Raw genomic sequence first — 72,089 nt, 5'->3', positions numbered from 1 at the left:
TTTTTACCTATTCTCCTCCTATTGTGGGGAACTAACAAGCAGCTGCATGGTACTTAGTGGCTGCCTGGGGTAAAACCACAAAAATATTTTATGTGTGATTCAGTTCAATGCATAATTTAGGAGTTTCCAACTGATTACAAATTCAGACATCTGAAGGTGTATATGTATTCATAGTGTACAGTGCTATGTAATACAAATAATTTGGTGTCTAAAGCCTCATTATAGAGTCATAGAATCCTTTAGCTTCAAAGAGGTTTTGAAGTTCAAGTCCAACCATTAACCTAACACTGCCAAGTCTACCACTAAACCATGTCAAGTACCACACATACACATAAGTAGATGTGGCTTCTTACAGTCAAGGACAGTCTAAAACTTGATTTAATTACCTGAACATTGACATCTAAAGTCAACTGAGTTTTCCTAAGTTACCCAGCCAGGCTATCAACTGACTCTTGGGAAGATCAGAAGTCTTCTGTATATTCTGGGTCTCACAAGCAGATAATTTATAGATACCTCAGCTATCCTTGGGTATATCCAATGGTACTAACTCCTTATGTGTGGGCAGCAGAGTAATAGTCAGTTGAAAACAAGAAGAAAGCTGCAGAGATAACTAAGCTCTCCTATTTTACAGTAGGATTAATTACCCCTTGAAGGGTCTCTCTTTCTCTGGATCTATGACAAACATGGACACCTAACTTAGTCTTAGATGGTAAAGCTCAAGTGACCTGAATCTTTCCCTTACATGGTATAACATAACAAATCAATTGTCTTTGTACCAGCATTTTTTTTTCTCTCAGTAGGAAGGACTTTTGTTTTAAATTATTATAGCAATTCATGAATAACCATTAGTACCATCTGGCAAGTTTTCAAGATGACTTGTTTTACTACAAAATGCTTGCACTGGCTTTGATATAGTGACCTGCATAGTGTGGGTTTTGACCTAGTTTAACTGAGCAGAAACAGTACTAGAAATTGCATTGCTCGTTTATCTGAGAAAGCATTTTATAAGGTGAGACAAGATAATAACATATCATGATCTGAGGTTTGGTGCATTAGAAATAATAATAAAAAAAATCTTCTCTTGCTCTAATTTAAACTCTTACATGGTATGAATTACTTTGTTTTATTGTAAAGGTGATTTACAAAACTTCAAAACTTGAGTAGATAAGCAATTTTCTGTAAATACCAGTGACCTAAATTTCCAAACAGTATTTTTTTTCAATGACAAATCATACTGTAGAAAGAACTGAACCCTGATATGAGGAACTAAAGTAATTTTTTAATAACAAAAATAAATTATTTTAATAATACAGGATATACTAACGAACATGCGATCAATCCAGTGCTAAACTCACTGGTACAATTCTTTGAATAGGTCGGGCAAGATCCATGAGTTTAAGAGAGAAATTGTATTTTATTACTGCCTTGAGGAAGGTCTCATGCACGGATGCTTTAGTTCCTCTGAACAGAAGAAAAATCTCTGGAGTCTTTAGATACATCCTCTAGACTCTTTTAGGATGACTGAACTGTGATGTATCATATTTACTACAGTGTTAATGTGCCTGTTCCATTTCAGGGATGAGATACTACAGCAAGTTCCACTGTGTTCAGTGGGAGGTTTTGGTACAGCTACGCGCAAATACTGCATGAGAGTAAACCTTAATGTACACCCTTTGCAACTGTTACAACAAATCAAACTTAATTGTCCTCATTTATTTTTAAATAAAAAGCATGGAGCCCGAGTATTTAGTTAGTGCTGTAGAAAGCCACCATAGTAAGGATATAGAGACTTTCTGTAGAGTGCATTAGTAACAAAATGACCAGTCTGGATCAAATAAAGCCCTCAGCTATGCTTCATGCTTAATTACACTCAAAGTGGTTCAAAGCTATTTGCTAGCTGTGTCTACTCTAATTTCTAAACTGATGTTCATGGGGCTGACGGAATGCTAATAAACAGCTCACACTGCTGATCAGGATGACCAGCAGCAGCACCAGAAACTAAAGGAGTTTGCTTTTTTGTATTTCGCTTTCACTGATGGCGATTAGCTGGTGTATGGCTTAGCTGTCAAACAGCATAAGTCCTTTTAGCGCATTTGCAACAGAATGGGCACGATGTGACTTGGAAGAAACCAGCTGACATAAGGTGGAATTGTCTGTGAAAGGGAAGAGGTTGATACTGGCTAGTTTTGTTAGATGTCTCAGGAAGAGAAAAGGAAAGCGTCAGTCTCTGCATGGATCCTTATGGCTCTCTGGGACGGCAAGCCACTGACAATGACAAGATGCCATCTGTTAAGAAGCTATTCTGGAAGAAAACCAGAGCTACTGGAGGATTTCTCTGCACTGCAGTGAGCAAATGGCACATTTGGCATATCAGGGGCTCGAGCATGTCTGCAGGCAAACATGCCCTTACACACACTAGCTTTCTGTCTCTAACAGATAACCAGAGTGGGGAAATCTATAATTATTTTGGGAATTCCATCCTTTATTCTAAATATAAATAGCTGTCTTAAATTAGTGATCTCCACTTCTAATATTTTCCAGGAACAATGGGTTTTTCCAGCTGGGAGACCACAGGCCTCTCTCTTAATGGTGGTTGATTTGATACTTATTTCATGTGAAAAAAAAATCATCATGCTGCCCAGCCAATCAATATCTTATGTATTCATAGAAACATAGAATCATAGAATGTTAAGGGTTGGAATGGATGTTAAAGATCATCTAGTCCCAACATCCCCTGCAATGTGCAGGTACATCTATCACTAAAACAAAGTTGCTCAAGGTCTTATCCAACCTGGCTGTGAACACTGCCCGGGTTGAGGCATCCACAGCTATTCCTTTTGGATACATTTCTGTTTAATTTTCTTATAAACATACCAAACTTTTAATACCAAATCCCAAGTAAATCTATTTTATTAATTTGAGACTTGGAAAATGTCAGATAAATGAAATATGCTTGCCCAAAAAAGTTGATAGTTTGTAGATATATCTACATATCACTTCTTTTGTCTTGCAAAACATCCAGTTATGTCTTATGTCTTTGATTATTAAAGTTTAAGGAAAATAAAATTCAATAAAATTTCAATTCTGCTTCTCCTTGTATTATAAATAGGAATTAAAGAAACCTGTATTTCCTACAGAAGAAAAATCAACAAATCAAACAAAAAAACCTTAAACCCATATGCAGACTACACTAAAGAGCTTTTTATTAGGGCAGGTTTTGCATTTAGAATATTCTGTAGACAGAAGAATAATGACAGTAGTGTAACTTAAACCATGAAGCAAAGAATATGACTGTGACGAGATGCTTTCTGCAACTGATTTTTTAAAGTCCTCTTAAGTTTGAATTGCACAGTACTAATACATAATAGTATCACTAATAGTTTAAAGTTATGTGTTAATCCAGACAGGATGGAATAGTTCTGAGTTGGAGCTGCCTTTGTACTTTAAGAGATCTTTATAAACTTTCCACCGCTTACTTTGAGGACACCCTTTCCATGTCTGAGTTTGCTAGTTTGTTTAGAGATCTCAGCTTCAAGAAATCCTGAAATTATATTGTCAGATCTCAGACCTGTCATCAGCAGCCAAGATTGTTAATATGGATTTTAGCAGACTGCAGTAATCATGATCTATACTGTGTTTCTCTCTATATTGGGTTAAGATCCTCAGTTAGGGCTCAGACCTGCTCCATATTGAACTCAAATGAAATGTTGACCATAGGTACCTTGTGACAGAGATCAGCTGTGCAAATTACTTATTGTATATGGAGATAATTAGACTGAGTTCTCAACTGGATTCAAATAGTACAGCTCCAGTCTCCCATCAAGCAATACTGTTTTTCTAAAACTGAGGTCATAACCACAGACATCTGTTCACTAAAACGTTATATGGAGCTTTTCAATTATGCTGTAACCTGATGTCACTTGACATTTTCTTTCATTTTATTCCTTTCATAAACCTGGAAGACTCATTCCACTGGTCAATAGTTCCTTGTTTTAATATTAATTCTGTTGAATTGTCTTGGCACACTTATTGGCATCCTGTTCCAGAGTCTGATGAGTTCTGCCTTTAAGCAAAATTTGCACCTAGCTAAGAAAAGTAACTGATGATACACCATTTTGTTGACTTGCTGTTAAGTACTTATATTGTGGTAGAAAAAAAAAAAAAATCAGTCTATTATTTTGCATGCTTCTGGTTTGTAAAGGGCTTGGGAAGATATATATGTGTTCCACACATTCAAAATCTAATAACTTGAGATTTTAATATTGAATTTATCTTCAACTGAAGTTGCAGAGGGCTATCTCTGATTTTTTTCCTAAATCTAGAGGAAGTTTACTTTGAAATGTATTCTTTATATCTTTTTTTGTAATAGTAATAGTGGTAATAATAATAATAACAGCAGCAACAACAACATCATCAACCAAAGAAATAGACAAAATCCTAATTTTTAATTATCCCTTGAGACATATAATAGTCTATATAATTCTCTTCTGGAGACAGGTAAATGGAGATAACAGACAAGGGAACAGAACGGGAGGGAGAAAGGAAGGCAGGATAAGAAGAAGTAATGTAAAGAGGGAGTGAGATTGGAAAAGGAGATAATAGGGTTAAAGCCTATGCACAGAGATGAAACCAATAAAGCTATGCCATTTTATATGACAACTGGGATGAGATCTTCTGTACGTGAGCTTTGGATTTTTAGTATGAAATAGAAATGTCAAAAAAACCCAAACAAAAACAACACGGACAAAGACATCTGACAGTTTCTACTTAGCACACATTTGAAAGTACTTGCCTGATGTATTCCATAGATTAAAAGATTAGTCTCCACAACATTTTGGAGAAGAGTCATCCCTATTAAATATAATTTACAATGGTAGCTTCAGCTCAACCAATTTCAGGTATTTATGGTCTTCAAGTATGCCAGGTAGCTCAATTCATTTGCCCACATAAACATGTCTAACCTTATATGAGTGTATTCAGCATGACCTCCAGCTACCATTCTAAGGCAGCACTTTTCAAGAGGTCTTATGCAATATATGACTGCTATCTCCATGTGCATGTCTCTGTGGGTACTGCAGGGCATCTCAGATGACACCAGACATTTAAGTGTGGACAGATGAGTAATGGTTTAGGTTCTCCTTGACTAAAATGTGGTTTAAGGAATCCATCCACTGTGTAGGCAGGTATGTTGCTATAACCCACATTAAGTAATTTGACTCTGTAACATTCAAAAAGATGTTTCAATTCCTTCATAGTTAAGGCACATCATTAGTCCACCTTTACCTTTAAAATCAATGAGAAGTTTAAAGATACATTTACTCTAAATAAAGGAAATGAGAAAATTGGAAGAAGAGAAAAAAAGGACAAAGAGTATTTCAGAAGCATAGACTAGAAACACAATTGAAGAGACAGTGAAAGAAAAATAAGATTTTTTTCTTAGATATTTTTTAGTTAAAAAGGTTCAATATTCAGTGCAAAAAGGAGACAAATTAAGCTCCGATTCAGCAAAGTCTATAAAGATATGACTCTGTTTCATCAAGACTTTTGCTGAATCTTACAAAATAACACCTTTTCCACTGTGGCTAAGGACATTTGTATGCTATTGACTGACAACCTTAAACTGTAAATTGAGACACAATAACTGGATCAAAGCTGTAACTTTTATCATAAAACTACTACTAAAAGTTGTGTTTAGCAGTGTATGAAAGATCTTCCCATTTTTATTTAGAGCAGCAATTTTAAAGGAAAAAACATTTTAGTCCCAAACATTACTTAACATGAATATTATACCTCAGGCATTGTGTTTTCACAATCATTTTAGGTGCAACAATGAGAAATCCAACAATATTTAAATCAGTAAGTGCTCAGCTGTAGAAATTGTTAGACTCTACTAGTGATCTCTCAAGCATGGGAATAATCTTACTGAGCTCCTACTTAATTATTTCTATCTTATTATTCATATTTTCATTAGGCTAGTAAGCTGTCTTTTCTGTAGTGTGTTCCGTATCTTCTCTCTTCGGAACTGGGATTGTATTAAATTACTGTATTTTACCTTATCCAGAATGTTTTACAGTTGCATTTTAATCCCTTTAAGATGTTTCATTTTTGCATATCCTTTAATGATACTGACATATTTTGTATCATATTGCATACATATATTAAACATGTACTTTTGGGATAAGCTATTTGGAGCTAGGTTTGGCTGAACACACTCAATCAGTGGGAGTAATTTTATAACAAAATAATCTCCCAAGGAGTAACATCAGGTCTTTAAGTTGACACCCTGGATTTCATAGAATGGGTAAACACTTGATCAAGTTTTGCTTTTATGGAACAAACTGAGGTATCCCAATATAGTAGGACTCTAAATAGATGTGCCTCCCAACATATGGATAGGTAAATCCAGCTGCAAATGTGTGTTTCTGATGATTTCAGAGTTGTTAGTTTTCCTAGGCATAGTTAGACAGACCCCTTTCTAGTATTTCCAAGTTATTTACAGGGAAACAAATAATTCCCCTTTAGTAATTTAGCAATTAAATGTCCTTCCTTACAGTCTCTACTCTTAGTAACAGAACTGTCATTATGGAGACATTATTTAGCTGAATTATGCATTGGGGATTAGGCATTTATTCCACACATAAGAACTTTTCAGGCTTCAAGTAGAGTTTTTCAATAAGAAACACTGCTGAAGTGGGTATTATAAATAGTCAAGGGCATATGTGAGCTCTGACCTTTGCCTCTTGCTCCAGTTGTCCAATGAACATTCAGTGAGCATTCACAGAATCACAGAATATAGAAAGGCTGAGGTGGAAAGGGACCTCTGGAGGTCATCTGAACTCCCAGCTCAAGTAGAGCCACCAAGAAGAGTTGACCAGGACTGTGTCCAGGTGGCCTTTGAATATCTCCAAGGATGGGGAGTCCACAGTCTCCTTGGGAAACTTGTACCAGTTCTTGGCCACTCTCACAGTAATGATGGTTCCTGATATTCAGGAAATATTCCCATGTTTCAGGGTGTGCTCATTGCTTCTGTCATTAAGGACCACAGGGAAGAAAGAGCCTTTCTCTGTCATCTTTAGACCCTCTCTTCAGCCATGTATATACATTGATGAAATCCTACTAAGCCTTCTCTGCTCTAGTTTACACTGTCCCACATCTCTCAACCTTTCCTCATAGAATATTCCAGTCCCTTCATGATCTTTGTGGCACTATTTTTTTGACTGTCTACAGAATGTTCATATCTCTCTTGTATTGAGGAATGCAGGACTGGACACAGAAGTACAAGTGTGACCTCACAAGGGCTGAGGAAAAGAAGCACGTCCCTTCCACATGCTGGCAACACTCCTGCTAGTGCAGCACAGGAAATCATTGGCCTTCTTTGTATCAAGGGAACATTGATGGCTCATGTTCAATTCATTGTCTATCAGGACTGCCAGGGCTTTTTCTGACAAGGTGCTTTCCAGCTAGGTAGTCCAACATGTACTGGTGTATGAGGTTGTTCCTCCCCAGGTGCCGTACTTTGCACTCCCACTTACCAAATGTTCCTGTCAGCCAATTTCTCCATCCCGTCAGCTCAATCCTCTGGTATATTAAACCACTCCTTCTAGTTTTGTGTCACTGGCAAATTTGCTGAGGGTACACTCTGCTCTATGGTTCTGATAAACAGGATTATTTTTTTGGAAGAACTTGCACAAACTTTCTGGCTCTTTTATCTCTGAGAAGGCCTTGGACTAGGGAATTATCCCTTGAAAAACAGGATCTTCACAGAAATTGTGTTTCGATAGACATGGAAGTAGAAATGGATTGGCAAGTGTATCTTATATATTACCTCAGTTGCCTCCAGTTTTGGTATCCACTTTGGGGATTAGTTTCTGAAAACTTGACTTTCAGTCCTTATGCTTGGCATTTGAAGATGACCTTTATTCTTTGAAAATCAGAGCTGAGAAGTCAAAGTTCAGGAGATTTTTAAAAAAGAATATTCTTCCTTTAGTTTTGGGAACATTTTAAAATGCCTGCAGTTGTAAATGTCTACACTTGATTCAGTTAAAAACAATGTTAGAGCCACTGGAGAACAGTAAGCACTGCAAACTATTCTATCTGACTTATTTCCTATGACCACCTTAAGGTGAAATGAAATATCTGAATTTATTCTGAAGAAACATCTTTCTGAACATTAGCTATAAGGATACTCCGGTCAGCTGGATGTATATATCATTGATTCAGAAACTGACACAAACATATTTCAGGTACACATATTCTTTTTTTCTCTCATAAGAGTTCTTTGTGTTTTATAGGGGTATTTGTTTTCCCCTGTGTTGTTTTCTTGGAGATGGTCAGTGTATTCTATAGTACGGATGCATAAAAGTAATGCAGGATTCTTATGTTCGAAAGGGAAAATCCCTTGTTGAAGCTCTGAAAATACATTGGAAAATATACAATTGTTGCTGGGACATGGTTGATTTTAATTCAGCAAGAAGAGTTGCCTTGGAGATTTTCTGATTTTTCAACTACATCAGTTATTTCAACAATAGGTACAACTGACCTGCCTTCACCATGTCTCTAGACCTATATGGACAGCAGCCCTACTGTTATAAGGTTAAAGGTATATTTGTTCAGCTATTGCCTGTATGTGGGTATGTAGAAAGAGGAAACAGCTCCTTTAAAGTTTCTGGTCAGGAACCTTTTCAAAACAAAAGGGGATAATGAGAAAAGGATGAAGCCGTAAACAAGAACATGCTGATACAAAAAGGATTGACAAATTAAAAGGGAGGGAGTCAGGTCTGGTCTGTCACACAAATTGATGAGGATTTGTAGGAGTGTGGGAACACTTCTTCCAGGACAGTTATCTGATCAGAGACCTTGTCAAACGGGAAACTAAGGAAAAGGGGAAAGCGAAAACAAAATATACAAAGCTGACAGGTGAACATAATGGAGACAAAGATAAAAACCAAACTTGGTCAGTCATGGTAACTAATGGGCTATCAAGAAAATGCAGGTAAACTGGGATTTCACAACTGACAACAATGCAATCTTGAGGATCCTGGGTGTTGGAGGACATCAGTGGGACTATACCAGGTGATGGGGATTGTACAGTGGAAACAGATCAGGGAAGAACAAAGAAGACGTAAACAGAAATGATATAAAATGGGCCATCCACATGTAAAAGGGCCACTCTAGTCTGCTCCCAGTCCAGGCAGAGGTATCAGGTGGGAGGGGCTGTGCTGGTATTCAGAGGGACTTGTGAGCGTGGTGTGTCCATGGGACAAGTGTGTGAGTGCTATGTCTGTGCAGCAAGCAGTGAGCAGTGAGTCAGAGACCCACGGGGCAGGTAAGAGGTGCTGGAATCTGTGCAGAGGTGCCAGGCGGGCACAGGAGTCACGGCAGTGCTTGGAGAGCTCATGAATGTGCATGTACTTGTGAACCTGAGGAGTGTGGTCTGTGCTGCCCTAGTGACCTCCTGCCTCTAACAGCCCAAGAGCCCTCTCCCCCACCAAAAAAAAAAATCCAGAAAAGATAGAAGGTGGAAGATTTTGATAGTGACAGATTTTTTTTCTCTTGGTGAAAAAATAGCCCTATAGAATTACATTACAAGTGACAAACCTATAAAAACCCAATCTATAGAACTCCTACCCATTTCCCTATTGCGTTGTATGGACTAAAAGATGAATCAATTTAAACTTTTGGTCAATTGCTTGAGCAATTCTTGTATAAGTATTCTGGTTCCATCTGTTTAATTATTACACACCACTCTTGTTATGGGAACTCTTCTGAACTTTCTCACTTCACTGTGAAAAGTTGTGGAAAGTCAGGGGTACAAAAGAATTTATTTTCTGGATGAACATATGAATATAGAAAAACTGAAGTGATTTATTATCAGGACTCAATTGACAAAAATAATTTCATTCCTGCTGCAAGTTTTCATGAATCAGCGATGAAGAAACGTCTTACTTTTATTCAATTTTTAAAGGTAACAATAATTTGCAGTAACTCCAATGAAAATGGATAGGAGATAAATGAAGTTCCTTTGACATATTTCAGAAGTGAAGCTTTAGAAGGAGACAAAACAGTGTAAATCAGGCAAGGGAGATATAGAGAGTAATGGTAGATCTGCATGGTGAATGAGAAAAACATATGCACATATTTAATACTCTAACATAATAGCCTTAAAATATACATATATATCCACTTTATACTGTAAGGGAAATCAGCTCATTTTCAGCCATTAAACAAACATATATAGATTTTAGGAGTTATTTTACTAGCAAAAATATTTATGTGTACATTTGGCTATTTTCACACTTGGAAAACTGTGTGTGATAATTCATAAGAATTATGGTTCTTTCATAAGAAGCTAACTAAGCATGGCTCCTTGAAAAACTCCTGTGGGTACACTGTTTTCTTCAGCACAGTCATAGGAAGATGTTTGCAGGTATCTTCTTCTGTAGATGGCAAGAGACACCCTCCAAGGCAAAGGCCAAGTAGCAGTTCCTGTCAATCACTAATATGGGCCAGCCTTTGCTCACACCAGTAACCAATTTATCATGTTTCAGTCTATGCTGTGAAAAAACAAAAGCTGTACTGCAGTCCTTGTGGATTTGGGCACATCCAGCAAGTGGATGGCTTTTAGGTATTCTGCCTAGCCACCCTAGTTAGCTGAGCACTTCAGCTAGCTATTGAAAAATGCTGATACACTTGTCCTATGATTAATTAGTGCTTTAGCCTGCCAGCACGCTGCAGATGAGTACATTCATTCTTCTCATGTCTGATCAAATGCAAACACTGGTGAAAAGTAATATCTGACACAAAATCAAAGGCTGCTTCCACTTAGTATTAGGCTGGAAAAGGAGGAAGAAAAGAATAATGTTTCACATTTAGGTCACAATAGGATGGCATAAACATTGAGAAACACTGTCAGGACAGAACTCAACACTGCACTGATGACTAGCAACACCTTCTCTGACAAATCTAACATAGCATTCTGAGTACAAAAGAGCATATGGATATTTTGTCATCAGTGCAGAGTGAGTTAGTGTGAGCCAGGCAAACTCCTGTTGTGTACTAGCAGGAACAAGTTTCTAGAGTCTGAAGTACTATAATATGTTAGTACGAGAAAAAAAGATTTGGCACATTTTTAAAAAGGTTCTTTCTTTTGAGTTTCCTTCCTCAGCATATTGTATTTGCTCAAAAGCCACCTCTTCTGTTGTATTCTAACATGAGATTTTACAGTTTTTTAATAGCAAGACATTGTTTAATTGTCAGCTAAAGAGTATTCACACTACATGTCCCTATTGTTGCCTCAAGTAACTTGAGTGTTTTTACTGAAAATCTTGTGTGTTTTGTCTCCTATCCAAACTCTACTTAAGTCAATAGATTGCTCTAAATGCAGAGTTTTCTGGACTAAAACATTTTTTCATTGGCTAGTTAAAGTTTATTTGCCTGACATATGTGCCTTTAGGTCTCCCCTCTTCCACTTATTGCATTAGAAAACCTAGGGTTTTTCTAATGCTGCTCTCTTCACTGACATTTCCTGTCTCTTTTTGCATACTAAATACAGCTAATTCCTGTACCCTACTACTGTACAGAGTACAACTACTACTGTATTCTGGTGAGGAAATGGGAGAGTAATTGAAGTTGCCATATCTTCACCTGTTGGCATGTAGATATGCCCTTTAGTCACTTCCAGAAAGACTCACATCTTAATGCTAGCTGCCAGTAAAGTAAAACGTGTTTAATTGCTTCAGGTTATTAACAGCAAAAAGCATTCTTTAGAAGGTGCATATGTTTGATGGAGGGTGGAAGACAAAGGTTTTCTTAATACAGTAAATGTGTTCCATGGTTGGCAACCTAAGAGAAAGCCCTGGGTATATTTCATTTTACCCAACTTTAATGTTAATGTCTACATCATTTAATCTTATTTGCTCTTTCATAATGAATAGATATAAATAAGCAGCTCTGAAATGTATTTTGAAGTAGTATATGAAATAGGAAGAATTGAGATCTATTTTTAAAATCTAGTTTAGATGAGATGAATTGTTCCCTAGTTTTCATCATAGAATTGATCCCTCTCTTGATGTCTATATAGAAGGAAGGGGACACCACGTGATCAACTAAAATGTAGATGCTCTAATCTGTAGACACCTAACAGTAAATGTACAATCTAACATAGGTGGCTGGTGTCTCATTAGATGTAATGGAAATGTAGTCAATGAAATCATAGAATCCTGTTGACTCACATTTAATGTGTTGTCTTCTAGAATTTTCTAGCACCTTTCTGAAGACATGTTTTCTATCCAGTCAATTCCTAACTTTTACAGTACTGTGGAGTTATTCCAGTTCAGCTTTTGGACTTTGCATTTGTCTTACTTGACCTTCATGATTGTTGTCAGTCCATTCCTCCAGCTTGTTGAAGTCACTGTGAATGGTATTGTTATGGTTTTGCTGGTTCTTAGAAACTAAGCAGGAATTTTTGCCTTCCCCCTGCCCACTGTGTGAAGGAGATGTTGAATGGGCAGACTGACTGTGACTTAGGCAGTTAAGCAACACAAAAAAAGTGTCTGATAAGGCCATATTCCTTGTTGATGGCCCTCAGAATCTTGTCTTTGGGGAGGGGTAAGGAGTTCCTTTTTCCTTTTTTTTTTTTCCTCTTGTCTCCTGGGAAGCAGTTGGTGGGGCGGGAGAAGGGGGTGGTTAGGAGTTCAGGTTGCTGCTGGAGCTGGAACAAGGCTGAGGTAGGAGCTTGGAGGGGTTTGTTCTCAGTCTGGCTGTCAGCTGTGGATTCTGCTTGGATTTTCATCAGAGAGGAACTGTTTCGGGAGGTTTTCATCTCCTCCTTTCTCATTTTTTTCTTTCTTTGCAGAGGTTCTTTTGCACATCATGTCATGGGGAGAGGGAAAAACTATACTGCACAATTTGGCCAGTAGAACAGAGTGAGTTCCCATTGGGAAAGACCCTTTTTTTCCTCTCCCTCCTCTCTCTCCCCTTTCCCAGTGGGAGGGAAATGTATTTTCAGTTTCTCCAATACAAGCAGGAGGGTGTCCCCCTCACACAGCAATGACCAGTGATCCAACAGCACCCCCTGTTGACTGGCACAGGACACTACAAGCTCTGCATCTCTGGTGATCCAACAGCACCCCTGTTGACTGTGGTTAGAATTGCACCAAAGGGCTTTTAGTAAAGGGTTGTTATTTTTCCTTTTTCCACACTTTTTTTCCCCCTCAGTTATAGCCCCTTAATTTTGGATTTACAATTGCTTAGAGGGAGGAGTTTGGGTCTTCCTCATAACTCATCCTCAGCAAAACACCTGTGTCTCATTTAAACTGAGACAGACATCCATCTTTCTATCATATTACCTGCTTCCCTGGTTCGATGCCCATTATCAAGAGCATTGATGAGGCCTTGCATTAACCTCCAAGGACAATTATTTTTAGCTGCTTTCCAGAGTGATCCATTGACCAGTATCCTCTGAGTTCAGCTTTAAACACAGTTTTTCACCCACTACCACCCATCTACAAGGGCCAAAACAGGGTCAGTGAGATCCGAAGGACCTGAGTACTCTAATGTACCTTCTCAGTGAGGAAAGAATAGATTTGCTTAAGGGTTCCCCTACACTTAGAAAACAATCTCCAGTGAATTATTTAAAAACCAGGAGGAAGGGGTTCTAGCATTGAAGATACTAGGAACAAGATAGATCTAAATCTGACTCTGATCAGCAGCCAAGAACAAAAATGAAAGACTTCTTACAATATTAAGCAGTGCCAGAGTCACTTAGCAGTATTTTAAATACCAAATGGATGAAAGCCTAAAAGAAAGCGACTGAAATTATAGACAAACAATTGAACCTTTATTTTGAAAAGTATTAGTTTACTGAAACAGAGTGACAAATTCTAATGAATGTTCCGTATGATTTTACAGTGTGGTAAATCATCTGTGAAAGTAAGGTGGTTATAAAAGATACTTACTGTGCAATATGAATGCTAAATGAAATCAGACATCCCTGTAATCAACATCAATAAAAGTACCATAACTAATTTTACTGCCTCAAAGAGCAGCATAATAAAATGTACCAAAAGAAAGAATTCATGGCCTAAAAATATTGCTCACACATACAAAGATGTGCACATAAATATATGCATTTTCAATTTTGAGAAAAATGCTTACAAGGGTAAAACAAACATTTACAAAGATAGTCTTATCCTATTCCTAGTTATTTCTTTTGACCTCATGGTGGGGGGAGGAAAAGCACCCTTAAATAAATATAGAATGATTTTCAGTGGATTTGGGATGATATACAGAAGTTAGGTAAATCTTACTTTTTATCAAAAAAAAAATCTCTTCAGATTGCATAATCCAAGATCCCACCTAAAGTTTTAGAGATACACAGTATAAAGGAACTATAGTTAATAATGGAATAAAAAGGAAATAGTGAAGAATAGATATACTGGAGCAAGAACTGGCTTTTTGCTTTAACAAAGGGATTTGAGGAAAAGATGCAGTGCAATTTCTAGGATTTACTATGATACAAATCAAGAAAACATCATATGAAGGAAAAGGATGAGTGAGTGTCTAAGGAGTACCTTAGATAAATTTAGTACTGAAATTTCTGATTTTGAATTATATTTCAAATTTTTTTTTTTAATTGTTTGGGGTAAAAACCAATACCTTAGGGGAATAGTGTTTTGACTTTATTCTACAGAGAAGACAATCTAGCTGTTGTTAGGGTGCAAAAAATAGCTTCAGATTTTTCAAAACTAATGTTTTTTCTCTTATGCAATCTCAAGTCTGAATGAGAAGGATCCTCTTTGCTTTCTTCTTTCCCCACAAGATGTGAAAAATATTTTTCACATTTTCTTATGACAGTAGTAAATGTATCTTCCTTTCAAATTTAATATTGTGACAAATTTAAAATTTCGGATGTTAAAGCACAGCATTTTTCTGTTTTAACAAGGTAGTATTTTATCAAGTCATAAAACAATTAACTACACAGTTCTCTAGGAAATTCCAGAATTGTTTCACGTCACTGCAGTGACAAGACTTGAGAGTGACAAAACTGCTGCTGGTTTGTCTTGGTGAGAACATGTACATAATCCTCACTGAGTGCTTCTGCATGAGCATGAGAGCTGTTCAAAATCATCACTGCAAACATTTTGCTGTGAAGAAAGTACAAGAAGAGGGATCTCAGGAGGGAAAAAAGGAGCTGGATAAAGTTTTTGCTTTATTTCTGTTGCACTAAGGATGGGAAAAATTGCCATAATTTGCTACAGAATTATTTTAGTAGAAGTAAAGTTGTTTGCATCAACTAGGAAAAAGGTAGAATAAGTAGTTCTATCTTGAGTCATAGTGCCATTAGACACATTCCTGCAGAGATGTGCAATAGGCACACCCTTTAACCAAAATTCTAGACCACAATATACCTGTAGCATTACAATGGTATCTTTAACATTAAAATTAAACCCCTGTTGAAAAAGAGGTGAATTTTTTCTTGTTGTTTCCTCAGTTACTTCCTTTTCTCTCCATAATCTCTTAATAACATTTGTAGCTAGTTAAAAAATATAGAAAAGACAAACACAAACAGTGAATCTTTCATGTTTTCACATTTTTTTCTTTAAGAAACCTGTACCTTCTGAACTATTTGAGCATCCATCTGATTCACACAATAATGCAGAACAGGCTTTCTAAGGGAGGCATCCTGCTGTTGGCATCTCTCCAGGCCTCTTCAATGAAATACTAATTTCAAACAAATTTAATTACCCCCTTTAGAGTTTTGGCTTTTGCTTAATTTGTATAAATAATTTAAGCATCTAATTAGCTCTCACTTTTTATCACATGAAATAATTGGGACTGCTTTGTCAGGCAAAATCTTCCTTTCAAAATGAATTACTCAAATGCAAGTCTTTGCTCTTAGTTCAGGAAGTACTTCTAGCTTCATCATTTCTTTTTTCTAAAGCTGTCTGATGTTGATCAGTATGGACGCCTCCTCCTCTGCTGCTGGTTACAGACACCATCAACTTACTAATATCTGAACAATATTGCAATCCAGCTCTGGTTTTCCTGTGTTTTCACTTCACCACTGCAACATCTCAGTACCTCTGAATCTATAATGCTCTTTTTCTGGAAGCTGTATGTTCTACAAAGGAGAAAACAGGAAAAAATGAAAGGAAGCATGTCTAATATGTTCATTTCAATGCTCAGATGCTTAACAGCCTTTGTTGCTTAGGCAACTGAAACAAGACATGGAGGTTTATCTGTTAAAAAAAAGTTAATGATCTGAATTTATAGTTTAGTGAAACCTCACTTTCTGGACCTTGAAAGCCCTTTTTTTTAATATTTTTTTTTTTAATTATTATTTTGTTTCCTCTGGGAATCTCATTATAAGGAGAAGCTCTAGGTACATCTACTCTCAGGCTCTGACAAGCTCCGAGTTTATGGCAAAAGCCAGAAAATGTTTTATCTATCATGGTTTCTAGCTTCTTTTTCACTAGAGAACTTCTGGTAGAATAAGTAGTGTCATATCTACCTGACCTCTTTATCCTAGATGGCAATAGATACTTACCAAGTGAAGCCAAAAGAGTGGGATTCTTGCAAATAAATGGAAGGGATCCAGGCACTGTAGCTTGTTGGTGCAGCAACTTTTGAAAGGTCTGTATTTCTCTTTATGTTCTTTAGGATTGTTCAAGTCTTTATATTATGCAGTCACTAGACAAAAACACAGAAATAGACAAACTAGCATCCCAAGAGTAGAATTATTAGGAGAAAAGCTTTGCTATTACAGCCTCCTCAATTGGATGAGTTTCTTATATCTGTGTAACACCTGATGCCTTACTGGTTACTGTAAAGAAAGTGAAAATAATTGTGACTGATTATTTTAGAACAAACAACTTCTTCACTATCAAGCTGTCTCCATTTTGAAGAAAGAATCTCTTCATGGAATGATTCTTTTTTATAGAAGTAAACTAATGAAGAAGTTTGCATGGTAGCAGTGAAAACTATTAATGTATTGGAAGCGGGTATATATATACTAATAAACTGCATTTTTCATAATGCTATGAAAGAGTCATCATTGTTTTAAAAGTAGGAAGATGATGGTCACCATTGCCAGAACTTTGAGTAACAGTTTTTGGAAGAAGACAGGTAAAAAGGGCAATAAAAATTTAGTAGGGTTAGTATGTGACTGTGCTATAACTTATCACTTAGTACCATCCTGTAGAAAAGGTAAATTTAAATAAGAATGTAGGAACACAAGGAATGCACCAGCATCAAACATGTTTCTGACAATGGTTAGAGCCAGATACTGCACTGAAGGATGGAAAATGCCTACAGTTGACAATTAAGCAAAAAAATACCTGTAAGCTAATCCTAGACCACAAGCAGCTGTCTTATATCTCAGAGCCAAAGTTTACAACCCTGAAACATTTATATCCTAGCTCGAGGAAATATAGATATTCTCAGAGTAAGAGAATTTGGATAAATGCCAGCATTCATTCAGTTCCTACAGTCTTTAAAAAAGATGAGCATTTTGCAGTGTGATATACTGAAATGCCAACTGTCACATATTATTTTCGATAAAGCTTCACCCAGTCTCACTATAAGGAATATTGTTCTTATTCCAATTCCCACATTTTCTCAATATTGACACACTAACAGAGCTTTTCACAGGTCAGCTTCCACTGTATATTTTCCAGACAGTATGCTCTCAAAATGAATAAACTTTCTGATTCCTTTTCTATGTGATATCCTAATGGAGGCTTTGGGGTTACTACAGATATTCTGTTGCTGTGATACATAGGGCTCTCAAGTTTGCAGTCATTCCCAGATATCATTATATAGTGTACTATGTATGTCACAAAGGAACCTTCTCTTCATGTGCGATGTTATGGATCTTCCTGACTCTTCTTAACTGAATTTGTTCTGGCAGGTTTTCCTTTTCTTTCTCGTATATGTTCTTCCTCCACACCTTTAATGAAGCGGTCTTGGAAATTCCTGCTTCAATTTATAAGATTACTAACTCCACAAGTGATGAATTGCTGAAAATTTTTTAAATTGAACTCTATTTTGTGCATACACAAAATAAATACCCTGTAATTTTAACTTCATGTGGAGTCTCAAGTGGTATAGTAAAATGTATAGGTTCTCAGTGGGAGGATTCAGACAAAGCAGGTCCAGAGAAGAGCAACTAGGCTCGTGAAGGGACTTGAGCACAAGTCCTGTGAAGAAAGGCTGAGGGAGCTGGGGTTGTTTAGTCTGGAGAAGGTTCAGGGGTGACCTCATCACTCTCTACAACTACCTGAGAGGAGGTTGTAGCCAGATGGGGGTCGGTCTCTTCTCCCAGGCAATCAGCAGTAGGACAAGAGGGCACAGGCTTAAGCTGTGCCGGGGAGGTTTAGGTTGAATATTAGAAAGAAGTTCTTTACAGAGAGAGCGATCAGGCATTGGAATGGCCTGCCCAGAGAGGTGGTGGATTCACCGTCCCTGGAGGTTTTTAAGATGAGGCTGGATGTGGCACTGAGTGCCATGATCTAGTAATCCCAGTGGGGTTGGATCAAGGGTTGGACTTGATGATCTTGAAGGTCTCTTTAAACCCAGTTAATTCTATGATTCTATGATTCTATGAAATAAAAAAAGTTGTGCTTAATACAGAATTAGATCTATGGAAGACCTTGTGTGTCATGCTGGCTTTGAAAACAGTGAAATAATTTTTTTTCACACACAAGATAAGTTGTAGAATTTTATAGGTTTGGTGGAATTTTTCTTAACTAGATAAGACTATATAAATTTTCAGTCCTTTTAAAATAATAAGGTTATATTTTATTTTTTACCTTTTCAGACCTTGATATACACATTAAAAAAAAATACATTACAAAATAAAGAGTATGGACCCTTTCAATGTCTATAATCTAAAGCTCCTGAAATTTTTTACAACCTTCAAAAATTTATGAATAAGACAAATTTGGAAAACATAGATGAGATCCAAAATGTTCTAAAGAAAATGTATCTCTGTAGTAAATGAAAGATTTACACTGACTTTAATGTTTAAATATTAAATACACAATTCAAAATCCTCAGCACTGGGTCTCCCAAGCTACATAAGTTTCAGAATTCATAGGCCTCTCAGAAAAAAAACATCTTCACATCTGTTACTTCCTTACAAAATAACATTGACACCTCAGGGATGGTATTTTATTTGCATCTGGGGTAAAATGTATTGATTACTTTAGAATATGTATGCCACAGAAATAAAATGCATTATTCTCACTAAAACCCTCACACCTTCCTTTAAAGAATGGTGTAAAGGTAACATGACCTATAGGGCATTGCTAAGGCATTGCAAAGTGTCATGGATATTTTGGGAATCATTGTCTGCTTTAAAGGTATTATATACTTCCCATTTACTTTCCAGATTTCTGCTTTAATTGTGTTGTAAACTCCCCAGTATTTCACTGTTAAGGGTTAGCCCAGTATAAGAAAAATATCTTTATAAAACTTCTCTGTTAAGAATACGAAGCTACTGCATTTGTTCTTGTTTGATTTGATTAGGACTAGATAGTTAAATTGAGATATTACACATAGGTAACTATTTATTTCTTATAGAAAAATTTAATTTCATGCATGAGAAGTTGCTTCTTCCCCTTTCTGTCCACTTCTCCATGTTTCATTAAAGCAATAATTTTTTTGTGGGGAGATTTTTAGATGACAGCTATTACTAAGGTCTCATACAGGTAGTTATTTTATACATAATATATGTCTCACAGACTATATGTTGGAGTTAACCTGTTTGGCTTCCAACAGTTAATCCAAGAATTCTTTTTATGAAGGAAAAAAACATTGAACTAAATGAAATTCTTCAATGGATGAAAAGGTGTTTATAAGAGATTGTTTCAGATTTGTGTCCATTTAAGCATTTAAGAATGACCTAAATATTTCTTTTCATTCCAGGATTTTACATCTAAGTGATTACACTACAATATACAACAAAAAAATAACATGAGAGAAACTAGACCTACTACCCAAGTGAGACAGTTTGTAGACCCTGGAAAGAACAGGATACCCTTTACTTTCTTATTGCAATACTTTAGCTCATTGAAACTAAAAGTTGTTTGAAGTCTGTAAGGACCGTAGGATTAAGACTACAATGAGAATTTCATTATCTTGATTTTGTTGGATTTAAATATGTATAAAACTCAGCTTTGCACAAACAGATGGAATATAAAAAACAGAATGTCTTTTATATATATGTGTGTGTGTTTGTGTGTGTGTGTGAATGTATGCTTTCTTTTTTTTTTTTCTCTCAGTGGCTACTACGCACTGGAATTTGCTATGGGATGACCTAGACTCACAGTGTATAACACAGAAAATGATGAACAGCAATATTGTGTCTTGACGTAATGAACATAAAATTTATCTCATCTAGCTTTAGCCAGGTAATAATTCAACATCACAATCAAGAAAGCCCAGGTAGCCAATGAAGAGTAGAGAAACTGCTACAGGGATTGCCCTCTCATCTAAATTGTCCTCAGGATGAGCCAGTCTCTTTTCATCCACTAGAAAGGGGTCGAGGATAGTTTGCTTAGATTCAGTGCACAGCTTTTGTAAACCAAAGCTAAATGAAATGAATACTTTGAGGCAACCAATAACATTTTTGTGTGAGGGATAAACCACTATTGTGGAAGAAAGTACAGAAAAGCTGTAATTTGTTTTCTCATTTCTGCATGTGGATCTGCTCTTGTGGTGCACAAACTACTAGAAAGGAGCTCAGATCAACAGTTTAATTTAAGTTTCAAGTACATACTCGAATCAGCTGAATTTTATCCAGCACAATCTGCATATCTTTTACAATGAGGAAAGAAAGGACTGAACCAGAATAGGGTAGATAGAAGAAAAGTGACAGTCAAAAAAAAACCAAAGAGTGAAAATCTCTGTAAAGTGAAAAAATATGCCCAAAGTATATTGGTGCATATCCAAAACAAAACATCCAAAACCTGTTTTTCCTCTTGCCTCTTCCCTGCAACTGAAAAAGAAACAATCAACCCAATTACAGCTGTTTTTCCTGAATAAGTCTTAGGAGAGAGGCAGAACATTTAGAAACTTTAAGGAGCAGAGACCAGCTACGTTACTTTTATTACCTCACTTCTGAAGCATTATGTGGAGTTTTTGCATAGTTCTCCTGGGGGAGCTGCAGAATTCAAACCCTCTGCACTGTATATTAAATAGAAGGGTTAGTTTCAAGCATTTGATGTATCTGTAAGAAATAGATTTCTTTGCTGCGCTTTTGCATTTGATGTGCAATGAAAGTGGAGAGAAGAGAATACAATCAATTGAAGAACTATGATATGAGCAAGGAAATTTTACATTAATTTTTCACTCAAATATGCACAAAGCAGAAAAAAAAAGTTAGGAAGAAATATCAAGAAGATGTGATAATAGACCATGAATGGAATAAATAGTAAAAGCTCAGTTTGAAGGAATTAAATCTTAAGGTACTGGATACAGCAATGGCAGAGGAATGACAGAGAGAGACATCATTCTGACATGTACATATCCACACAGCTTAGGAAATATTGTGAAGCAAATCCTTTTTGCAAAATGCTTTCAAAATGCCCATCATGACAATGACAATTGAAAGACAGAGAGCTGTTCAACAAAGAGGGAGAGCGGTAAAGTACAATGAAGAACATGGAGAGAAGATGATGCAGAGAAACAAGAAAACTTGAAGAGGAGTAGGGAAGTAAATGGATAAAAGTACATTACAACTGTAAGTAAAAATGAAGATAAAAATCACCAAAATGATCCTTCCCCTTTACAGTTATTTTTTTATTTCACTTAAAAGTTTTTGTGATTATAAATTAACATTAATTGTGATCCGAAGGGATAAATATCACCCAAGAAATTCAACTAGCATAAACATCCTTCAGTGCTTTTGAGTCAGATTACTCAAATTTACAGGCTGTGAATTAGGACACAGTGAACATTTTGTTGGGTGCAGGTGATTAAACTCTGGGACAGGTTGCCCAGACAGTTGGCTGAAGTCATCATCCTTGGGGATGTTAAAAACCTGACTGGGCACAGCCCTGACCAAGCTGCTCGGGCTGACCCTGATTGAATAAGGAAGTCGAACTATACACAGTGTCCAGAAGTCGCAGCCAACCTTAACCATTCTGTGATTCTCTGAACATTCTATCACATCAAGGTATGAAAGAAGCAGGGACTTCTCAAATCAGTCTTAGGATATTCATTCTTGTTCCTAGTGGTTTATTATGGAGTTTGGGATTCTAATTAAGAAATAGGTAGGCAGCAAATCATAGCTGTGCTTTGTTTTGCAGATTTTTTTTTCAAATGAAGTAAAAAACATAGCTGTATTGCAGCTATCACAAATGATATCACTTTTCTGCAAGATGCCTATTGAAAGCATGGTAAGACATTATTTTGAATAATTTTTCTTAGTAAATAAATATAAGGAAATTGTTCTTATATGAATAAATAGTTATTGTTTCCTTCTGAGATGATATGTCAGATCATAGTTTTTATTGTTTGCAAGGTATTCCTTTTTCTTCTCTGTTTTAGTAGTTTTTGATTTGGATATTAATTTTGAAAGAAACCCACTGAGATATATGAATATATAAGGAAGTATTTCTAATTTATCATTTTGGGGGTAATATTTAATTTCATATTGATTTTATTCTGTTGTCCCTTTCTTTCTTTGAAAGAAAAAATATATATGAGTATGGCTCATTTATTTTCCTAAGCATGTGTTCTATGTTTCTCAATTCACCATCTTTTTCTTAAGGTGGAGACAAACACTATTCATATGAGAATGCTCTCATCAACAGAGATTGCTTTATTTCAGATGAATTTGTGACTACATGTTTGATTAGGCAGCAGGTGGTGGCACATTTGTTAAAATGGACCATTTGTTATATTAATAAAGTAAACAGAGGTACCTATTCATTATGTGCAAGGCATTGTCAGTTCATAGACACTGTTCAAATCCTGTCAGCCTTTGGTTTGGAATCAAATCTGCATATGTTATAAGGATTGAAATATATAGAGAGAAAAGCGATGGAAGATGGACCATTTTGCAGTCGTTAAACAAACGTAGTCCACTGGGAGAATGGTTTTATGCTTTGTCTTCGTATTAATTATTTAATTTATCTTTGATGTCCATTTTGTACAGTCATGAATGAAAAAATCGTCACCTCCTTGAAAGGTTTGGAAAATGGGATATAGAACATCTGTGAATAAGGTCAGTTCTAAATGAAAGAGGTGGGGTGGAGCTGAGCTGAATGTAAGGCCCTACTAAGATGCAGAGTTACCTTGAGCACATTGCCTACTTAGAGAAACAGTTTCCTCGAGTAGGAGTGGCATGGTTCTAGTTCGTTTTGAGAAAAGGGTTTGAATCTGTCTTCACCCATCTGTGGAAATCCAGAGAGGTCCCAGCTGACTGGAAGTTGGTGAACGTTGCCCTGATTTTCAAGAAAGGAAAGAAGGAGGATCCTGGAAACTACAGGCCTGTCAGTCTCATTTCAGTGCCTGATAAAGTTATGGAGAAGATTAAACTGGGAAGTATTGAAAAATGCCTGAAAGACAACTTTGTCATTAGTCAAAGCCAGAAGGGCTTCATGAGAGGAAAGTCCTGCCTATCCAACCTGATTTCCTGCTATGACCTGGTAACCCACTCAGCTGATCAACAGAGGCTAGTTGGTGTAATGCTTTTGGATTTCAGTAAATCTTTCGATACTGTCTCTCACAGGATTCTTCTGGACAAAATGGCCTGTACACAGCTGGATAAACACATCATGTGGGTGAGCAATTGGCTCCTGGGTTGAGCACAGAGGGTAATAGTGAATGGGGTGACATCAGACGGGTGACCTGTCACCAGTGGGGTTTCATAGGGCTCCATCTTGGGCCCCGTGCTCTTCGACATCTTCATAAATGAACACAGGACTGGAAGGATACTAAGTAAGTTTGCAGATGACACAAAACTGGGAGGAGCTGTTTACTCCCTCGAAGGTAGGGAGACCTCAGCAAATTAGAACACTGAGCAATCACCAACTATATGAAGTTCAACAAGGGAAAGTTTCAGATTCTGTGCATGGGATGGGGCAACCCTGGATGTTAGTGCAGAGTGGGGAATGAGATGCTGGAAAGCAGTGCCACAGAAAGGGACCTGGGAATCTTAATTGATGGCAAGTTGAACATGAGTCAGCAGTGCCCTGGCAGCCAGGAGGGCCAGTTGTGCTCTGGGAGCATCAGGCAAAGCATCGCCAGCTGGTTGAGGGACGGGGTTATCCTGCTCTGCTCTGCAGTGGTGTGGCCTCACCTTGAATATTGCATGTAGTAATATAAGAAAGATATTAAGCTATTAGAGAGTGTCCAAAGGAGGGCAACGAAAATGGTGAAGGGCCTTGAGGGGAAGCCGTATGAGGAGTGGCTGAGATCGCTTGGTCTGTTCAGCCTGGAGGACACTGAGGGGAGACCTCATTGCAGTCTACAATTTCCTTGTGAGGGGAAGAGGAGGAGCAGACACTGATCTCTTTGTGGTGACCAGTGACAGGACCCGAGGGAATGGCCTGAAGTTGACTCAGGGGAGATTTAGATTGGATATTAAGAAAAGGTTCTTCACCCTGTGGGTGGTTGGGCACTGGAACAGGCTCCTCAGGGAAGGGGTCACAACACTAAGCCTGACAGAGTTGAAGAAGCATGTGGACAGTACTCTCAGACACATGGTGTGACTCTTGGGGATGGTCCTGTGCAGGGCCAAGATTTGGATTTGATGATCCTTGCAGGTCCCTTCCAACTCGACATATTCTATGATTCTATTCTGTGATTCTGTGTACACTTTTATAAAAACGCATTTTTACTTGGTGTAGCCTGGAAGATATTTAGCATAGTTAGACAGTCATTATTCAAATTCCAGTACCCTGCTATACTGAAGGATGGTAGTAACTGAACATTGCAAAGGGCTTGAACAATCGAGTTAGGAAACCGTAGTTCTGCTTTTGTAACTATGATGTCCCAAATCTTTTGTCTTATTATATTTTGTCTTAAATTATCTTATTTCTGATCACTCAGATTAGTTCCACTTGGCAAATAATTGCTGGTAAAACATGAACTTCATCTCCCTCTTATATACTAAATATTTGTTTGCAGACATTGACAAAAATGCTCAGAAAAAAATTGTTAGTTTTTGTAAAGTAATTTAGTTCTCATCAGATCTTAGCTACTTGCCTTCAGAAAAATTGTGGGCGGGTCACAACGGAGCACAGTCACGCACAAACAGTAACTGGCATGATTTATGATATCCTTACCTCTAAGTCTTCTCAAATACAATTTTTAAGTTGTCTGTAGAAGACTATAAGTATAAAGAATCATATTAAGAGATGCAGTTTTATGTGGCAATCAGAATACGTAGGAATGCCATGTACTTTCTAGCCTAGAGATTTTGCCAGAGTGGAATAAATGACATAGAAAATCATGCAAAGTGGTTGCAGAAGCAATGAAAATCACAAGGTTGTAATAATGATGTTTCTCTTATTCCATGGCAGGTGAAGGATGGGACACATTAGATCAAAGGAAACAGAAGAGCAGAGAAATTAACAGAAAACCAGGCTCCTTTTTCTCCCAGCCCAGAGCAGAGGTCGAGCAGCGGCTAATCAGTCTGCTCTTTGGGAGTAAGCAGAAAAGTCTGGGCAAATGAGTGACTCTGGGCTGACGGGTGCCCAAGGGAAAAATGGCATTTCCCATTGTCTTGATGGCCATCTGGAAAGTTACCCTTAAGCTCTCTATTATATAAATGTCTTTATATTGTTTCCAAGAAACCAAAATTAATCATTATATAGAAATTAAATTATATATTTCAGTGTCTTAAAAATGTCAGGGTCTATATAGGCTGAACAAAAGAGAGGTGGGGAGTAAGTGTAAGCACTTGATTCACAGTTATCCACCATGATTAACTGTCAGCTCCCTCAGACTGCTCCAATTCACTTCCTTTAAAGACAAACCCTGAGCATGCTACCAGATGTCATTCACTTCAGAGACTGCTTGAGCATGAATGATCCTTCAATGGATTTGTTTCCCTTTTTCCTAGTAGGCTTATATCCTAGGATACCTAAACCTACTTTCAGCTTTATGTGATAAAAATGCCAGTCCCTTATGATGCAACACAACCCTGTCATTATTTTTGAGAATCTGAACTGGAAAAAATATACCAAAACCCCCATACTTTAGTTCTTCAGGAGTGTGGCTTGAGTCAGAAGAACCACAGATGCATTTAATGACTAATGTGTAGGCTGACAGTTTTCTCTACTGGGAGCAGGCTTGAGAAGAGTGTGAACATGAGGCAGCCTGGGTCATCTGGTCCCAGGAGAAGGGGACTGACTGTTTTTCTATTTAGCATAATAAGACAGTGCTGGGGCGATGACTTTCTATCTCCTCACTGATGAACACAAGATAACTTGCCCAAGACAATTTGAGACAATTCCTCAAACCACAGTACCATGCTGTTTTGCTATTTTATATTTGTCAGGTTCCTGTTACAAGGTAAGTTTCATTGTTTTCTTCTTCAGTGATTCAGAGATTGTTTACCTCCTTAGCTTCTCCACTTAATTAGAAGGAAAACTTCCAGCATACCCATCTCTGTATCCAAGTTCCCATTCTCTGCCAGCTTAAGGGATATGATATTATTTTAAAAGATATGAGCAATCAGTTATGGGGGCTCACCTTTAAAATTTGGAAAAGTAACGTGATCCTTTAAAAGTTATGCACTTCAGTTTACATAGTCCAGCCAGAGAACTTGCAATATTCAGGCACAACGAAACAAATACAGTTGTGCTTTTGGTGGCTGATCGTATGATGTTCAGACAAAGCCCTTTGGCTAGAATATGCTGCATCTCCCTTTACAGCCTATAGCCAACAGGAATAAGGAACTTTCACCCCATTCATCCTTTGAAGATGCTAAGGAGACCTTCTGTCTCTCCCTTAGTGACTCCTTCCATGAGTGTTTGGTTGATATTGTTTCTATTATGCAACCATCATTTACCAATGCAGTGAGTCCAAATTTAACTTAGATAGTCGCACCCTGCTGTTTTTGTAGTTAGTGTTCACATTGTATTACTTTAGATTTTTTTTCCAGAGAAGACAGTCATTTTAACAAGTAATTTCAAACTTTCACCAATAACTTGTCTATTTCAAACATGTTTTTTTTAGGGTTTCAACCTTACTGATTTCAAAGTTGTTAGAGAGATGACTATTTCAACTAACCAAGACTTTTTTTCATTAGTTTCCAATTATCTTTTCTTTTGTACTGCTAGAGACTGTGAAATAGTGTTCATCAACATGTCAATTACAAATCCACACTACGAGATTGTTTGAGCTATGAAGGTCACAATGCATAGTTTAAAAAAACAATAATCAATATAAAACAATAATAAAAATATTACATAAGGATGCTGAATCATGATTACATTTTTAACATTTAGAGCATCCTCAGCCTAAATCCTTTGTGAATGGTTGTAGGTCTTCTGTTATCAATTTATGCATTGGCCAGTTTGCAAAACTTTCAATTATCTCTGATGTAAAGAAATACTCAAAAGTCCAAAATTTGCATAGTATCAAGAAAAGACAGGAGTGAAAGATGATTGATTTAGGTGTAATTCATGGAGGTTGGACTCCCTCTCGGTAGTTCCATGCTACAATAATTTATTAGCATGTGTAGAGCAAGTTCAGCCTAGGTAGCCTAGTACTAATTACAGTTTTGTTCTGAGATAAGTATGTGATTTTGAAATCAATGGGGCAGTCATTGGAGCTCAAAAAGAATTTTCTTTTTATTTTCATTAATTAACAGCATATGTCATGAATAAGACAACTGATAGTGGTTTTGATATTTGATATTTCTGCTGTCAAAAGCAGATTTTCGTCTGTGAAAAGAAATGGTGGTATCCTACTATTCACTGAAAGCATTTCTATTGCCCAACTTTAATCTTCACCGGCAAAGTGAATTACACTTGGATATAGTTGGTGTAAAATACTCTCTTACGGCATTCTCCCTATTTTTTTTTTCACCCATTTTAAAACTATGAAGAGGAGGGTTCTGGCAATAGAGAATCATGAATCTTGTTCCTAGAAGAGTAAATCTTTCATTAAAAATGAAAATATGCCACTGGAGATAATTTCAAGTGTATTTATTGAATTTATTTTCTGGTGTAAAGAAATAAAAGGGGAAGGAGAAAACCATAGTATACAGAGATATTATAGTAAGATTGAAATTTGTGCTTTTTATTGTGGATGCTGTGAGATTTTCAGAGGAGAGTTTTACTGCTTACTAAAGTCAGATAGAATAGATAAGAAAGGAAAGCAGAGGTGTTTTTTTTATACAGGATTTTTTATACAGGATTGCTTGTCTAGCTAAGGTTGTGTTTAACCCAGATAGAAGAATATCTTGGGATGAAACCAAGAATGTGTTTTTATTCATGTGCCAATAGATATCAATTATTCAGTGTTCAGAAACTCTCAAACAACATTAAGTCTGCAGCCCAAATAAAGAAAGCTTTAGAGCTGTAAGACTGAATTCAAATGAATAGCTTGATATTTAGCTGTAAAACTTCAGGACAGTTGATGCTGTATGTTAATATATTACCCTTTAATTCCTTACAGACTCAATTCAGATCATGAATAGATCACAACTGAAAATGAGACTCATAATTTTAAGCTAGTCAAGCCTTATATTTTTCCTTTGATTTTTCATATCAACCATAGTAAAAGAATCAGCAATCTGTCTTCAGAAGAAGTTCAGGACTAGAGAGACACACGCCAAGGCAGGTAAGAAGTGAATTGCCAGCAGTTCTCTGGAGATACACACACATCTGCTCTTGTTACCTCCCGTCCAAGGCAGGATTATTAAAATCTCAGTTTCTTGAGCACTGTATTCACTCATACATTATTGAGAGCAGAAGAAAAGATGCACATATGTAGAGGGGTTTGAATCTTTTCCACGCTACTTAGCAATACCAAATTGCTGCCTGAAATCATAGAGAACAATTCAGAATAAGAAAATAAGGAAACACATAAATTTGCAAAAAGCTGTCAAGACGAAGAAGAGAAAATACATTTATAAGACCCAGAAGCAGAGAATCAGAGCACACATCAAGCTTGCAGCAGTGACGAGTTACATTAGCTGCTAAGTAGGACCATTTGGTCAAGGCTATGGTTTGCTGAAATACTTCTTAAGTAATGTAATGCCGGATAAGAAATTGCTGATGATTTCTGATGTTATTTTTTTTCCTTTATTTTGTCCTTTTATTCTTTCCCTCCAATGTTGAACATAGTTGTATGAATAGTTGGATTTTGATGAAAGGAAAGTTTAGAAAAGAAATGTAAATTCAATGAGCCTGTTTGAAATGTATGTCTTGAAAAAAAGAAAGTGTTTTATCTTGAAGACTGTAACCTAAAAGTTTAAACATGTTAGGGACAGTATGCCATTCACTTTCTCTAGTAAAACACATAAGAAGTACTAATGATTCTACATAAATTGGATGATGCCACTTTCTAGAGAGTGCTCTGTATCACTCATAAAAAGAAGAAGAATATATTTCTTTCTTTAAATAAAAAAAATATCACCATGATAATCCTTTTTTTTTTCTCTTCAGACTGAACTAATAGTGCTACCTTTAGATGAAGGCCTTTTTCTTTTTATGTATTTATGTATATGGCCATGTTTTACAGAAGCATTTAATAATCTTGGATCTGATTAAATGCTCAGCAAACACAAAGCTGAAAATATACCCAAAGCACCACAAAGACAATAGACTGATATAGAGTCAGAAGGACAAAGACAGAAAGAGTCTTTCTTTGTCACAGTGAAGTAGGAACAAAAATGCTTCAAGTTTTGTGAATAATGTTAATATGTTAAATCTACAGTTTATTTTCCATGTAACTCCTCAGTTATCCGAATAGAATAGGCTAGAGATGACATAGGCCACACACACTCTTCAAACTACACTTAATTGTTCTTTCTGGTAGGTTTTTTGGTCCATGATTTCTCAGGAACCTTCCCAGTCATGTTCTATTATTGGATTTGTTCATCTGAAAAATGTGAGAAGATTCTACAGTAAAATTTTAAGACATTTTTTCTCTTAATGATCCTAAAATGTAGGAGGTATGAGGTTTGATTTGTTGTATGTGAGATCAGAATCCAAACAGAACAATAGAATGAAAGAAACAATAGTTTCCTGGAAGATACAGTTATAGCTACCTAGTTAGAGGAAGAACAGAGATTTTGGAAATATAGCCTAGGTGGAATCTGACAGAATTTGGCTGTTCATATTGATAGCACTCGGTCATTAGCAGATAGAGAGGAAACATTTCTTCTAAACTAGAAGTCAGATTGTCCTGGAATTTCTGTATTGAATTTCTCATTTGTTACTAATGAAAGGAAACTTTTACTTTTATAATATCTATTGGTAGATCTTGTGGCTGCGAACAGAAGCAAACGAACAAGTACAAGGAAAACAAAACAAAACAAAACAACAACACAACCAACTACTCAAAAATATAATGTTTGTACATGTAAATCCTAGAGTTTACCTGATTTTTCATGTCTCCTTACATTACTTTTAAGTACATTTTTCAACCCTGATAAATGACCAGGGGGAAAAAAAGACTATATGGTTTGGGATAAAGATCTTTTCCCAGAAACATAGGAATTCAAACACCTCATTTATTCTTCTCTCTAGTGCTATCAAAACTAGATTATAAAACAGGAAAATACTTATAAATAAAATAAAAATATTTGTATTGAAAAGAGTGCCTTAAAATATTAAATACTTTTAGTAGCATAAAATCTTTCTTAAACAGCCTATAAAATATTTCAAATTTAACATCTCGTTGTGCCAGAATGTTAATCATTGTTTTCTCAGAAAAATCAGCTGTACTCATTCAGAATAGATTTTTTCATTTATTTTATTTCTACAACTTTTCTTTGTCTTTTTTTTTTTTTTTTTCCCTGGTAGAGTTTAAATCTGTATCACTTCTGGAAAGTTATATTTGCATTTAAGAGTTTAGGACATTCAAGGTAGTGTCCATATCCCCTGGATTCAAGAAAAGATCATGGATGGAGCTTTCACTATTTATCTAAACTCTTGAGGTCATATTCAACTGTTTGAAAGAAGTATAATTTTGTTCGGGGAACTCACAGTAAAATGTAAAATGAAGCAATTTAGCTGGAGTATTTGCATAACAAATTTTCTACTAGAGATTTTCATTTTTTGAAGTCCTAAAGAGGTGACTTCTGTCTGGAAAAGGCTGCCCTACGAACAACTACATGGGAAATGAGGACTGAAAAAAGAGGAACCTTTTAACAGAGGCTGCCGGAGTTACAAGAGGAAAGTGAGTACTAAGAGACTGTAGACTCCCTGGCCCCAAAGACTACATTTCAAGAAATATGTGGATCAAGGAAACAAAAAAAAACCCAAACCCAAACAACTTCTAGAATGACAATTTGTATAAGTGCACTAAAGTTTTCTTATAAGAGGAGTTCATAAGAGACTAATGAGCAAGGGATTTAGGATGGAGTCACAGAATGTGCCTCTGGGCACATTACTGTGATTCTGCCAAGATCCTGGGGGAGCTACTGCTGCTTAATGCTAATACGTGTGGAGAAGCAGACTTCCTACCAGATCCTTCTGCTGCTATTGTAGTGGTGTCTCTTTAGTCTCAATGCTAGTGATTCCAAATGTATAGGAGGAGAAGACACTAATGAGAAACTGTAAAAATTAATTAAAAAGTCAATAAACTTCTATTTTTGCACATAAGAATATGAATTTTTTTAATGAAGAGAACTAGTGATAAGTATTAAATTCTACCATAAAAATAGAAATTATTTAGTGAAATTCTTTCACTAAAAGAAAATTACTCTTTTTTTTTTGATAGATCATCTGATTTTACAGCATTGAATTTGCTAATAGTAAGGGAGTTCCTGCTACACTGTGTGATAGAGTAATATTCAGTTGGCACATTTGAATAAAAAGAATAAAATAAATTTAGTATATTAATGAGGTATAGATTTAATACTACCCTGAGATTTTAATCTCAATAATACTTTCATGGTGTATAGGTAGACTATGGGTCAGAAGAACAAAAGAAATTAAATGTATTATGCTCATATCACCTGTATATCTACAATGTAGGTGTGTCTCTATCAATATGTAAAAAGTCTTTGAATCTATCAGAAGGAGTTGAATCAATAGCTCATACTCACTTCTTTGAAATAATTGCCCCATCACTCAAAACTTTGGATTGTCTAAATCCCATATATACAAACTGTGGTAAGAAAATATTAACAAATGTGTTACAAGCAGAACACGTGTTGTCCTTGTCGTGGATTTTAGAAACTCTTGATGAGCTTCTCTTTCCAAGATATGTATAATTTGAAGGAATAGACAACAGAAAAACCAGGCAGACACAGAAGCCACCTGAATCTAAGGTGGTAGAAAACAGGATAAAATTTCAAGCTAAATTCAGGTTGGGAACAAATATTCTGAGTCTAACATCATTATGTTAATTAGCTAGAGTGTAGAGAGAAAAGAGCAGTTATCACTGTGGTGAAGTGGGGAGAAGTTAACAAGGGGGGCAGTGATAAGGTCATTACCTCTTGTGCAACAGGGAGAAGAGGCAAGCGCTTATGGCCTGTGAAACAGCACTGCATTAGCAGGAGCTGAGATGTGGGGTAAATTTCAGGGGACTATAAAACTAATGTTCTGAGAGTCCAATTTTCATGTAGAAAAGTGTATAATACAAGTCTGTAAGTATTTCCTTCATTTTCTGGTTACATGTGCTCATGAGCAAATACCTTTACATTGCCTGTGGAATAGAAACAAGATTTTTAAACACAGATTTTATATGGTGTGTATCACTGCATTATCACATAATGAGATTCCATACAGCAGATGGTTCTATATTTCACAAGGAATATATTGTCTCCATCAAATTACTGCAAGTTACTTCCAAAACAATTTTAAGTCCCATTAATAAAACTGATTTAATGTATTCTGTATTTACATTCTTTTTGGGAGACTCATCAGATTTAAATGTTTGACTCATATATAAGTCTAAGTGTTAAAACATTATGATCTGCCCTGGGTGATAAAGTGAAGCAGTTTACAAAGTAAATGGCAGCTACAGCCACTCTAGCAGTCAGCTAATAGTATGAACATATTTGGGGGCATGGCATTGTTTCCCAGAATGTGACATAGAAGTACAAAGTTCTCTTGGAGACCACAATCAGCTGTTTATTAGTGTCAGAACAGTGCATAATAATGTGACTTTGTTTATTCCAGTAGTGCCTTTGTACTGTACAAGCACTGCATAGTGTTATTTGACAATGAAGAACTTAATATTTTGCCTGACTACAGCTACAGAACTTTTAAATCAAAGTACTTCACTCTTGAAAATGAAACAAAAGCAACGTGAATGATTCTGTTCTAATGAAGTGCAGGGCTTCTCCTGGGAATAAAAATATGATAATTCATATAACTGAAGCATTCCATGTAAATTGTCAGCCATTCAAATTAAAGAAGTAACTAATGAATAACTGCATGAAAGATTGCATGGTGATTAGCAGTACAATATTTAATATCAACTGATGTTATCAATCATTTCCCACTGTAATTACCCAAGGTGTTGAATAGAAAATTGCTTTTAAAGAACATTTCAATAAATGAAGTAGTAATTATTATGGGTAACTTGTAAAAGGGACTGTTGCCACATAGTCAGAAGTGGCCAAAAAATTTTCCAACCTGATGAATATTTTTAAAGTTTTCTTTTTAAATTAAAATAAAACAATTGTTTTCTGAAAAATTCATATACAACATGAGAAACACATAGAAAATCAGCCCTTAAACTCAACAAACACCTGATAGTTAGTCAATAATGAACTTGTGAATAATGAAAAAAAAATTATGTACATGGTCAGTCATGGCTGCATGGCCTAACAGCACAATATTCACTGCCAGACACAGAAATGCAAACATGAATTGAAAGATTACAAGCACATTTGCCTTTATATTTGGTAATGCAAAATTTAGACATATATTTTTTTTAAAGTGGTATGTTCTCACCTAAAACTATGCATGTACTTATATATTTATTTATTTTAACAATCTGTGGTAACGCTATTGCCTCATTATATTATTCAATTAATTAGTGCATGCTAACACATTTTTTAAGAAGAGCAACCATAGTAGGGCTACTTTTCTTCATGCATCAGTAACATGAAGAATTACTTTTCTTGGAGTCTGTGAAATTATACTGATGTGAGACTCTTTGCATGATCTCTCTAAATTTTGCCTTTTTCAGGTGTTCTATTTGAGTTAATTATTAATTAGAGCTGGGACTTGAATCTGAGTGTCTTTTATCTCAGGTGTATGCAAGTGACCATCGGATTAATAGATATTCTGAACTGACAAAGTGGTAAGGGATATGTTTCTCTTTGGGTTTGAATTGAAATTTCATCCTTGAGCTAAGAGATTTTTCACAATATGATTTTAAACCAAACAGATATTTTCGCTTTAAGTTCCAGATTTGACAACCATCTCTACATGAATCGTTTTCTATAGATTTTACCTTTAACAGTATGTAAGGATGAGGTGGGCAGGACACCTCTAAATCAGTAGAAAACCACTCTGTTGATTCATTTGCAATTTGCCTCCATGTCCTTGGAATGTATTTGTCTCTCAACTAATTTACTTTTTAATTGCTGTCACAGAATCATAGAACAGTGGAGACTGTAAGGGACCTCTGGAGATCATCTTGTCCAAGACCTTTGCTCAAGCAGGGCCACCTAGAACCCAGAACAATGTCCAGATGGCTGTACATTTTTCACATATTTGATCATATATGTTTAATCCTCTACCTCACTGAGATAAATCCAGATACCATTAAGTGTTCGGCTTTATATTGTTCCCCCATATTCACTAGTTCCAAGGCCAGACAAACTATTACTAACTAAAAGTATTAAAGTGGAAGAAAATTCATGCTTCTCTACATCTTGTTTTTGGAACTGCAGTTGTGGAATAGGAGGAACACTAATACTGACAGCCTTCAAATATTTAACTCAAATAATGCCTAGGTGAAGAGGTAAGGGTTCTTATATTTCTTACATGAAGAGAGAACAGCTAGAAGGGATTTCAGAACAGAAGCCTAACTCACAAATTCTTATTTTTCTGTGGACTACAGAGAGACCTTAAGAGGACTGTCCTTCTAATATGCAGATTTTAATTTGGTCCTCAAATTAGGTGAGATTAATATCTTTTTTTGTGCTTCAGAAAAAAATTCTTGGTTAGGACAGTGTGAAAGGATCATTTTATGCCTGGCTCATTCATTAAAATGATGAAGTTTTATTAAAAAAATGAAAAACTACAAAAAAAAGGAGAGTATCTTAAGGATGCCTGGAAGCCTGGTGTCATGTAAACAAGATATCTAACTGTAGAGTCTGCAGGAGAGACTTTTCTCTGAGTGTTTTCCTGAACTTTCTCTAAGTAGCCTGTTACCAGAGACTCTTTTTTTTTTTTTCAATTTAAACAGAAAGGCTTTTCATGAAATGCTCAGAAGTGTATTTTCAGAAGACTGTTAGCTGAATCAGAAAGACAGTTAAGCTAGCCAGGACAAGAGCAAGACATAAAAAACCCCAGAAAGACTGAAGAGATTTAAGCTAGTGTTCCCTATTCAGACCCAAGACTATACAACTTTCTCACAAGTCTCAACTGTGAATCCTTTCCTACAGTCAGGCATATAAAGTAAATCATTCACTACAGCAAGTCATGCCCTAGTAGCTGAACAGAAGCCTTTATCCTAAAGCAAGGATTGGTAGAAAACAGAAGCCTAAAAGATTCTGTCTATGCTGATTGATTTAAACCAAACCAAAAAAAAACCCCATAACAACTAAACCAAAGGGGAAAAAATGAAACAACAAAAAAATGAGCAGTCTAGATTAGCTCATGTTTATACTAGTTTGTGCTACCCTACTCTATAGTACATATGTCTTGAAGATGGCTAAATGGAACTCAGTGAGCAAACATTTGAACAGGGTTCATGATCAGGGATTTAGTGCTCCAGCTCCAGTGCTTCAGCTCCAGTTTTACTTAAGGTCTTTTTTCAGTAGAGAAGCAGCCAGACTCAAAATGGACATGACTGCAAGAACTTGCATCTCTGAAAATGTAGCTGTCCTACACCATGATTCAGAGTAGGAGTCTTGAAATTCTTGCTGTCTCTGTAATAGCTGTAGTATGTATAAGCTATTCAATTGATTCATTACAAAGAAATATGAGTAACTATAGTGCTGAGAAGCAGCCATCAGTTTTGAAAAATGTCAGCTATGAATTAAGATGCCTATAAGCGGTAGGGAGATGCTGGAGTACTTTTAAGGCTCCAGACCTCCTATTTCCTGTGAGCTGACCACAGAGAGACAAAAAGCACCCTACTGATGAGTGATTTCTGTTCTTGATACTCCTGATGACCTCCTTGAAAGCTAATGATCAAAATTTACTCTTCATCAAATTAGATTGTAAGCTAGACTAATTCTGAAACAGATAAATTATTTGCCTGTGAATGTGATGTGACTCTCTTGGCAAGCGTTGCACTACTGTTGCCTTGAGTTCTGTTTATAAGCATAAAAAATGGAAATTTCTTTATTTATTTTACTAAAAGTGGAGTGAAAAAAGGCATGTTCAATACCTGCTAAAATGTTCCGCAGTCTTCCTCCTCCCTTACCACAGCAGATATTTGGTTGTTTCTTAGCTGAAAAATGTTTAATAAATTTCTGCCTGCCCCTCACTTCAGGACTTCTTCCCTCCTCCCCAAAGAAGCTTAGTGCCCCTTGTTATGTTGAAATTCTTGGTAGATCATTTCTATAAAATCCACAAATGATCAGGGTTTTAAAATAAAATCTGAATTTTTTTTTTTTTGGTCTTTCTTTTTTTCTTTTTTTTCCCTTTTTTACCACAAATAATTTTGGAGAGCTGATTTACAGTATGGCTTTGCTAACAATTGTGTCAACACAAATAAGGAAGCAGCAAACTGCAATATTCAACTGCAATTGACTAGACAGAAAGAGACAAAACTGGAACTCTGAAATAGTTCATTTGCTAGAGGAAATATATCACTGAAATTCACTCTTACTACATTAAAGCATTGGATGAGATGACACAGTGGTGCTGAATGAATGGCTACAAGAGAGCATATGCAAACACTCTTCTCTGGTACACGAGGCATTGCTTTATGTTTTGCAGTATAATGCATACAAATTCAGATCTAGTCAGTTTACTGATAGTAAATTGGAAAACAAAAGAAAACAAAACCCACAGCCTCTAGTAGCAATTCCTGAAAAGAAAGGAAAAAAATCCTCAGGGTAGACTGTCAGTTTACATTGCAATCTTAATAAAAAAGAACAGTTGAAAGGAATCAGGCCTCAAAGTAATAACCATGTCAGAAACTGCATTGTAAACCCATATCACAGAATTATTTTGATTTATGTTTGTAGTATAGATAGAAATACCAGAGAGAGTGCACAATGAAATTTTAGCAGAACGAAGTCTCAGAATTTGATCTCTGTACAGTTTGCTACTCAAAACTCTTGCTCAAGAGGGCCATAAAGCTACTCTAAGGGAAGTTACTAATTTCTCTACTGTGTGTTAAGTCACCTAATTGTTGTTTATGTTGATGTAATTGCTATGATAAAAGTAGTAAAATGAACTAAACTAGATTTTCAAAGCTATAGAACGATACCCTCATTAAATTAAGAGATAATCACTGAATACAATCTGATAGGCTATTAAGACATTTCCCAATGTTAATTCTGCATTATAAAGCATGTTTTACATCATGTAAGAGAGGGCATAGATGGAATGATGCCAAAAATGAACAGAACTGTTGGAAGTTTGGTTACCCGATGCATTCCTTCTTTACCATTTTCTGATTTCTCTGTTTATAATTTTGGCTCTTTATAGAATTTCAGAATCAAGCAGCTTTGAAGAAAAAGTATAATGCTTACAGCAAAGTGGCAGGGAGAAGAAATACCCAAATTCTATTAAGTGTTTCTGCTCAGGAGATTATATTAAGTATTTCTCCCGGGCAGATGGAGCTCGTTAGCCCTTAAAAAGGCAACCCATCTACGTCCTAAGGACCTCGCTGCCACCGTCCAAGCTCGCTTGGCCCCGGCAGATGAACCTTAGGATTAAAGGGTGGGCTCAGTTCCGCGCACACTGTGTCTCACCTAAAAAATCCAATGCGCAGGCTGGAAGGTGTAAAGACCTTCCCCGGATCTTCGCTCGTGAAGACTGGCCATTATTAAGTATTCGAATAACTCTTGGGGTGACTTTTTGTTACCAAAACAACCTCTCTGTGCTTCAGTTTCCATATTTGCAAAATTATAATTCCTCTTCTTGCACAGCATGTTCTGAGCTTAAAACTTTATATTTTTTACTGACTGTCATGTGAGGATCCTGAAATGTCATTTGAATATTGAAGAAAAAGTTTCAATGTTGAATAAGACAGCTATGTTTCCCTAAGGAAAGAGAATTGATGTAGTACTTTTAGACATGCATGGTGCATAACAAAAACTGAATCACACACTGCAATAAGGAAGTGATGAGAGGTAGAACAAACTCTTAAGAAACAGTTCAGAAAAGGCCAGAGTGCCGTGCAAAAAAATACTACATCTTATTAGGATAAGAAGACTGGATTCAAAACAAACAAACAATCAAACAAAAAGTCTGGAAGATTGGCCAAAGAATACAAAATGGAGAGTATACCAAGAAAATCTTTATTCGGTATGAGTAGAAAATTACCTGAAAAAAAAATGTTCAGGTTCTGCTAAATTAATGTTGAGGGGGAATTTTTCAGTTTTGTGTGAAAAATAAAGAGCTAGAATAAAAATACCAGCAAAGTTGTCTTAAAAAGTAAATTACCTTATGCTGGTTTGTGTATCAGCATTCTATCAACTTCCAAAATTACATACAAAAGAGAAAATGAAAGTTGAGATGCGAACATCTGCATACCCCTGCTACAGGGCTGTGGCTGTCCGGCTTGATGTCTCAGTCTCTTTTATATATTATCATTGTTAATGATTGTTTTGTATTCTCTCAAGTGATGAAGGGGCTTCCTGAGTTTTGATTATAAAATATAGAAATAAATATATTAAAAATATAAAATATATATGCTTATAAAATAAGGACTATTATTGAATATTCTTTACTTCCCTTGCTGTGAATGTTCAAATTAGTATGCATGTTTTTACAAAGTTATGAATTCATATATGAAGGATTCAGGGGATTCCTTGTTACCTTTGCACTTTACCTCCAATACTCCAGGGTTCTGTGAGACAAAAGTATGAAAAAGAAAAAAGGATGCTACGTGGATTCCTCTCTTAATTACTAGGAAAAGTGAAACTTGTTCAACTGGGAATCAGTAGGGTCTTGGAGGAGGAATCAACCCTGTATTTACACTGTTCTCTTTTCCTCTGAGATTTGTTCTCTTAACACATCTCATTGAAGTGTTCATTCAACACTACTTGCAATCATATGGTAGTTCTGTGTACAATTACAGTTACCATTTTATATATCATCAAGTTTATATATCATCAAGGTCTTCCTCTTATAACACCCATACTGTTACTTTAAATGTAATGAAATGCCTCAAAAGGCTCTCACGTCATTATGGTATCATTGACACCATATATTAATTTTAGCATAATGACTCTGTGACCTTAATATTTTCTTAGTGAAATGCATTTCTTCCCTACAGTTTGGACTGGAATTAGACTTGTCTTTTTGTAACAACATTTTTCTTTTACTAGAAAATAATGAGTTTGAGTTTTCATACTAAATAATATGCATTTTATTGCTTATGGTGATGAATATTCTTTCAAGCATTAATTAGATACTCAAAGCTTAGGAGTCTAGGTTATTACGTATATTTTAGGAGGAAATATATTTTAGACAAGTTTTACTAAAACCATGTTAACGACATTTCATTGTGTTCTTTTGCACTATTTAGATTTTACGAATTGATAGAGAAAAAAGAAGGCAGATGGACAGACAGACAGCAAAAAGTCCTTTCAGTACCAATACAAGGAATATCTTGAACTCTATATTCTAAAGATCTCTGCCTCTTGAGTATTGTAAAGAAAACAGAAAACAATTAAACCCAACCAAATTGGATAAAAAGAAAACAAAAACATCAAAAAGAGAACTGAATTTATGATAATGTCTGTAGGTGTAAAGCCTCCCCTTTACCACTGCTGCACGTCTATCTAAGTATAGCAGTAAATAACAGCCATTAGCCAAAAAAACCCTCAAAGTCAGACCATATCAATTATGTTCTTACCGTGCACTTCTGTAGTAAGGAATGCTTAATATAGATAAATTATAAAGTGAATGCATGTTTGACATCTTTTGGTCCTTTTCCTTTGAAATATGCACTTAAATGTTAATGTTAGATTCCATAAACAAAGGGCACCCAAAACAAAGATGAGAGAACATAAAAGGCCTGAAGTTGACAGTATAAGTACCAAATCTGATGGAGCACAGCAGTTATAGAAACATAAAACATGTTGAAAACATAATAATTATAGCTGGTTAGAGATCAAAGAGATATGTGCAATAAAAGCAAACATAAACAATCAGATAAGACACATTAAAAAAGGAATTCTGCTGTTAATTTGAATGATAGCTATGGGATAACATTTAGCTGACATTATTCAATTAAAAATAAAATGGGCTTATGACATTGATTTTTTTGTTTATTTTCTCACCTCAGTTTTAAAATTAAGCTATTATGTGTTGAGTATGAATTAACATATTTTAGATTTATATAGGTTTTATGATTAAAGTATATATGTGCATATACATACATGTACACATATATGCATATATATGTGCATACGCATGAACACATTATGCACGTATTTGTAGGTGTGCACGTGAATAGTCTTAATATTGTTTAGGTAGAGATTTTATATGACATATTATGAATAACTGGAAAATATTTCATATTCTCCAGAAGATCAGTCTTTACTATTCTGAGATTGTCCATAAGGTGATGTTATAGAAGTATGATACTTGAAATCTCAACAAAACAGGGCCCCTACAAGGTGAAATACACCTATTACACAGTGAGTTTCATAAACTTCATGTTTTGATTTTTTTATTGAGTAGATATCCTGTATGACAGAATTTACCAGAATGTCCACAGTAATAGATATCTTCACCAACACAGAGTCTATCTCAGAAAGTATTGAACATCAAGTGAATGTCTTCTAACTTTGGAAATCACTCCAAAGACAAAATGAACTAAACAGAAGAAATGTCTACTTGCATGCACTAGCTGTATAAAAGGTCTTACAGTGATCATTTTATTACAAAAGTCCATATTTGTTCCTTTGCACCCTGTCTGCACGCAAATTAAGCTGACCATTTGAGAATAATGACATTCCATTGCTTTTCTCACAGAAAGCACTAACATAAATGTGACAGGGATGAGATACACCACTGTGTGATTGAATTTGGAGTAGGGTTGGTTCTTGCCTTTTTTTGGCAGTGAGAAGAGAGTGTAAGACCATATAGTCTCAGCAGAAAGGCTTTCTGTCATTAGAAAATCCAGATGTTGCTGAGAGAACAGGATGTTTCCTGGAAGCTTTGTCCAGTAAATCAGTTACAAAATTAGGATTTTAAAAAATCAAGTAACATTTGAAATTGTTCTAATGCAGACTTGAGGAAAGAGAGAAAGATAATATGGACATACCTTCTAACTGCACAAAAATATTTTTTGTTCAGTTTTCCAAACTCAGAGATATGGAGAAGGTTGAAAATCAGAATCACTTGTAGCTTAACTTACATCTTTGAAACTAAAGTTTCCTAATTTTTTGTTTGTTCAATTATTTGTATGGTATTTTTCAATTTCTGTTATTCAGATTGTTTTAATGTGATAAAATAAAATAATTTTAAAAATATTGCTAGAAAATTCCAGTAATCATTGACAATAAACTGATTTTAGGATTATACATTTGTTTGGAAAGCTTGTGTAGAAAGTACTTCTTTTCCTATTAACTCCATCTTACAAATTTTATTCTCTTATCCTGCCATTGAGATCTCCTCCTGTTTTCCTTTGATCCCAAGCCTGAGGTTGTGTTTATGGCCAGCTGACACAGTGGATGTTAGAGTTCTTAGTGAATGACAGGTCAACTGGACATTTGGTCCATGCTAGTCTAAGTCAGTGGTAGGAGATAGAAATGAAGTTTAAAGATTGTCCTTTGGCAAAAAATCTGCACAAAATAGCAATGTCATGAACTACAGAGGATTGAATAGCTATGAAGTTTCCTAATAATTCCTAATATTTTAGGATTTGCTTATGCCAGATTATTTACTTCTTCTTTTTATGTTGAATATTCAGAGTTCTATATTGTGACTTGTAAACAAGTTATCATCAGTAGCAAAGCATCATGAATTAGGGAGCTCTTCTTTTATTTAGTTTATTTTTCTCTCATTTCTACTTCCTTGGGAGCTATTTCTTATATTTACAATGGATAATTTTGCTTGATCTCAAAATATGGTTCCAAACATATGAATACTTTGAAGTACCACTACTATAATTACAAAAGATTATTTTTTTTTCCTTATCACACCCACTAATTTTAATATATTTTTTTTCAGCTGCAAAGCCTAAGGTTAGGGAAAAATAAGGGATTGCTCCTCTTTCTTTTCCTTTTCCTCCTCTTCCTTTGCTATATTCTTTAAGTGGGTTGTGGGGGTGTTTATTGTTTATGATTTAAAATGCAGAAGTTTAGTCGCAGTGCTCAAAATATACAGTTACGTAAAATTTGAAGACATTATGAGAGCCACAAGCTGCAATGTAAATCCCAAAGGGAAGGGGAGCTGTTACAAAACCAAACCTAACTAACAGCACCTGAGAAGTATTCAGAGTATGCAGCCACCTCCTATCATCCACACAGACACACATATATTTGCTAATCCCAGAACTATATCATCTTATAGGTGTATGCCCCCTCATCAATTTCAGACAGATGAACAGAGATTAAAGTAACGTTGGGTATTCAATAGTGAGGCTGGAAAATAACTAGTAATAGAAGTTGAGATGGGGATGAGCACGATATAAAACTGGGAAGAGTGGTTTATATGACAGGGATTTGGGCTGCTGTTCAGTGGGTCCTCAATAGGTCTTCAGTCTTGGAGTTCAACAAAAAGTCCAAAGTCCTGTACCTGTGGAGAAATAATTCCAGGTATAAGTCCATGCTGGGGACACCAAGCTGGAAAATTGCACTGCAGAAAAATTTTGTCCTGATGGACACCAAGATGAACATATGCCAGTAATGTGCCACTAATGTAAAGAAGGTCAGTGGTATCCTGAACTTCCTTAGAAGGAGAGATGCCATCAGGTGGATCACCTCCTGCTGATCCTTCCCCTCTCCTCAGCATTGCTGAGGCCACACTTGCAGTACACTGTTCAGCCCTAGGCTCACCACTACAGGAGAAACATGGAAAGGTTGAGATAACTGGAACTGTTCAGGGTAGAGCAGAGAAGGTTTGGGGAGAGTCTGAAGGGAGAGTCTAAAGAAGACAAGAAGTGTTAGACACAAACTGAAACACAGGAGATTTCATTTGAAAGTGAGGAAATAATTTTTTTCTACTGTGAGTGTGACCAAGTGCTGGTACAAATTTCTCAGGGAATTTATGGATTCTCCATCCTTGTAAACATTAAAAATGCTGTCTGGACAGCAAATGCCTCAAAGTGACCCTGCCTGAGGAGAGTGGCTGGGCTGGATAACCTTCAGAGATGCCATCCTACCTCGACCATTTTGTAGCTTGTGATCTATTCATTAGGCTTCCAATGATGTTCTTATTTAGGGTTTAACTACTTTTTTAATGTGATAACATTTAATGAGAACATTAATGAGTGAAAGGAGAAAGTGTTTAAATTTTGGAGAATATCATATATGCTCTAAGAAGGATGTGAAATACAGCATTACTGATTTGGGATTCCATGTCCAATCAGTGATTTCCCACAGTGTATGATATATCAATGGTGGACATAACACAGGTTTCTGCAAAACGTTTTCAGTGGTGGGTAGAAGGTGGTCAGTGACTGATTAATAAATAATATTAAATAAATAAGATAGCAAATCTTTTGACTAAAAGGGCTTATCACCACTTAAGGAGACCCAAAGTTGAGCAAGTGAAAATTATTCCTGCATTTGTTCATATGTTGTTGAAAACTGTGCTAATGAGATCTGCTGGTATCAAGAAGACAAAAAGGACTGAAATAATATATAGTGTTATTGGGAATTATATATTTCTGTGAAGTATTTGGCTGCTAATTTGAAAGTACTAGCAAAGTAAATTGTTAGCGAAAAAAAAAAGAAAAAAATAAAAAAACAGTACACCCTTGAATTAGTATCTGGTCTTTGATGTGTATATGCTAGAAAGTAAGGAATAGGTGAAATATATTTACAGGTTTTAAATCAAGGACCACTACAATCACTCAGTTTCACTTGGGGTTTAGTGCAATAATTAGAGAAACATTTTGCTGTTGTTAAGCATATCTTTGTCTATAACACGTATAGAAAAAGTATCAGAGTAAAAACTTGGTATTTTAGGACCATGAAGTTTTTATATAAAATCTTATTCTCAAGTATGATTATTGTTACATGTATTTTTCACTAGCAAATTGTGCCCTTAAACTTGAGGAACAATTTTTAATGGGAAATAAAAGAAATTGACTTGATAGTCAACACAGTAAGTGACAAATCTAATATTGCCTTTTGGCTGTTAAGTGCTCATGAAAGTTTTGAAATTCTGATGAACTTTTTCCATTGGAAACACATAAAAGAAAGTAAAAATAAAAATTAAAAGACAGGTAAGAACTAGAATCTACTGAACCTAATTTAGAAGAAAGGCTTTTATTGTAATGTATATTGTATTCTAAACAAAAATACTTGGTAAACTGCAGTCAGAAAGAGTATACAAATAGCTATACTAATTGTTTAATATTAGAGTAAAACAATAATAAAATAATAATTAAACAATAATAAAAGAATAATTTTTTCATCGTGTCATGGCTTAACCCCAGCCAGCAGCGAAGTACTGCAGAGCTGCTCACTTACCAACAGGATTAGAGAGAGTTGGAAGGATAGAATCCAGAAAACTCACAGATTGAGATAAAGACCATTTAATAGGGAAATCAAAAGCTGCACACACAAGTAAAGAAAAACAAATAATTAATTCACTCATGTGCACACAGGTGTTCAACCAATCTCAGGGAGAGCAGGGCCCCATCAGCACAATGGTTACTTGGGAAGACAAATGCCAAATCTCCCCTTCCTCTTTCTTCCCCCCAGCTTTATATTTGAGTATGATGTCATCTGGTATGGAATATCCCTTTGGTCAGTTGGGGTCACCTGTCCTGGCTGTGTCTCTTCCCAGACTCCCAATTTTCTTGCCAATGTGTGCAGTATGAAAAGCAGAAAAGGCTTTGTCTCTGTGTAAGCCCTGCTCAGCAATAACAAAAACATCTCTGTATTGTCAACCCTATGTTCAGCATAAATCCAAAACATAGCCCCACACTAGTCACTGTGAAAAAAGGTAACTCTACCCAAGCTGAAACCAGCATGCATATTTTAAAATATTTGCCTAGCAAATTCTGTCACAAGCTGTGAAGAGATAAGGACATGTAAAAGTCCTCAAAATCAGAACATGAGAGACAAAAATCAGAAACATTTCAGAGTAACTGCCAAAAATAGATTTCATTATTCTTCCTCATGAAATGTATGCAAGTCTATGAGGCTGTTGCTGCATTCTCCTCAAAGATCTGCCCTTAGATGGTGTAAACAAGCAAACAGACAAAAAAGTCTATAATTCTCTAGAAATTATGACTTTTTAATGAATTAATGATCCATTGATTAACTAATTAGGCTAGAAATAGATTGGCTTAATTGGGTACAGTTTTGAGTACGAAAAACAAAGTATTTCCTACTAGTACATCTGGAAAATAGAGTGAAATTTAAAATGGGTTTTAGTTGGCCTAGAATACCTGTTTCCATCACATTTATTTCCAGCCTCTGTTTAGTCAGTATCCTGAAATTGTCAGAAAAGTTTAGGATATGCTGTAAATAACAACCAGAAAGTTCTGAAACTGGTGTCACATTTGCCTGTTATATGTTATGCTTTTCTGATAACAGGAGTTGATAGCATCTCATGTATTTCTCAGTTGCTGGATGGCATTAATTTATACTATTTTTTTTTGTAGTAAGTCTGTGTATAGTGGTTCACTAGAGAGACAAAGAATTATTTATGGACTATAAAATGTGAAGTTGCTAGAGAAGTCAAATTGTTCCTTTAAACTTTTGCTCTTGAGGAGATGGCTACTCATACATTCAGTAAAGGGGAAGGGCAAGACAATTATTTCACTAAAATTTGAATTCAAATCAAATTAATTTAATGCATTTTTTAAATTTTAGTTTTGCAGGAATAACTCATGTGTGTATCAAAGAGTGAGTTGGGAAAGTTTACGTATGAAAAATGCTGTCTTTTCCAAAGTAATTTTTTCTTCCACATTCCTGTGGAACTGCTTTTATTACTGCTTTTTACGAAAAATGTGTTAGAAACTCTGTCTTACAAGTAGAACTAAAATTTCCAGTCCAAATAGACAATCAACCTTAGCAAAGCAAACCGAGTGGTTAGGGCAGTGAAGACTTAGTGGGAAACATGACACTTTTAATTCAAAGTTTTTCTCTGTCTAGTGCAAATCTGTGGCTTGAATCTTTGTCTTCTACACTGCAGATGAGTGCCTTAATTCAGTTTTAAAAGCCTTCTGGAGTTTCGCTTCTTTCTTATATGGAAAAAAAAAGAGAAAAAAAAGTGCAAAGAGCCCATCATTCTTGGTGAACTTCAACAGTCAAGGTGCAAAATGTTCTTTGAATGTGTATTACTGTGAAATAACTTGACTCTCTGATTCATACAGGGCCCTATCCTCTGATCAGCCACACAGTTCACTTTTGGGATCTTCTTTAGAGAAAGCTAAGTAATATCTTCCAGGTAAATCAGAGCACAGCTCTGAGAATCTGCTCTCTACAGGCAATGTGGATGATGTTAAACCAACTCTTTCAATTCCCCCTGGCAACCACATCACCAACTCCTGTTCGTGTTACAGTGGCTTAGATAAGCACCATCTACTCCTGAGCACAATGCCCAAAAACATGCAACATGCTTTTGGAAACACACTGTAAAACATACTTCTGATCATTCTCCATATTGTGCTCATGATCTTTGATTAATACTAACAAAAACAACACCAAAATGATATATGCTTTGGGGAATGCAATGCACCATATACCATTCATTAAAAGATCAAGAGCTAAGTGCTATGCAATACAGTCCAGTGTGTATGCTGGACTGGTCCTCAGCCATGGGAATGTGAACTACTCTGTGTCAACTGAACAGGAGGACAACAATCACTTCTCAACAGAGTTTAACTATAGCTTTTGCTTTGCCTGGGGCAGAACAGGGGCTCAAAATTAGTTGTCTTTCATCTCACTTCAAAATACTAACCACTGTACTAACAAGAAGGCACCATCAGCTTCTCAAGAAAGAAGGTTTATGGCTCCATCTCCCATGCACTTGAGTTCTGAGGGAGTACAGAGTTAAGACAAACCTGTGTTCCCTATTTCATACTAGCAACTGGATGCCTCAGAAAGTATTCTCCAGCACAACTCACAAGTATCTAGTCCTCTCCAAGTGTCATATAGCTGTAAAACCCTTGTATCACAGGGAAAATTAAAATAAAGTTTTAAAAAATGTATTTTGCATGAGAAGGTTAAGTTAAAGTCCCCACTGTAGAAGCTCCCTTACAGAACTTCTCTTTAATCCCTAATTGATGACTGTTAGTCCTGAAGAGTCGAGGTATTTAAGTACACGTCTTGCTAACATCGTTTCATTGCCATCATAGGTGGCCAGAGATTACATCCTGAAACAGAACTCCCAGTTGATGATACAAGACTTTTTTTCAGCCACATTAATCACTCTGTTGAAGTTTGGCTTGTGATACCTTGCATACAGCAAAATAAATAAACTCACACATCAATAACTCGTTCAACCACATGGAATTCCACTTACCACATGACTGAACATTCTATTGATTTTAAATTAACAGCTATCCAGCTTTTCCATCAATCCAACAGTACCAATTTCTTTTTATTTCAGCTCCCAAACTTTTCCTTTTCCTTTATACTTTCTGCCCAGTTTTCACAGATAAAGTCAAAAGTGGATGTTTTCTAGTGATATGTTGTTTTAGCCAGTGTATGATTTGTGTTCAGAAATCCCACATATGAAAAAACAGAACTTTCTTTATGGCATTCATGGTCACTTATCTGCAGTACAACATACATAATTTTCCCCAATTTAAATTAATAGCTACAAATAATATGTTGTTGCAAACACAAAGTCATTGCAAGACATAATTCAAAATAACGTTTCTTAACAGCAAAATTTTGTAGTTTAAGGGACTGAATCCAACAAAGCTCAGGAGTTTCCATTATCTCAGTCACTTAAACTAGGCTGACCAGCACACTGTGGAATATACAGTAAGGAATAGCCTTGTAGTTGTGAAGTAATGGGGCAGATAACTGAAAGACTTCCCTATTTCTTTTATTTTCTTTTATGTTTGCAGTCAATATAGAATTCATATAAGGTCAAATGAGTGACTGGACAGTTGTGTTAGAAAAGGGACAAAGAGGGAAGCTTTATGTTGCAAGAGGTCTTGTAGAAAAGAGAGATTAGAAAATAAACACAGACTTTGAGAATAAAATCTTACTTTGTAAAGAGAAGACCTGTAAGTAATTTTTACAACTGTAGCAAAGAATATTTATACAGTAAATATCATTGTATTTGGAGAGCTTAACATCTGTTATTCTTTCATATTGATTAAAAACTTTAAATATCAGGACTCATGTGACCAAGACAGCATCAGCTTGAAATAAACTGTTGTTCTCTTGCTATTAGCTGAATAGTTTGCAGTATTTAAAAAAAAAACAAGAAAGAATTGTGCATTTTTCATGAAAAAATGGCAAATGGAAATAGGTAAATGGGTTTTGTCAGGAACATAAAATATGTAGTCCTTTAAGGCTTGTGGTTTTTTTGTTTGTTTGGTTGGTTGGTTTTTTTTGTTTGTTTGTTTTTTGTTTTGTTTTGTTTTGTATTTGGTTTTTTGGTTGGGGTTTTTTGCTGGTTTTTTTTCTGTTTTTATTTTTAAATAATCTATAAAGATTTAATAATAAAATCATGATATATTTAAGAAATAGGAATAATTTTTACAATTTCTTAGTTGTCATTTTTAACATTACAGCAAGTGCCATTCCTTTTAGGTGCCTCTATATTTGACTTTTCCTCGTCTAACATTTTAAATGAGAAATCTGTTTTGTACTGTAAATCTATTCCAATCCTATGATATTTTTGGACTTTATGCTTCTTTTTTTGGTAGGGGATACTTATACCCTTACTGAGTAGATTTAGGAAAGCAACAAAGTATCTGAGATTAAACTAAGTTGATCTGCCACAGAGGTTAAATAGAGTGATGTCTGTAAATCCTAGAATGGTCATCTCATATTCTAATAGTTGTCCTTCCACGATGAAGTATTATCCCTTAATGTTTTTTAAGCAGCATCTGTGTGAATGTGTTTCATTGTGAAATCCCTTGGTCTACTTTAAGCCTAGTATATATTGCCAGGTGAGTGGCCAGTTGTACCTGCTATTATCCACTGCTCTGGAAAACAAGGTGTTGACCCCTCCTGTTCCTTGAGGTCAGAGCTGAACACAAACTTCAGAAACAGCCATCAGCCACAGGCTGGGATTTCTAAGGCAATGCTCCAAATAGACACCCTGCTTAAACAATATTTTCTGGACTGGTACTCATTTCTTTACGGCTTTCACCTGTTGGGTGGAAGGGAGTTGTGGCTGTCCTGAACCCCAGCAGCTGTTTCTTGCAGGTATCCATTGCAAAACTCCTGTTCTCATGGTCTTAATCATTATTTCAGAGAACTAAGAGAGTACTGAACAGAGGAAAATGGAATATGATTTAAAATTAGAAAAAATAAAATAAAAAAAAAAGTTAGCAGACTGCTAGAATTTGATTTAAGGCTGTATTTCCACAGCTTTTCTCTACCACACAGGGGAGAGAAACCTATGACATTGTGTATGAAAAAGAGAGCAAGGGAGATGACATACTAATCCCTCTTGTAAGCAAAAGAGTAGAAAAGTGTCTAGAGAAGTGATCAAATCTCTGACCAGGAACAAAAGGGAATAAACTGTTCCATGAAAGAAAATAAAACAGATCAAAAAGAGGAGCAAGTGGTCATGGCTGAGTCTGTTTACTAGTTTACTCCTGGGTTTATACAGCTCTGAGTCAGAAATCTCAGGGAAATGCAGGAAACAAGGTTTTGCACAGCCTGTCCATTCTCTGTTGACATGCTTCTATGAACAACTGAATGCAGTAATAACAATCACGTCCTGAAAATTTAGGCTTTGCCAAACAATAAACACAACACTGAAAAAAAAATAGTTTTGCTAAATATCCTTTCACACTGAACAGATTTCAAAGAAGATCATTTATGTTTATAGGCAGACTCTACAAACTGAATTTGAGATCTTTTATTTTAAAAATCACTGTGTAACACTTGGTGTTAGAAGTAGTTATACTACATCTGATTCAATGAGCTGAAGTCTGGGAACAAGACAGCTTACAAGTATTGCAAATGTCTAGTTAGGTTTTAGAAAGCTCTGATCAAAAAGCCTGGTTTAATTATGTACCTCATTATTTCCTCTTCTTTCTTTAACTGTTGTACCTTTCAGCACGTTTTAAATAACATTGTTAAAGAAACTGTTTTACCAAAGGATGACTTCACTGCTCAAATATGGTACCAGGTGCCCTAGGGTACTTGAAATGTGCATTCTCTTGGCAGAGGCAACACAGAACTGCAGGAAATCCATGCCTTTCTAGAGAAGCAGCTGGAAGCCTGGAAGGATGACAGAAGATGCCTAGCCTGTTTTAAAACCACATACTTTTAGGTAGCTGATTCCAACGTCAACTGTGTCTTACTGTCATTATGAAGGTTCCTAGGTTAGTACAAACTTCGGACATGCAAAGTTTATCAACAGTGATATTTGCAAAATGGCAAATCCCATATTTGTGAAGATTTAGGTCATAAGTGATTTTAAATTGAAGAGGTTTATATGATTTAAGTAAGCCAGAATTTGGCAGTACTGTTTTCAACCCATCACTTTTCTTTTTCAGCTACCTACAGCAAATCTGAATTTTTTGTTGAAGTGATTTTGTGAGTAGAGAAGATGGGGAAAACTGTGACCACAAAAAAAGCAGGTAAGAAAGCCCCTTCTATTTTGTCTTACTTCTTATTTCTGATTGTTTCTTGTTACCATGCAACACTTTCAGTGCTTTCATGGTTCAACCCGGGTAGGCAGCTAAGCACCACATAACTATTTGCTCACAACCTTCCCTCCTTGCTACCACAAAAAATGAAAAACAAACAAACAAACCAATCAAACAAGAAAAAAATCACACACACACCCCACCCCCCCCAAACCTACACACACACAAATAAAAAAAGCAAAGCTAAGAAAAACAAGTGGAAAAAATCCAATTGTTTGCCACCAAAAACTAATGCCCAGCTAGTACCCAGCTAGCAACAGTAGTCCCCACAAACCTCTCCCCATATCCCTACATCCCAATTTTTACTGCTAAGCATGATGTCATATGGTATGGGATATTCTTTTGGTCAGTTTAGGTAGCTGTCCTGGCTGTGTTCCTTCCCAGCTACTTCAGCATACCCAACCTCCTCCTGGTGGGGTGGGGTGAGAGGGAGAAAAGACCCTGACTGTGTCATCACTGCTCAGCAGTAACAGAAACATCTCTGTGATATAAACACTATTCTCAGCACAAATTGAAAACACAGACCCATAGTAGCTACTACCAAAAAAAAAAAAAGTTACCTCTCTCCAAACCTAAACCAATGCAAGAGCTTATGGTACATGCACTGCAAATCTGCATTCACTTCCTATTGCCAATATCATTTATGCTGCTTCTGAATTTAGGAAATAAAAAAATAAGAGTTATCCTTTATCTTCTTATTTTCATTACTGTCATTTTTTTCTCTCATTTCTCCCTGTTCCTTCTAGAATTTTTAAATTTCTTTGGAAGTTTTTTTTCCTTTCTCTTACATGTATCAATACTATTTATATTCCTAGTTAGCTTGCTTTGCTCTCTCCTTCCCTGGCTGGATTATACCAGAGTGAATTTTAATTGTCAGTTCTTCCATTACTTCAGTCTCAATAGTACATTTCCTAAGTGTTATAAAATCTCAGACAAAATTCCACTGAGCATTTCACATTCCCTCAAAGTCAGACTTTCTGACATCAAACCTAGTGCATCTTTTCTCTGCTAAGAAGTCTCATAAGTATGCCAAATCTGAGGATTTTTTGTTTGCTAGATACTGCATGTTCTCAATATCAACTGTGTTTATACCTGTCTCAAGTCATTGCATTATACACAGAACTGCCTCTAACCATGTAGGCTATTTAACAGAAAAACAAAACCTGAAGAGCTGAAGAAAAAAGACCCCTCTTTCCTCCATCATCTCCCTCCGAACAATTCAGAGTTCCTTGAAAAAAAAAATATTACCTTTTAGGTTTTTGCTTAGTTTCTTTTAAAATCAGTATCAAGGTAATTAATTTTCCCTCGATAAAGATTAAAGCCAAGCTCTAAGAGACCATGCTGAGTGTACTATCATATCTGCTCTAACTGCCCAAGAGATCTGTAGCTACATCAGTGAATTACCTGACTGCCCTTATTATCCAAATTTCTATCAAAACTTTCTCTACTGTCATTTCAAGTGTTTATGCCATTTTTCTCAGCAGATTCTGTTTCATTTCTCAGTAATGTTGCTATTCTTGCCTCCTGTTTTTTTCTTATCTGTACCTTATATCCTGACACTTTAAATCATCATGCTCTGTATTGATTCAGTAAAGTGCACTGTTCCACTCACTTTATATTGTACATATAAGTGAAAATCAACAAGAGTGTTTATGGGAAGTGAGGAGGACTGACAAATATGTCATTCTCAGTTCACAAGTTTTACACTGATTAATGGGTGAGCACTCAACAATATGAATAACGATCGCTGGTTTCACAACTGTCTGTAGGTGCCTGGCTGAATAGGATTTTGGTGCCTGAGTCCCTAGTGAAATCAATAGAAATTACAATTGTGGTCCCTAAATAGCTTTGTGTTCCTGTCACCTGTAATAACTACCAATAGGATAGATATAAGTTTCTCAGTGATGTTTAAATATGTGTAAACAAAACATAGAATCTTATAAATTTACAGTGAGTTATGAAATGAGAAAGATTGCTAAAAGCCTGATCCTTCAAATTCTCATGCTTGTTCTGGTCTATAATAATAAATAAATAGATAACTTTATTGATTTTGATCACATTCTCTTTCTTTTTTACTGTGTTTTGGATTCTTCATGTAGTGGGTGTCTTTCCAGGAAGATCTTTCATAGTGACTGCACAATAGTGATGAACCAGAAGTCCCATCATCACAAGACTCAGAAATCCTGCAATTTACAGTTTCTATGAGGAAATTAAGAGCTTCAGTGGATGCAAGAATTACCATGATGTTGACCTGAACGAAAATGTTCTGTGTACATTCTCTAAAGGAAAAATGCAGGGGGAGCTTCAAGTGGCAATTTATTTACCCATGAAAAATTTCAATATCAAGGAAAACACACATTCCACATTCAATAGACTTTGATGGAAATTTATCAACAGGCTCTACTCAAAATCACAATATACTAGAATGTCCTTATATGAGAGAGTAAAATTTCCAACCAAATAGTTTTTTTAAAAAAAACCCTACAGAACCAGTATGTATGTATAGAGTCAGAGCAACGTTCTACTATATCAAGTGAAAAAATGAATTGTTATCCAAACAACCTTCGTTTTCTCATCCAACTTTAGATTCAGGTCTCTACTAGTCTGTCAAATTAGGTGCAAGAATTGTGGCCCCCTGAATTTTTTGGTAAGTCATGATGACATACTGCCAGTTATTTTTTTCCTCAGGATAAGAAGTAATTGTAGTTTGTCATTTCAGGGGGTTTTGAATTATTATTTTAAAGTATCTATTATAGTTTCATTTGGTTTTGTCCAATATAGTAGTGCATATCATTTAATATATGGAACATCTGCAGAACATTTGACCTGGGGGAGTAAAACAACAACCATGAGATGCATGCTCCTGATGCAGCAACATAAATATATTACTAACTATTAAATGTAAACATTTATCCCCATAGTTACTGCTGCATGGCATCTTACTTTCCACAGCTATTTATAATTCTATATGAAAGGTCTCTTAGGAAAAAAAAAGCAGTACCTTTTAATAACTATTGATTTTTTAAGTGTATATCACTATACTACCCTATTCTGAGGCATGGCAGATACTGTCTTGGCAGAAAATGGGTTCTAATCCTTTCTTATCCAGCTTCATCAATAAAAAAGATATTTTAGGTTGACTATTCCATTTGTTTATGTTATGCACTGTCATTAATACCTGCTCAAAATTAGTTAAAAAGAGATGCAAAAGCATAATAGGATGCCCTTAGAGGTAGTAGTTGCCCCACCCCTGTAAACATTCAAAGCCAGGTTGTACAGGGCTCTGAGCAATCTGATGTGGTTGAAGATGTCCCTGTTCACTGGAGTGGGATTGGACCAGATGGCATTTAGAGGTCCCTTTCAACACACTACCATTCTACGATTCCACGAATATTCTGCACCTAGCCAGAGAAGATGTAAGAAGCTACACCAACTTCAAGGCAATAGAAGGGCCAAAGGATTACTTCTCTATAGTGTTCTGTTCCTGAAAAACTCACGACTGCACAGTAAGACAGCTCCAGCTCTAGCAAATGATCTGAGTGGTTATTCAGTTAGTAGGTCAGTCATCTTTCAGACACAGCTTCCTGTTTGTGCCAGTGTTAAGGCTAACACTGTGGACTGAGTCCACACTGTAGTGTGGACTGAGCTTCTGTTTTCTTCTTCAGGATCTACTGGAAGCTGTTTCAACCTTTGCAGAAGTTAAAACAATAAGGAAAACCTCAGCAACATTGCTCACTGCTTCAAGAAGTTTATAGCAATGGAGCATATTTATGCACTAGCTTCCTGCATCCAAAAGAGTGGCCCACTTTTTAAATGGTCCTCTGTCTAATACTCTCCTCTGAAATACAATAGATATTGTTTTAGCAGAAAATATTTTATGCTGGTCTAATAATTCTGCAGTAGCCCCTGAAAGCTGATCCTCAGCTAATATATGTGCACGTCTAACCCATCCCACGGTGAGACAACACAATTTATTGCAAATTTCAAAGGAAAAATTTGCATATAATCTACATTACTTGGCAACTGAGCTAGGCCAGGAACAAATGGTTGGGCTGTACCTTACCCTGTTATGTCTTCTTTACTCAATCACATGTGTTTAAGTCTTCTGGAAATGTCCCTGGAAATGCCAAATACCCATGTAAAGTTTATGTTTGTGATCATGAAAAATGCATCAAATACATATCAACTTTTCTAAGATGATGCCTGCAAAATATACAGTACAGTCTTCTGCTTTTCTTTCTTTCTACTTTTAATACCACATTTCTCCAATTATTTCCTGGAATAATGCTGTTTTCTTCATTGACCTAAAAGTTATATAGGATTCAGAACATGAACAGTTAACTCATTTCCTTAATATATTCCATTCCCTTTTTTTTTATCACCTCTCCTTACGGTCACTGGTCTTTATGTCAGCTCGTTTCTCTTATGTTATGCCTTTAATACACTTACCCTGCCACTTACATGACTGCTCATCTTCCTCTGTCACTTTTTCTAAGTCTAAAAACAGTCATGTGTGCCATCAGTGAAGCTCACATATTCATTTATCATTTGGAAGCAGGCTGTTACTTTTTTCTAAAATCTGATCCCCTAGCACTACAGCCAACCAGTGCTTGCAGTAATCATTTCCCACATTCTCTCCCCTAAAGAGGATTAATCCTATCTTTAATACTTCTTTTTCCATCCTCTGATAAAATGTAAGGGAAAAGTCTGTTTGTGGTCAGCACTCCTCAAGCTGGCAATTCTGCCATCTGGTTCAATTTCTTCTTCCTTCTTTTAAATGCACAGGTGCTGTGTTATGTTAGCAATCAATTGCTTTTCAGCCAAATAGGTTGGGGAAGATATTTTATTTAACTGGTACCGAAGAATTATGGGTTAATTTGCTCTGTTTGTTGCAGATTTTTCTGTCTGACTGTGGGCAGCTCATCATTTCTCTGTATCTCAGTTCCAAGTCAGTAACACAGAAGAAAAATATTCTCTTCTTTTCATCTTTTCTCAGAATGTTCACGGAAAGAAATACTTTATCTCTAACACTTTTAATAACTATCAGTTAGGATTTGAAAGCAAGTATTAAATATTAATTACAATTATCTGCTCATTTCTCACAAAGAATAGCAGCTGTGATCTTTTCTGCCTAATTTTCTTGAAGCAACTTGAGAGTAATGAGTGGTACTCTTCCCTGTTTTTTGACACAGAAGAGTTATATGAAGATACTTCTTTCACACAACAATCCTTACCCTTCCCCCCCAAAAAAAAAAAAAAAGTTTAAATAACCTTTTATGAAATATAACAATAGTCCAGCATTTTAAGGATGAAAGTGCAGTTTTCTATAAGGTCAGTTCCGTCCCTGAAAATGTTTTCAGTTTAGACTACACATTATGAAGTCTGTACAATCTAGTAGCAATTTTCAGCACCACTAACAGTAGGAAGTAAATTCCAGTCATTCACAGTAAGATGGCAATGTGGTGACAGTTGATGCTTGAGTATGTGTGCTCTGAGTTCCTGCAAGAAACTGCCCGCTGAGGGGAAAGAACCTTTCCCTAGCTAACTGGATGAATTTTAGATATAGTTGATAAAATAAAACCGTAACAGATTATAAAGTGATTGCAAGTGATCAGCTGCGTGGCAGTTTCCCTTACCCTCATTTAGCAGACAAGTATAAAAATATATTAAATGAATAAATTCCAACTAAACAAATGCTCTCACATTTTCTGCACAATTGTATTTGACAGATGTTTTTATCTTTTACTTCCAGTGAGACACTACCATTATGTTTTATTTTCCAGCTGTATGTCCTTGTTCTCTTAAAACTACAGTAGTTCCAGTATGCAGTAAAGCTATAAATTCATAGAACATTCTTCTGAAGTGCCTGCTTGTTTCATAATTCCACTTCCATATCTTTAGTTTTTCTAAAATATATTGAACTGTCAATGTGAGGGTCAGGAAATAGAACACTTTGTAGCTTCTCTGCCAATGCCTTTGTTTAACTCAGAAAATAAGCTACATCACCAAGGGAGTGATGAAATCAAGTATACATAGAGTCACAAAGGCATTAAAATGTTAAACACTGTATACTGCAGACCGTTCTTAAGAGACAAGGTGGTATATCCACATGCATTTACTTTGGGTACCAACCAGCAAACAGTCTTTATTAAAACTTGTAAAGAATACAAAGCAGCACACAAGGGTTCTGCAATTTAGAAAAGAAAAACAAAAAGCCCTGTTCCCTGCTCTCACAGTTATTGTCTTACAGAATCATCTGCCTCTTGACCTTGAAAATTTACGCATATTGTCTGACCCTGTTTTACTGTCAGCTAGCTTAAATTTCATTTTATCATTTTCTTTTGCCTGTAAATCATCAAACCTCATGGGGCTTTCCTGGAATTTTCAGAGCCCTTTCTGGGTTTTCATAATATTGAAGGCAAACATTACGTGTTTTCTTATAATTTCCTAGGAAACAGGCAGAATGAATACAAAATGTCTTGCCGAAGTCTTAAAAAGAAAAAAGATCATACAATATTTATTAGTATTTAACAACAGTTTATACTGAAATAGATGTTTATATTGACAGATAAAACATTGACCCATTTAAATTAGAGCAATTTTATGAACATGGATAATGAATTATGAAGTCATAATTGGGTTTGAAGATGAATGCCTTTTTTGTTCGTGGGAGATCCAATAGTAAGATATGTCAGGGAGGGAGAGAGAAAGAGAGAGTACATCTATGATGGGACTTTGTCAGGACCAAGAGATGAAGGTGTTATATGAGGCAAGGGGAAAGGAAAATCATGAACATTTTAGCTTATTTTCAGGTGTATATGACTTTCTGGTATCAAGCCAAGGCTTGTTATCTATAAAGCTATTAAGCTCCTGCCTTAATCTTGGAACTTTTTTGATTCATGGTTTAAGTCTAAAAAATTTGAAGTTCTCAGTCCTGCACTGGCAGAGCTTAGGGGTAACCATAAAAATTGTAAATCAAAATTTAATAATGGATATAGTCACCAGGAATTTGCCTACAGGTCACAGCCCATCTCAAACACATAGGATCTTTGAAAAATACTGCTCCACTCTGAGAAAAACATCCAAGTCAGGACACAAAGAATGGAGCATTAGTGCTTTCCTCCATTTTTATCTAGACTCGGGGAAAACCTCTTTATGAGAGCTTATTCTACAGTGAACTTAGGTTATTTACCCCTTTTTCTTACTTTTCTTGTTTTTTCCTCCTGTTGAAACATTTATAAAAGTAAAACAGCAAAAATTAAAAGAGTTAGAATCCATTAGAATAATGAGAATTAGAAATCACACACAGAAAAAAGACCAGTGTGATTTTCTGGTTAGCTTAGTAAAGTTTTCTGAGGGAGGGAAGAGGGTGAAGCCAAATTCTTACCTAAATTTGTCTCCCATTCGTACCCCTAGGAATCTTCTGAAGATGCTTAGATATAGCATATCTATTTTTTGGTACAGCTTTTACAAGATACAGCTTGCTTTAAAAAAAAAAAACAAACAGTTTTACGTGTTCCCCAGGTAATGATTACATTATATAGAGATGACATTGCCCTTTTCTTTGTATTTGAATATTGAGTATTTTGCTGAACACATCTATTAAGAACCATTCTGCAAGATACTCTTTCTAGCCTATGACTGATGGTCACCCTTCTCAGAATTCTGAGCTCAGCTTCTACTTCAGATCTGTCTGTGGCACAGTTGTTACACTTTAGACAATTGGTTCCAGGCTTACCTGTGTCTCATATCTAGCAAAAGGCCTTTGTAAAAATCCCTGTGGTTGATATTTCTGCTCTATTCAGTATATATATTTTCCAACCCTTCTTGTCTCTAGTTTCTGAACACAAGTGAATCATGAATTAATAAATATATGTAAAATTTGTCACTTTACTCTGTATATTTTTCTATTGACTAACATATATGTGTGATGAGAATAGCTGTATGTATTTTTAGACCCAGTTGTTGAAAAAACTGAAGATAATGAGAGAAAACCTTTGAACTTGCTAGATAGATGGAAAGGCAGCATAGAGAAAGGAGTCCGGCTTTTACTGTAGCAATTAAATATTCAGAAAATTATATATTTACACACAAATCACTACAAGGACAATAAGCGTGCCTTGTAAAAAACAATTTTTGTTCTGCAGGGTAGGTAATTCTGTGTATCTGAAGAACAGAAGGCTTACTCACATTTTGATTCTAACACAGCTTTTTAAATTGTCAGTTCTCATCAGATTAATACATAATTGGACCTTTCCACTCTTTTTCTTTTCTTTTCTTTTCTTTTCTTTTCTTTTCTTTTCTTTTCTTTTCTTTTCTTTTCTTTTCTTTTCTTTTCTTTTCTTTCTTTTCTTTTCTTTTCTTTTCTTTTCTTTTCTTTTCTTTTCTTTCTTTTCTTTTCTTTTCTTTTCTTTTCTTTTCTTTTCTTTTCTTTTCTTTTCTTTTCTTTTCTTTTCTTTTCTTTTCTTTTCTTTTCTTTTCTTTTCTTTTCTTTTCTTTTCTTTTCTTTTCTTTTCTTTTCTTTTCTTTTCTTTTCTTTTCTTTTCTTTTCTTTTCTTTTTTTCTTTTCTTTTCTTTTCTTTTCTTTTCTTTTCTTTTCTTTTCTTTTCTTTTCTTTTCTTTTCTTTTCTTTTCTTTTCTTTTCTTTTCTTTTCTTTTCTTTTCTTTTCTTTTCTTTTCTTTTCTTTTCTTTTCTTTTTTTTTAACAGTTTTAGATTGGACATCACAAAACAAACAAAAACACACATAAAATGAAAGCCTTATAAAAGTGTCTGTGGTATTATTTTTCTTTAATATCCCCAACAGGAAATAAAAACTTCAACAAAGTGTAAGGCAGATAGTTGCTACCAAATAAGTGCACATAAAAAGACTTTTAGTATCCCACTAGGCACCTATCTAATATAATATCAGAGAACACTTCTCTTCTGATTCCATTTAAATATTGAGACAAAGAAGTTATAGCACTCAGTTTAAACCTCAGGACTAGATCCAGGCAGACAGGACAGTGAATAAGATTTCTCAAAGCCTAGAAAGTAGCACAACTAATAGTGCCCCAAAGGAAGGGAAATTCTCACCATTTCACATAGAGAAAAAAAAAAAGAGGGAGTACTCAAAAGAGACTTCTGATGCCTTAGCAGAAGAAAGGATGTGAAGGTATTGCTCTTAACTTTTGACCTGGCATACAGTCCTTTGAGACCTCTGCCTTCTGTATGAAAGGGAAAGAGAAAGAAGAGATGGGTCTTAACTTCACCTGGACAAATAAGAATACTATATTTTTCCACTCTGTGACCTTGGCTATGTCATTTACCTTGTCAGGGAAAATAAGCAGCAGCAATCTGGGTATATAAAGAAGATGCTGAAGTTTAGGTAATTCTGAAATTGGTTGGGATTTTTATATATTTAGACTTAAAAATAATGCAGATGTCTAGCTACCAAGAATTATTTACACCAGCATGATTCTCAAGTCACACTACCAAGAAGGCAAAAGTCTTCAAATAACCCCTGAAGCAGTTCCTTTTGGACCTATAAATAGTTTTATAAATCTGTTTCATTTCTGAGCATTATTTCAGAAACTGCAGATCAGCTTTCATCTGGGTATTTGTTTATATGTAATCTGGGTATTTCTTTTTAAGTAATTGTGTAAGACAAGGACAACATACTATTTATCTGCATATCTGATCTTGCTTACATAATGCAGTACTTTCCATTAATATGAGCTTATCTTATTCTACTCAAACTAAAGAGACATTAAAGATACCTGCTTGGAATTTTAATTCTGTTGTAGTTGGTTTATTTCAGTGGATTACAAACAGTCAATCAGTTTCCATGTGCTTGTGCAAACCTTGACCACAGTTAAGACTTGTGTCCTATATTTATTTCATTTCCTTAAATAAATATTTTTTTCTTTGTCTGGAATTCAAAGTATGTCTTAATAAAAAAAGAAAAATCAATATTTTTATCTTACATTTATGAAATTTACCTTTAATTCACTAAGCTGTTATATCAGGTCATAACATATATTGGTCATTTAGGTACTAATAATAGGCTTTCAATATCTCTACAAGTAAGAAACAAAAGTGGGAAGAAGACATGACCCTGCTGACTAATAATATCTCACCCTAGAACAAAGTTCAATATGAGATTTATGCTTGAGAGCTGTTAGTTATGCTGCTGATTCAAAGACATGTCCTGCTCAAACTGTTTATGATGATGTAATGAAACGTGGGAGATTTCTGTTGAGCAGTCTCTTAAAATAATTCTTTTCAACGGCTGAAACTTGTGACATGCATCAATTCCATCTGAGATCATGGTCACAGAATCACAGAATACTTAAAATTAGAAAGGAGCACTAGAGGTCAATCTCATCTAACCTCCCTGCTCAAGCATTGTTCCCTAAAGCACATCACTGAGGACTGTGTTTTGAATACCTCCAGGGAAGGTGATATTGTCAATGTCTCTGAGGAATCAGTGGAAATGGTCCATCATCCTCATAGGAAAGTTCTTTTTTTATGTTCAGGTGGAAATTCCTGGTCCTCTTTGTTCATGGGAGTGCTGGTTTTGTCTGGGGTAGAGTGAATTTTCTTCACAGTGGCTAGTGTGGGGCTATGTTTTGGATGTGTGCTGAACACAGGCTTGATAATGTAGAGATGATTTTGTTATTGCTGAGGAGGGATGACAGAGAGCCAAGGCCTTTTATGCTTTTCGTACTGCCATGCTGGCAAGGAGGTTGGGGGTGCATGGGAGATTGGAAGGAGATACAGCTGGGACAGGTGACCCAAACTGACCAAAGCGATATTTTACCAAAGAGTTATTCCAGACCATATAACATCATGCTCAATATATAAAGCTGTGGGGGAAGAAGGAGGAAGGGGAGATGTTTGGAGTGATGGCATTTGTCTTCCCAAGTAAGCATTACGTGTGATGAAGCCCTGCTCTCCTGGAGGTGGCTGAACACTTGCCCTCTCAGTCCCTGTTTTGCTTTGTTTGTGTGTGCAGCTTTTGGCTTCCCTATTAAACTGTCTTTATCTCCACTCATGAGTTTTTTGGCTTTTCCCCTTTTGACGCTCTCCCCGATCCTGCTGATGGAGAAGTAAGTGGGGTGCTGCATAGAGCTTGGTTGCTGGTTGAGATTAAACCACAACAGTGGGGTTTGTTGAACCCAGGAGAAATGTTTCTTATAATATTGGAAGCTTAGATACCTTATGTCAGAGACCAGGTTCATATCTCACCGGGTAGTCTGATTTATGGGTCAAATAAACCATGTTGTTGGGGGGAGAGGAGGCAGGGACAAGGGCTAGGCCTAGGCCTGAAGCCAATATGGCTAAGAGCACATAGCAGGGAAAGCCATGGGGCCAGGCTGTCAATAAGGTCCACCTGGTGGTCCACCCAAACCACGCCCACTGGAGCCTCTAATTGTCTATGGCACCCCTCACTTTGGCAAGGGGGACCATGAGTGGTCAGTAAACCAAAAGTCCCACCTAGAGGGAGTGGTCACAATAACCAAAGTCTATAAACAGACATGCAGGAGGTTTCTGTGTTGTCTTGGCCTATAGTTCTCCTTACCAGTCAACATGTGACCTTTTAAGTGGTAACTCTGTATTTGTCTCCTCTCTTTTTCTCTTTATTCTTTCTTCTCTTTCCTTCCTCTTTTGGGCAACTTAAACACCTATTTTCTGTATTTCCCTTAATGGGCTGGTGTTTGCCTAGTTACTTGCTATTAAGTGCAATGTTTCTTTGAACTGAGTTCTTTGTACTGGATGTTGTAGTGAAATGCTTTTCCTTGGTGTGCATGTTGTTTCTGTAAAACCCTTTTTACCAAAACATATTTTCTCACCAAATTAAAAGAAGCCTCTTAGAGATAAGTGTGTAGCCTTTTCTCCTCATGTGAACTCAAGGTATCAAAGAATCAAAGATTTTGTGAGAGTTTGTGTAGGTAAAACCTCTTGAAGTCCAAAATGAAAGTGTAACACCTGGTAAAAGCATGGAGCTTCTGAACCAGGGTGTAACACTTCAGATCAATTATCTGGCACTGAAGCAATTTGAAACCATGTCCTCAATTTAGTGTATGAGTATAAATGAAATAACTTCCAATTTTAATCTTCATTTTGGAGGTGCTTGAGAAGGTCAGATAGTGTATGAAACGAGTGAAATTCTGGTCTGGCAATAAGACTACATCTATACTACCTCAGCACAGTATAGATCATAGCTAATGGCTAGATACTCTAACATTTAAATAAAGTAACTGCAAACAAACAGATTCCTAAGAATGCTGTTTGACCAGTAACTAACTTCCAGGTTTTACCTGGGCATTGTCTGAGATGGACTGAGCTTGCGGAGGAGAAAGCTGTGCTAAGAACTAACATGAAGGGCAACTGCAATACTAGTGCCTGGGCCCATGCTCTGGCCCTGATGATTTTACTGGAAACCAGAATAGTGTAAGAGTCATGAGAGTGTTCAAAGAAAGAAAGGGAAAATATACAAGTCCAGCTGAACAACTTTGTGTTTAGCAATGCCTGTGCTAAACTGAACTTCTTCATCTGACCTTTATTTATATCTTGGAGATTTTTTTGCTTGTGTTTTAATCAAAAAGATAATTTATCCAGGAGGCAGGATGACATTTCAGTTTCTGTAGAAAATAATAGATAAGTAGAAAAAGAAAAAACCCATCATCTAGTTCCACAGTATTTTTTTAAGCAGGATGTTTTAGAAACCTTATCGTAGTAAAACAAATAACCTTCTCCTTCAGCTGTGAACAATAGCACCAAAAAACTCCGACTACAGTCTTAAAATCTGCAGAATAGAAAACTCCTTTACAGTCATAGAAAAATATTGTAAAGCTTTAGAAGATACAATGACTGAAGCCCTAGCCCTTGGTGAATTATGATAAAAAAAAAAGAATGTCCAAGTGGCTGGCTTTAATTGTTCTTCATGAGCTTGAAAATGCCACATAAATGTGAAAGATCCATTTACTGGATTAGCTATGTGTGTTTGATAAAAGACGCATCAATCATTACTAGTTGTGAGTTGTTTCCATAAGAGGGCTTGAAAGGGAAATGCAGCTTGGTTTTTGTGCTGCAAGTGGCACCCAATAAAGACTCTGCTGCTGTTAAGCTAGCTGCAGAACTGTCAGCCCTGCCTTTTGCTCTATCTTTCTGAAAGTCTGTTTGCTTTGTACCAGATAAAGATGGAGGTACTTGTTGATAACAGGCAGAAAGGAAGAATGGAATACAAATTTTGCTTATGCTGCTTGGTTTCTATTCTGTCTTTCTCCCTTTGCCTTTAAATTCAGTTTTTCTTCAAGTGCCCTTACCAGTTTCACATGCTCACTCTCCTCAAGTGTTGTTTCCCTGTGCAAAATGGATAACAAGTAATACTGTAAGAAACGCTTCACTAATTCCCTTGAAGGTCAAAAAGGTAGAGGAAATATTGTCACTGAGCTCTAGTACTGAAGAACAGTATCTTAGCCATCAACTTTGAAGATATTCAGAGGCTGCCATCCTTTAATTTGTCATATTGCATGCAATGCAAGGAGTGAGTGAAAATTAAAACTAAATTAATTGCTAAAAGATTAGTTTTTCACTTTGATTGCAAGTCGAGCTCCAACAAAATCTCCAATTAAAACTTCAAAGGATATTTATATGGCTTCTCTAAGGACAAGAAGTACTGAATATGTCCCATGTCATCGTAACTCATAAAACTATTCAGGATAGACTATTCCTGAAGTTCTTCTTTTGAATGATGTAGACTCAAAACACCTCAGAAGGAGAGCAAATTTAACTTGGGTGTATGACATCCTGAGTAAGTTCCTGAACTTCTAGATGAAATCTCTTTCTAAGATTTTCTCACTTGTGATTTGTGGGGTTTTTTGGTTACTTGGTTGGTTTTTTGTTTGTTTGTTTGTTTGTTTTTTCCCTTTAAGTGATGCACCCCTTGAGGCAATAATAAAATTTCCCCTCTTTTCCCTGTTTTGTGAATTCAACCTGAAATATCTAATAGATACCTACTATATATTTAAACACAATTTTGTTTTGTTTTTTTGGTTGGTTTGGTTGATTTGTTTGTTTGTTTGTTTGTTTTCACAGAAGAAACATGCTTGGGTCAACTTAGAGCATTTATACCTAAATGACATTCATGTATATATGTAGCACTATTATAAATGCTGCATATTTCATTGGAACTCCATGAACCACTGACAGTTCCCTTTTAAAGGTACATGGTATGGGCTGAACCTAACAGGTTTTTTTCATGCGTTTGGACAGCTATGGAACAGACAGCAAGATGTTATCTTTCAAAACCCCATTCTCCCTTTATTTACATCAGTGTGATTCTGATTAACTCTATTTGCTCGTATGGAATTAAATAAATATTAAATGTTACCATTACGAGTAAGACTGAAGTTAAAATCACAGTGTAGTTGACAACATTTACAACATTACACAGTTGAAGGAAAGGAACAATTAAATGTTAAAACTGGGGTTTAATTTTTATTTTTAAAAAATTTGACTGCATTTAGGTTCTGCTTTGCTACAAAGGAAAGGAAGAAAGCAGTAAGGTAGGAAGAACCAAACACCCAAAACCAGGAATAAAAAACCCCTTTATTCTCATTCCATTGACACTTAGAGTTCCACTAACTTTAACACTTTATTCTGGCTTACAACAGAACAAGAGAAGAACCAAATTAAATGTACTTCCAATTGTAATTAATATTTACATGTGTGAGCACATGTATTATATCTGTATGTAAGAATGAATACAGAATCTCCAAATCATTTCTGTGCAATATTAATAGCAATCTTGGTATAAGGGGAGATATATTTTCTGGACTTTTTAAAACATAATATTGAGAGGCTTCTGGTCTGATTATTTATCTACAGGTAGATAAATATCCACAAATATGATTGTGATTTTTTTCCCCAGGTACTCTCTTCCTTCTGTGAACATTTGTATACTACTGGCTCCTTTGCCCTAGAAATGGTTCTCCAGTCTTCTCTTTTCCACAGTACAAAAACAATCCCAAGGCTGTCCTGAAGTTCATTTGCTGAGGTTATACAGGGCACTGAGTGCCCTGACATCAACATGCTGAATATAAGATGCTACTAGAATTAAATCTTTGAGGTTTAAAGTTTTCTCATGAAATTTCTCATCCATTACCATTCTTTCAATTTGTGTAAAATTTTCATTATGACTCTTTATTCCTGAAATAGGTTATTGATTCTTTCAGAGAAATCTTTTGCCATTTTTAAAAGTATTGCTCTGATTATAAGTTTTGTTCAGTTTTGTAATGTTAAAAATTTATCAGTGTCTGATTTCACATCATTGCATGTCACTATGACTCCCAAATGCAATTTTAAATAAATATGGCAACATCTTTTACACTTAGACTTACTACGAAACAAATTCTAAAACTTCCCTATCGTGTGAGAATGTTGACTTCACCAGGAACTGAGAGTACTTAGGCCCCCTGAAAAATATCACTAATTTCATTTGAGACCTAAAGAAGGAGGTAAGTGTCTGAGGGAAGGCTCTTAAAGTAAGGGAGTGCTGCTCTCAAATCAGGCTGCCTCTAACTCTGTATTTTACAAGTAGCCTTGACCCAATCTCACTATGCTAAGGTATACAGAAGGAACTTTCCAGGTAAGGCATTTTGTGTCCATTTGCAAGGGCATTGCTGAATTCTAGGGCAAGAAGATCCTGTGGTCCTCTAGCACTTTTGGAGGGGGCTGTAGATCAGAGCAATCTGAGGAGCCTGGAGAGCAATTCAGCTTACTCTTCGGTAGACTTTTAAAGGCTGGCCTTTGATTTGCTCTCCAGGCTTCATTGGCTGTATTGATTAAATCTCTTAAGTACATAAGAAATGTATATATCTATCTCTTCTTTAGACATCTACATTCATGTAAATTAAATCTGGAGCTAAATTCCATTTCACCAAACTATTCTTACTGAGCTTATATCAATATAAGTATTGAATATTATGATAAGGAAATCAGCTGCTAAAACATTACTACAATTAGGGCTGACTTAGCTTTTGTAATGTGAAGACACAAATGACTTCTATCACTATGTGAGCCTCAAAACACACTGATAATCCCCTAGCTCTCTAGCAAAAAGAAGCCAAATTTTCCTTAGCTGTCTTAATGCTACTTTTTCAGAAGGCACTCAATCAGACACAAGGAGATGAACTTTTAAAAGTTCATTTCTTTTGAAAAAAACTTCAAACTTCAGACACACAGTAGCTCCAGATGTTTAATTCCCATGCAGGCTGATTGGCAGAGCAAAGGCAAAAGCATGTTTCAAAGTTATTTTTTATTTAATACAAATGGACACCTGTGTCCTCCTATCTCCTCAAAATATACACTCTTTAACTTTCTTTCTGCTCATCATCACTTCCTCGTTGAAATGTGCTGTTGTTCTGTTACTCCATGTGTTTATCCTGACCACCATACATCTCTTCATCAGAGCAAAGAACAGAAGCTCAGAAATCTCTGGAGTAGCAAAGCTGCCAGAGAACGTAAAAGCAGATTTTGGAGACTGGTTTACCCGGGGAGTCTATATGTCACATAAGACTTCCAGCAGGTTTGCTGAAATGCACCTTTGTGGGAGGAAAAGAGCTGCTTTGGGAGCAATCAGGATCCCAGGTGAAAGCTTTTTCTCTTCAAACCAGCTGCTTCGTTAGTCCTCAGAAAACACTGATGGGATTGTTTCAAGTTTAATGCACATTTGCCTACGGCATTGGATGGGCACTTCTTTAAATAGAAAAACAAATAATCAAATCACAAGTGATTAAGGGAATAATAAAAAGGTGATTTTTTTTGTGAAACCTCATCCCACCTGTACTTGGATGTGCAGATGTATTTTTAGTTCACTAACAGCTGTCCTAGCAAGGGAAGTCATTAAAAACCTGTAGAGGCAGATGATAGAAATAGGACACTCAAAGTCCCCTTCCCATTGTGGGATGGAAATGTCAGCAGCTCTCACACAAAAGGTTTTTATAGTTCAGGCCTGGTACTGCCACTTTGAGTAAATAAGTCTGTACTTGTTTTAAAAATTCCAGAATAAGCCAATATTTTTTTCCTAGATCTTGGTTTCTCAATACAGAAAGGTGAGAAACAACCTCCTTCCTTTCAGGACTGTTACCCCTTTTTTTTTAAAGTTGTAGCATCTCCAGGCAGAGAGTTGTGCATATCCTAATGGGCAGGCACCTCACCATCTCTACATGGCCCCTGCATGGGGATGCAAATGGAATAGCACACCAAAACTGTTCACACCATTGTTTTCTGTAGAACACTGAACTGAAAAATAAGACCACATGCCATGGAATACACTCAGTTGAATTCTATATTTCATTGTATGCAAGAATTACATATACAGTTAAATTTTAAATGCTTTTTCAAAGGCAGAATCAGGATACCCTCATGGTGTTTCCCCCTTTAGCTCTTTTAGGAAGTTTAGTAAACAGTGATTTTCAATTTCAACAGATTTTGCCAACTATGGTCAAAGAGCAAATATTTTATTTTTTCAGAAAAGGACGAATGTATATAGGAGAATACATGCAAACTTATTTTCAAAAACTGATATTTCAGGTATCTAACTAGATCTCTTCTGTGTTTATTTCAGAGGACAAATAATTTAAATGAAAAAATTTATATTTTATTTCTAGTTTCACTTATTCAACTTCTGTTCCAGACACAGGCTGACATTTGGAGGAAACTTTACTGTTTTTACTCCTACAATTGTCTAGCTGAAGCATATCAGTACAGAGGTTCTTTATAAAAAACCCCTATAATCAACCAAACACCCACAAAAAATAGACCTTGCAAAAAACCCCCAACAAACCAGCATGCAGCTAAATCAAAGAGGATATTTCTATGTGGTTTTGACAGCACTTACCATAAGAAGCTCTATGGGAATGTACTCTCTGTATTCAGTAGATGCTTCTATGTGTCTTCTATTAAATGGGATGGTGAGATTGGAAATTCTCCAGAGCTAGTCTGTCTCTTTGATAAAACTGCTCATCTGTGGCACCTTTGCTAAGAGCTTGTTGGTGTTTTTAGTGCTGCATGTCTTACTCCAGAGATAGTCACAGCTGTGAGCTCCACTGCTACATGCCTGCTATGTGACTGCAGCTATCTATTATCACAATATTTGTTTTTGTACACCTTCAACTTTTCAAGAAGTTTGCCTGTTTAGGGTAATTTTACAAAAGATACTATTGAGGAAACATGGTATAGCATAAACTCTGTCTGGGATCTTTCATGGATTTTTTTTTTTCCTTCCTATCTTATTTTCTGCCCTATAACATGGAAGACAATTTGTTCTTCCTTTGGTATGATGTACACACAGCATGTTCACAAAGATGAGACAGAAAACAAAAGGAAGGCAGAATACCCTTCCAGCCATGACTGATTTATACCATTCCTGGATTTCAAACGGTATTATTGGTATTATCATATTAGGTCAGTATTTCAAACCAGCTTAAATGGTGTTGTGGTAATTTGTATTTGCAGAGCATTTCCGGTCCTTTCAGTAGATCTGAACTTTCCTTCTCTTCTACTGAGTTTGCTTTTGGCTCAGCAACGTAGCTGCTGCAAAGAAGTGTAGCTTCTGTCTCTAACAAACAATACAAATATTTTCTGTTCCTCTGGACTTGTTTTGGTTTATTTCATTTTCAAATAATCAAGAGCTTAAGTACAGGAAGGTGGTGTTGCTGGAGGATGTTGCATTTCTCTCTCTTTTCTGCCCATGTCAAATGCAGCTCATTGTGGTAGTAATCAAGGGAAACAGGAACAAAGAGAATAAGAAAGAGAAAATAAAGGGAATCATAGAACTAGACCACTCTATGATTGCACATGAGTAACTCACAGCTCAGATCATTAACACAAAGAAGAAAGAAAGAGTTTTTGTTTGTTTTAAATTGGAATGGGGAAAGCTGATCTATTAATTTCATAGTACATACACATTTCCTCTGACTTCAACAAAAAAATGCTCCTATGCTGAATAGAGAGAACCAGAAAAAGAAGTAAAGATAAAAATATAGACAAGATTGTCACAAAATATGTCAGGGATTTATAGCTGGAGCAAGTACGAGTTGCTGTTAACTGAGGAAAAACATGTTCCAGTTAGGTATTCAGGTGGTGACAGATGTTTTGTGGAAACAATTTGACCTGTAAGAAAGAGAGAACCTTAGGCTCTAATGCAAGTTGAGACTTGGCCATTGGTGGAAGGAAGAGGTCTTAATAAGGACAGAGAATGGATCAGATCAGTTAGACTGTTGGTGGTTAACTGTATATTCATTTTGACAGATTAGTGTCTTAAACGACAACATATCACAGAGTCAGAGCTCAAGATGCCAGCAGTACCACGGGAAGGTGAAACAACTTAGTGAGTCATGGATTTACTAGGATGGATAATGCATCTGAGATTTGCTGCCCTGTGGCCTTTTAGCTCTGAATCATGGCATACATGTGATGCAGACTATATGAAATGATGACAGCCATATGCCTGTGCATCCAGTCCAGTTCAGACTGTAGATGTATTTGGCCAAGGCAGTAATATGAAAACCAAAAACCACCTTATTTTCAGTGAAATACCTACAACAGAACAGAAAATTTATCTCATTTAAGGAATAGCACCATTTGAGCGGCTGTCATATCTATATTATATCTGTAATATAATATTGATTTCAGCCACAGCAGAGTCCAGCATCAGTGTCCCATTCCTGCCATATTTAAGTCCTTCAAAAAATATCCTATTTCAATTCATTCATTACCCAGAATTAGTACTTGGACCTTTTTTTGCAATAACAATAGCTGAAGTCATAATCATGTTATCTTTTGCTTATTGCTATGTTCTGAGTGCAGAACTGCAAAAAATGTGCATTTGCTCAGGTTTACACACCACTCCATGGAGTCAGTGCAATCCAGAAAGACTACAGCATGTCCTAACTATTTCTTCATTTTGCACAGGTGAGACAAAACATGCTGTGGAGGTTGAAGTACCACAACCTTCTTATTGCATTTATTCATCTGGAAACTTAACTGAACTAAATAACTAGGATGCAACCACATAGGGCCTTAACATTTAACACTGAATACATTGAACCGAGTCCACACCAGATGGCAACTAACAAAGAGAGCAAAACAGCAGTTAAGCAGAAATCAAAATTATTCCCCTATAGTTATGAAAAGATGGGAAGTCTGTATTTACAAACTGGACTGATGCATTTTCCTGCATTCATTGTGTGTGATAATTCTATACATTGTTTTACCTACCATTCTGCTGATGAGTTGGGTAACTTAGATTTCATACCTGAAGTGCATACTAAGAGAAGTTCCATTAAAATAAATGACCCTATTCATTTTCAGTGAGCTTTGAGAGAGAAGGGCTTAAACTTTCACAGCAGGTGGCACTACCTATTTCATTTAAAAATACTGCTAGGGAAAAGAAGAATCTAATAGCTATCTGATGTCAAGAAGGAGTTATAAAGAGTACTACGTCTGGTATCAACTTTGGACTTTCAAAAAAACAAGAAAGACCCCGGTATCTACATTTCATTTACATTCAGATCTGACTGGTAAAATATTCCCTTTTATTCCCTTTCTCATCCTTCC

Source organism: Myiozetetes cayanensis, unplaced genomic scaffold (genome assembly GCF_022539395.1).
Source record: "Myiozetetes cayanensis isolate MyiCay16 unplaced genomic scaffold, myiCay2020 scf5-8, whole genome shotgun sequence".
Lineage (NCBI taxonomy): Eukaryota > Metazoa > Chordata > Aves > Passeriformes > Tyrannidae > Myiozetetes > Myiozetetes cayanensis.
Note: the sequence above shows the minus strand (reverse complement) of the source record.